At 50.0% G+C, this 64,700-nt stretch overlaps 1 long non-coding RNA gene and 11 other non-coding genes across 19 annotated transcripts; 6 read left to right on the forward strand and 6 right to left on the reverse strand.

Moving 5' to 3' along the window:
- The first annotated feature begins 5,741 nt into the window (after positions 1 to 5,741).
- On the forward strand, positions 5,742 to 5,814 carry TRNAF-GAA (transfer RNA phenylalanine (anticodon GAA)). Its single transcript has one exon. It is a non-coding gene; the product is annotated as a tRNA-Phe (tRNA).
- A 2,401-nt stretch (positions 5,815 to 8,215) lies between these two features.
- TRNAI-AAU (transfer RNA isoleucine (anticodon AAU)) lies at positions 8,216 to 8,289 on the forward strand. The gene has a single exon. It is a non-coding gene; the product is annotated as a tRNA-Ile (tRNA).
- A 1,425-nt stretch (positions 8,290 to 9,714) lies between these two features.
- Positions 9,715 to 9,787, reverse strand: TRNAR-ACG (transfer RNA arginine (anticodon ACG)). Its single transcript has one exon. It is a non-coding gene; the product is annotated as a tRNA-Arg (tRNA).
- A 798-nt stretch (positions 9,788 to 10,585) lies between these two features.
- TRNAS-CGA (transfer RNA serine (anticodon CGA)) lies at positions 10,586 to 10,667 on the reverse strand. Its single transcript has one exon. It is a non-coding gene; the product is annotated as a tRNA-Ser (tRNA).
- A 1,565-nt stretch (positions 10,668 to 12,232) lies between these two features.
- On the reverse strand, positions 12,233 to 12,305 carry TRNAV-AAC (transfer RNA valine (anticodon AAC)). Its single transcript has one exon. It is a non-coding gene; the product is annotated as a tRNA-Val (tRNA).
- A 2,867-nt stretch (positions 12,306 to 15,172) lies between these two features.
- Positions 15,173 to 15,246, reverse strand: TRNAT-AGU (transfer RNA threonine (anticodon AGU)). Its single transcript has one exon. It is a non-coding gene; the product is annotated as a tRNA-Thr (tRNA).
- Positions 15,247 to 17,342: 2,096 nt separating this feature from the next.
- On the forward strand, positions 17,343 to 17,416 carry TRNAI-AAU (transfer RNA isoleucine (anticodon AAU)). Its single transcript has one exon. It is a non-coding gene; the product is annotated as a tRNA-Ile (tRNA).
- Positions 17,417 to 22,268: 4,852 nt separating this feature from the next.
- On the forward strand, positions 22,269 to 38,826 carry LOC124528514 (uncharacterized). Of its 8 annotated transcripts, XR_006966162.1 has the most exons (7): positions 22,269 to 23,445; positions 24,785 to 25,018; positions 27,096 to 27,223; positions 32,547 to 32,694; positions 34,776 to 34,960; positions 35,480 to 35,681; positions 35,912 to 38,826. It is a non-coding gene; the product is annotated as an uncharacterized LOC124528514 (long non-coding RNA). The 8 variants fall into 8 exon arrangements; XR_006966161.1 differs by lacking the exon at positions 32,547 to 32,694; XR_006966160.1 differs by lacking the exons at positions 27,096 to 27,223; positions 32,547 to 32,694.
- A 2,805-nt stretch (positions 38,827 to 41,631) lies between these two features.
- On the reverse strand, positions 41,632 to 41,714 carry TRNAL-UAA (transfer RNA leucine (anticodon UAA)). The gene has a single exon. It is a non-coding gene; the product is annotated as a tRNA-Leu (tRNA).
- Positions 41,715 to 45,491: 3,777 nt separating this feature from the next.
- On the forward strand, positions 45,492 to 45,565 carry TRNAT-AGU (transfer RNA threonine (anticodon AGU)). The gene has a single exon. It is a non-coding gene; the product is annotated as a tRNA-Thr (tRNA).
- Positions 45,566 to 46,933: 1,368 nt separating this feature from the next.
- On the reverse strand, positions 46,934 to 47,006 carry TRNAV-CAC (transfer RNA valine (anticodon CAC)). The gene has a single exon. It is a non-coding gene; the product is annotated as a tRNA-Val (tRNA).
- A 16,035-nt stretch (positions 47,007 to 63,041) lies between these two features.
- TRNAM-CAU (transfer RNA methionine (anticodon CAU)) lies at positions 63,042 to 63,113 on the forward strand. The gene has a single exon. It is a non-coding gene; the product is annotated as a tRNA-Met (tRNA).
- Positions 63,114 to 64,700: the final 1,587 nt, after the last annotated feature.

Here is a 64,700-nt window from a genome sequence, read left to right on the forward strand (position 1 = left end):
GACTTTGGCTCAGGTCAGGGTCTCGTGGTTCATGGATTCAAGCCCTGTCAGGTTCTGTGCTGACACCTCAGAGCCTGGGGCCCGCTTCAGATTCTGTGTCTCCCTCTCTCTCTGCCCCTCCCCTACTCATGCTCTGTCTCTCTCTCTCAAAAATAAATAAACATTAAAAAAAATTTTTATGCTACAAATCATCATGATGAAGAACACTCTAGAAAGTTAGACTTTATCTTACATTTTTAGTATGTGCAACGCCGTGTGACTTTAATCTTACAGGAACCAGGGAGGTTTTGAAACTTTTCTTATCTTTATGTTAGGAATGCTCCTTTTTGGTTATCATTATTTTTTTAAATAAAGCAGATGTACAGTGTGTGTGCAAGGCAGAAATAGAGCCCCTGCTTTGAGGTTTTGCTGAGTCATTTTGACCTTGGTAAATGTTAAAGCGTGGCTTCCCCGGAAGCCCAGAAGCAGGGCCCATAAACGTGAAAAGTTGACAATTTTCTTTGTTTTACCAATGTTGTCAGTTTCTTCAAAAACTAGAGTGACTCACATTCTCTTCTTTGCCAGATACCATTCGAGGTGAACATGTGGAGAGGACCCTACCCCTTCCCAGGTAGTGAAAATGGCCAGAGAGGTCTGTCCTTTGCTTCAGATATTGGAAGCTAATCTATGTCATACCTAATAGTAGCAGTGAAACCTTGGTCTATGAGCCTAATTCGTTTCAGAAACATGCTCGTGATCTAAAGCACTTCATTGCAAATATATCCAATGTGTATTTGTATATTCAAGCGAATTTCAAAACCATTGGCTCAGTTGTGATCACCTGACGTTCGGCGTCACGAACGACTCGTTTTGCAAGACATCGCTCATGTATCAAGTGAAAATTTATCAGAAACGTTTGCTTGTCTTGTGAAACGTTTGCAGAACAAGATACTTGCAATCCCAGGTTTTACTGTATATATATTTTAGGATGGGTCTGGCCACATACCACAGCTATGTCAGAAAGACCAACCATGTGATCTAGGGTGGGGGCTTAAGTCATGCTCTCAGGCAGCCTGGAGAGTGAGTTCAAGCACATGCGTAATCAGTCACTTATGCCTGTACAATAAAGCCCGATAAAAACTCTGGGCACAGAAACTCAGGTGAATTTCCTGAGCTAACAATAAATACTCTGTGCATTGTCACACGTCGATGCAGAACTATCGCTTATCCTGAGGATGACAGCAATTTCATTTGGAACTCTGCCAGGGTTTGCTGGATGTGTGTCTCCTTTTGGCTGATTTTAATTTGTGTCCTCTCCCTTTAATACACTGTAACCAATGAGTATAATAGCTCTGATGAGCTCCGGGACCCCTTTTAGCAAATTATCGAGCCCAAGGGTGTTTTGCAGAACGAAAACTTGCAAATACTGTCAGAAGTGAGAGAAGCCTAGGGACTGTGCCCTCACACTTTGCTGTTTGACCAACTCCAGGTAGAGGAGTCAGGTAGAAATCTCCCCCCATCTGACAGTGCTTCCCATGAAACGGATCAATAGTAACATAGGGAATAAGCTTAATTATTTCTAACACCCTCTTTTTACAATACTAAGGACCAAATCGTGGCTGATTCTCTAGGAGCCCTCTGGGAAATCTCAGTCAGTGTTAGGTGCAAACTGCGTCAGGAGTTGAAGCGAGGAGAAAAAAATGTCAAAAGTTTCCAGGTAGTAACACCTAATTAAATAGGTTCGCAAGTTAATACTTGGCTACCCATTTAACCAAGTGACAATAAGATCTTAAAGGTAAACACAGGGGACTTTCAGTTTTTGCTCCAACGTGTAAACAGTTTGGGAGCCATCAGTCTCATCCTCACCACAAGAGAAAAGCTGAAAATCAATAATTCTCCCTAGATGTATCAGGATATTGAGGTCACAGGGCGACCTGGTAACCCAAAACCTGGAGAGGAAGGAGAGCGGCAGAGGGAATCACGGTCACTGATCACAGTCCGTGAGAATCACAGAAGGTGGAATCACAGCCAATGCTCAAGGAAGCCCCAGAAGGTGGAAACGGAGCGGGAGACAACTAACAAAACAAAGAACAAGGGAAATGAGTGGAAAATGTTTACAAATACGGATGTCCTTGACTTGCAGTGGGGTTACGTCCTGCTAAACCCATCATAAATGGAAAATATAAGTTACAAATGCATTTAACGCACTTCCTACAGGACATCAGTTTCGCTCACCTCAAATGTGTTCAGAATGCTCCCATCAGCCTACAGTTGGGCAAAATCATCTAACACCCAGCTTATTTTATACTAAAGTGTTGAATGTCTCATGTAATTCACTCAATGCCGTGCTGAAAGTGACCAGCAGAACGGGGTCAGAATGGTCGTGATGCTTCCCAGCATCACGAGAGAGGACCCCACCCACGTCACAGCCTAGAAAAAGATCGAAATCCAAAGCCCGCTTCCTCCTGAATGTGTATGGCTCTTGCACCAACGTAAACGGAACCATCATAAATGGGGACTGTCTGTGCGGTAATCCCTCCGTACACGTGGTTCCTCTTTTGACAGTTTCCGCTGCCCGCGGTCAGCTGAGGTCTGGAGGCAGACGACCCTCCTTGCGATATGTCATCAGAAGGTCAAGAGCAGCCTAACGCCTACATCGCAGTGGCTGCGACATTGAAACACTGCATGTTTCAAAAGGTATGGGCCTGTACAACACAAAGAGTAAATCCTAGGAAACTATGGACCTTGGCTGCCAACAATGTATCACTCTTGATTTATCCATTATAATAAATGTATCATACTAATGCAAGATGCTACTAAGAGAAGAAACTCTGAATTTGGGGGAATAGGGAATCTGGGAACTCCCTGAACTTTCTGCACAATTTTTTTTGTAAACCTAGAAATGCTCTGAAGAATAGCCTATTTTAAAAAGTCAACATAGAAGGTAATGTCATTATAAATAACAGTAGCTGTGTCAAAGGTGGAAAGACTTTGTTATCTTACATAATCAAGGGCATACTAAAAACAGATAGTTGTAGGAGTTAAATTCTGCCATTTGGGGGAGGAAATGAACTGAATTGTCACCGTTGTGCCAAAGCATGTAATGGCGGGAGCTTTTGAAGGGGGCTTGGGGTGCATTTAGAGTTACCCATAATATCAAGGTGAAAAGCCAGAGCAAAATAACTGTTAAACAAAGAAGCAAAATTAGATCCTTACCGAGCTGCCCCAGACGAATGTCTGGAGCACCTGTATCAGCAGGTGGTCTCACTGGGATCGATCCCAGAGCCACCGTCAGGAAAGGACGACAGCAGGCTGGGAGCCCTGAGCGTCTGGGGGGATGAGACGGGTGTCCCAGGTGGGCTTTTACTCCCGTGTGACCCAGGACACCAAACGGCCAAAGACAAAAGCCAGAGAGATGAGGACACCGACTTTCTTTAGGCCCTCGTGATCGGGAGAGTGCCCCAGAATGCGGGATCGCGGCGTTCTCTGCAGGGTGGTTTGCCTTAGACTGTTATAGGGAATATACACAGTGTCCACATGAGGTTGTGTGGAATCGTTTAGCAATAGTTTAGCATCGTTTCAATCAGATGAGTGGGAAGTGTTCAGTTGTGTGTCTGGCTACTTTCAAGGGGATTGTACGGAGTTCACCCAGCAGGCCTGGGGCTGCTGTCCTTAGAAGGGCCTGCTTGCAGGATGGGCCTGTGGCTGGCATCTGGGAACTTAGATTTTAAGAGATTCCGACCGTTTCCCAAATGGCGGGAGCGCCTCACTGTGCCTGAGCTGTTCATGCAAAGCATACAGTTCTGCCGAACACCTGCCTTCTTCTGGGTCTGCAGTTTCGATATACGCTAGGCAGTCTCCCCCCACCCCCAAGTATTTGGGCACCGGGTCTCTGACGAACTTCCCTGGTGGACATTTTCCGTGTCTTGTCACGATTTTCGGCTGTGGGAATTAAGCCTGTCCTCTGTGACTCGCCCCTGGTATCCCCCAGACTTTGCGCCTGGTGCCTTTTTCCTCTGCTGACTTTTGCTGTGATAAATCATAGCTATGAGGACACCTATATGCTGAGTCCCGTGAGTCTTTCTCGAATCATTGAACGGGGGGGGGGGGTGGGGGGGCGACAGAGGGACAAACAGTTCTCATCTTAGTCAATCACTCATGTCACAAAGGACAAGAACTTGGCGAGGAGTGACAGGGGAAGGGTCTGTGTTTGGTCTTACCAGCAGGTTTGGGCAAAAGAGGAAAGATTTGTGTTTGGGCTTGTCCGCGCTTAAATACTATGATGATGTTTTGCATTATATAGGAGGTGGGGTTTGTTGAATGCAAGTTGCTCGTATAATTTTTGATACAGGGTATGCTAAATTATTTTTTTTCAGTTATCCAAATAACAGATACCCGCATAGTGTAACTATTTTAAACAATACAGAGAAACACCAAAAATGTCTTATTCTCCCCTCTGTTAATAATTAATATCATTAGTCATCAAAAAAAAATACAAGTGAAAATCACAAAGAAACCGCACGACATCCTGGCCTGAATAGCCAAAATTAGAATGGCCGACAATATCCAGTACTGGCTACTCTATGAAGTAACCAGAAACCTCACACATCGCGGTTAAGAGTGTATACACTTACTACGTGCATTTTGGAAAACTGTTTAGCAACATCTAATAAAGTTAAACATACATATATCCTGTGACCCAGCAATTTCATATTCTATCTGTGTATTTATGTATCTAGGTATTTATCTATGTATCTATCCATATACCTTTGTATCTATCTATGTATCTATCTGTGTATGTATCTATTTATATGATGAATGAGTGCTCATGTTCACCTGAAACCATGCACAAGACGGTTCAGTGGCTTTTGTAGCCTAGAACTGGAAACCAAATGCCATCATCAGCATTAGAATGAACCAGTGAGTTGTGGTGTAACCAAATGGAAGTTGATGTAAAAGAACAAACTGTCGTCACAGATAAAAACACAGATGAATCTCAAAGACGATATTGAGTGAGAGAAACCGGACATAAGAATGCAGATTCAATTTGTTTTAATGTGTATGAAGACACAGTAAAGGACAGCACATACAGTGAGAGCCCGGACCAGGGGCTGACTTTGGGAGGACAGCAAATGAGAGGGAGTCTGACAGTGCTCAGGTGCTTACACAGGGTGTGTAAAAATCTCAAGCTGTGCACTTAAGATTTGCATACTTTACGCTATGTAATTTATACTTTCATAAAATGAAAGGGGAAAGGAATAAAAACAACTGAAAGAATAAAAAAATTTGGGGGGTCCAAACTAGAAATTACCCCAAATGGTGTTTTCTTGAATTCTTCCAGCAGGAAGCTTTGAATCCCTACACTCCACGGCTATCTAATTAATACATTAGAAACCCTGTACAAAATTTTCTTTATCACCTTTTTTTTGTTCTTCCTACAATACTCAGGAAACCTTGAATATGTTCACACAGTGTGTAAATTTGTTTAACTTTTTTTTTTTGTATAGTTAACATACAGTATTGTATTAGTTTCAGGTGTACAATATAGTGACCCTCCCCCCGGGTCTGATTTCTATGTCCATAGGATTAGTTTTGAAATGGGCAAAATGTAACATTTTCAGAAGATTATTTTTCAGTTACATTTTCAGAAAACAACACAAAAAATTTACTTACTTTCCTGAAACATATCATCCTAAAAAGCAAATAGGCTGTTCAGAAAAGCTTATTTAAGGAGTAATTGGCAAGAAACACTCTCAGGGCTCGCCGAGATAGCTCAGTTGGGAGAGCGTTAGACTGAAGATCTAAAGGTCCCTGGTTCGATCCCGGGTCTCGGCAGGTCTCTTTTGCAAATGTTGACTTTCCTATTACTGATGGGCCTCGGAAACCGTGAACCCATAGCAAATGTCAGTCACCCTCAAATTAAGTTCAGTCCACAGCACCATTTATGTGGAAAGGAACTGCATACATTCACCCTTACTTTATTGGAAAGGGCTTTTGTAAACTCTGGCAAAACGCAGTTCTACATCTATACACTAAATTCCTCCAGTTCCTTCAGGTAAGGAGAGCTCAGTGCCTTTTTCAGAGCACTGGGGTGTTATTAAATGCATCTATAAGAATCAGGGCATGAGCACTTTGAGTTCTTCACTAAATTACCTCTGTTTCTGCTTTCACTTAGGGTCCTTACATGGTCAGCACTTTGAATCCCGTAAGAAGTTTTGCTTACTTTATACAGCATTTTGGTTTTCAGCTCTAGGGACAGTCCTAGTGCGTCATTTTACTGTGCAGAAAGGCGAGAATGATAGTTTAAACATAAATTGAATTTTATTTATTTTTAAAGAACCTCGGTTTATTTTTTTAAATATAATTTATTGTCAAATTGGCTTCCGTACAACGCCCAGTGCTCATCCCAACAAGTGCCCTCCTCCATGCCCATCACCCACTTTCCCCTCTCCCCCCCCGACATGAACTGAATTTCACTAGTATTTATTAAGATTATACGTGACTATACATATGCTATAAAATATCACAGGAATTGTGAACATTGATCTGTCATTTTTCCCAAGACAGTGCTGGATTCTTAACGGAATCTAATCTGGAACATAACGCGCATCGTGTGAAATTCTCTTACAAGACATTTGCTGCACACGCTACAACATATGGCCGAGGGTGTAGATGGGGACGTTAAAGGAACGCTTGACTAGGGGTAGGATATTTTGGGGGGGGAAAAGGAAGCAGGCGAGCGCTCTGGTGGTCTCCGAGGACGATCTGAGGGTAGAGTCTAGGATCGATGGATTCGTTCTATACCATCATGTTAAAGGACGGGTCTTTTCACGAGCCCCTCTTCTGATCCGGAATCGCTACGTTCACACGCAATATTTCACTTACAAGCAGGCACGGAAAAATACAGTTGTGGGCGTGGGACCTTCGGTCCACGTGGGCAGGTGACTGAGGTGGGGTGAGGACAGCTGACCCACACCCTAGGTTTCCCCAGCTGGGAGGGGCTGGGTCTGCAGGGGAGGGAGTGCGGGGCCCGCGGTGGTCCCGGAGACCCTAGGGCGGGGTCGGAAAAGTCAGGGGGCCGGGCCGCCCTGGAAACTCCGTTCTTCCCGGAGGAAGGAGTCCAGGGGAATCCCTTCGGCGTTTCAAGGCCCGGAAACCGGCGACGTGCGTCGCGGCGGCTTTGCCTGCCGAGCCCGGAGCCCGGGACGCGGTCGGGGGGCGCGGCTGCCGTGCGGACCCCGGGGTCAGGTCGCGGTGGGGCGCGCGGCTCCCCGCGACGACGAGGAGGACGCAGACCGCGGAGGCCACCTCGGGGACTCGGAAGGCCTGGGCCCCCAGTCTCTATCCGTCGACCCTGGACACTTCCAGAGCGGACCCTGGGGGCGCGTGCTTCTGTCCTGCGCCAGCGTCGGCTTTGAACCCAACAGTCGTCATCACCTGTTGATTCTCTTAGCTCTAAATAAAAGTATTCTCGGAAAAGTATTCTCAGCACGAAAGTTCGACAAATACGTGGGGAGTAACTCACGCCGGGAACACCTTCAACCTGTCTTCGGGGGACCGGCCAGGAGGCTCGCGGGACGCCCAGCGCGCAGCTGGCTCGCTCCGGGGGTCCCCCCGCTCGCACGCCGCGATCCGAGGGACACCCAGCAGGTGCCGTCGGCGGAGAATTAACAGCCGGGCGCCGCCTGCCCCTCGCCCTCTGCAAACCTCCGCGGCCCTGCTCTCCCGCCCCCAAGCAGGACAGCTCACGGTGGTGACCCGTGCTGCTGGGGGCCGCCGTCCCGGCTCATGACGTCGGGGCAGGTGTCTGCGGGGCTTCAGAGACCCCGGGGCACAGCGCCTTTCCTGCCTCGCGCTCGTCTGCGTTTCCTTGCCTGGAACCGACCCGAACTGGACGCGTCACTAAGGTACAAGTCCTGGGAGAGAAGTTTGCGACGTGTGATCCGGAGCTACCGACTCTCCTCTAAAAAGGAGACACTCCCTTCACCACAACCGAAAATCCCGTCCCGGTGCTCTCTCCACAAATAGGCTGGACCCAGCGTCTGCACAAGTCTCTCCGTGGATTTCCTAGTCCAAATCCGAAGAACTGAGAGTGTAGACTTCTCATTACAGGCTATGGATACGGTTCAAAATGGTCCTTAGAAGCGAGAGAAGAAAAAGAAGAAATTCCCCTTAGTTTTGGGCAAACAAAACAGTAGATGAACTTATTCTTTTAGAAAGCGCCCCCCCGTCGGGTGGCCGGTTAGCTCAGTTGGTTAGAGCGTGGTGCTAATAACGCCAAGGTCGCGGGTTCGATCCCCGTACGGGCCACGCAGCGTGACCTCTTTGGCCTTCCCGCCGCGTGGACTTGGCCAACTCACTCGTCGGACCCCAAATCGCTGCTAATCAGAATCAGAAGTTCGGACCTTCCTCTTCCCAACAAGGCTATGTACTTTCGCTTCGCTTCGCTTGTTCTTAATTAAAAGTAACCACACCCGCTGCGAAGTTTCCCGAAGCAACCCGAGGGAGTGGTGTGGAACGAGGCGGCTGTGTTTTAGGAAAGGGGGGCGTCAAGGACCGTTGTAGCAATGTGCCTGCTCGGTTTTCGGTGAAACTCCAGGAGACGGTATTATCCGGGCGCGTAAGAGAAGCTGCTAGAGAGAAAAGGAGGCAGGCGGAGGCTGGCGGTGACTCGGTGGGCTGGGGCAGCGACACACGGGCTTTGCTCCGGTCGGGTCTCCGCCCCTGCACCTGCGGGCCCCCGGCGAGCCTGCACCCGCTTTCTCCGGCTCGGTCCCCGCCCCTGCACCTGCCCGCACCCGGCGGGGCTGCGCACCCGCTTTCTTCGGTTGCGTCCCCGCCCGCCAAGGCGCACGCGCTGACCGCAATTCACCTGCGAGGAGACAAGCTACACATTCGGAAATCGGTCCACGTAGGAGGATGATCTTCTGGGCTGGTTTGAAGAATTTCCGCCACTTGGCAGTGATTCCCCCCCAGCCTCTATGCTGGGCCCCGACGCACAGGGCGGAGGCAGGTCTGTTGAGAGCCCCCTCCCCACCCCACCCCCACCCCCGGGAGCTGCCACCTCCCAGGTCTTCCTCATCTTCTCCCGCTGTTTACTTTTGTAAAAGAAGGGATTCCTGTCGGCTCTTTGTCCCTCGGGGGCAGCGGCGTCTGTCCCCACGACGGCCTGGCCGGGCACGTGGGGACATGTCGGGGAGGAGTGGCGACTGCGGCCGGCCGTCAGGGCCAAGCTCTAAGGGGCCCCACTGAGGCAAAGAGCCGCTCGCACCCGTGTCCCCACAGCCCAACCTTCCTTGAGGGGTTCCCCGGGAGGGGTTCCCTTTCTTGGCTGGTAGCCGTGGGAGGAAGCAGCTCGCAGGAGAGACCTCTGGGGTGAGGACCCTTCCCAGGGGGAAAAACGTGGGTGGAGAAGATACTGGAAGAACAGCTTTTATTTTTTAGAGCTTCTTTGACTTTAAAACCTTCCTTCTAACGGTCTTTTTCGGCCAATCTCCTGTCTCAAGTTCAAGAGATGAAGGAAGAAAGAGCTTAGAGGATCGTTCCTTCGATGCTTCTGACGCGTCTCTTTCAGACCCAACCCACAGCCGATGTGGGATAGCATCGCGAGGGTGAAGGATCATGTTCCAGGAAAATGTGTTCGGAGGACTTTGAGGATTGTTTCAATCTTTCTTTTTTCTTTTTCTTTTTTTTATAGGTACCTAGAGGGCGTGAAGAGAAAAAAAGTGAGCCCGACGAGCCAGCCAGGAGTCGAACCTAGAATCTTCTGATCCGTAGTCAGACGCGTTATCCATTGCGCCACTGGCCCGCGCCTGCTCGGGTGGCCTCAGTGTTAGTATTTTCGTTACTTTACACAATTCACACCAGACGAGGAAGTGGTTGACCAGGAACAAAATCTGTACCAATTCTGGGAAAGCATAATTGATTTTATGACTTGCTTGCACAACACATTTACATAAAACGTTTTCATTGAAGACAGAGGGCGGCCTGCACTTCTCTGACGGTCCCCATGGGACGCTTGTTTGGTGCTTCGGGGCTGTTTGCTTTGCTTCGTTTTGGTTTGGCTTTTGCTTGAACAAACCTCCGCGGTCGCAGGGTTCGCGTTCCCTCTGGACTCTGTCTTCACTCCAGCTTATCCTGGTGCCCGGCTTTGGGGCTCTTCCTCGCCGCCCCGCCCGCAGACGTCTCCCACAAACTGCAAGCAACACCACATGCAACAAGGAGGCGAGAATTCAGTGGAAGTATACATTTGAAGATTCGCATTTGACGGAGAAACTCGGAAACCAGGAACTCATTTACTAACAAACGCAAAATTGGCCTAAATTGTACTTGGCTCTTCGAGGGAGGCAGAATAGTTGCCAGCGTGAGCAGGCGTTCGTCAGATTTCACAGCCTCACGATCACGTTTTTGAGCTCTCCAAGGCCGGATCTCGGCGTGGACGGTGGAGACGCGGAAATCTGGAGGTTCTCGGGCGCCCGGACCAGGGAAGGGGAGGGTGGAAGTCAGACCGGGCTGGTGGCCCAGGCACCTCAAACATTCAGGGTTATGAATCGGGACCGTGGCCGAAGGGAGGGGGCCGGTTGGGACCCTCACCAAAAAGCTGCAACGCTGTGAGCAGGATTTGAACCTGCGCGGGGAGACCCCATTGGATTTCGAGTCCAACGCCTTAACCACTCGGCCATCACAGCCCCCGTGGAGAAGGCCGCACTCGCTGGACTGAAGACAAGTGTCTGTCGTTGACCGGGCGGCGTGGCGGAAGAGATAGGGGTGGCTGATGCCGGAGGGTCCCCTCAAAACCTTCTTCAACTTCATGGCTCTTTCAACTTTTCAGATATTTAGGCAAAAATCTTGGCAACACGCTTGACTTCAGTTATTCTTTCATTCCACACAGGTGCGGGAATTCTCTTTCCCTCTGCCCTCGGAAGCATCTAGATCCGAAAACGCTGTCACCACCCAGCTGCTAGCAGCCTGGTGCACAGCGCCTGCACGTCTAACGCGGAATGTGCTGCAAGCATCTCCGAACGGGTCCCGCATCCGGCCTTTCCAGCCCTCACCCAACACTCCACACTCCACTTGATGGCCCCGCTGTGCTCACAACTCAGTGGCGTCCCCTCCTTTCATCGGAGTAAGCGCCCAAGTCCCCACCTGGGTTTCCGGGCCCCCGAAGACCTCGGGTGTCACCCTGCGCCCCTGCTCACCCGGCTGCAGTCGCTGTCAGCCTCGTTCTTCGCTGTAAGCATCAGGCTCCTCGCTGTCCCGTGCTTTGCCCTGCCCGGTCCCAGCCCCTTACCTACTGCAGGTGTTTCCTCAAATCACACCTGAAACTCACACCTGAAACTTTCACCTCCCCTCTTTCCAGTGCTTCTCCTCATTCTCTGCTTTGTTTTCCCCCATGTCACTCATAATCACTATAACACACTGTGTAACTTATTTATTTTGTGTGGGACCATGTGAGTTAGTTCATGGGACCATGGGACCGTGTGTTGAAATGTGAGTACTCCTGGCTCCCCATTACACGCTTATCCCTTCACATCCTTTTGGATATGCGTGTATTTTCTTCAAATTCCCAAGGCCCCGATGTTCACAATTTCCATATGTAGGGAAGAAGAACGTTCCCTCTCTTCTCTTAGGCTGGGGGCTGGGGCCTACGAACGCAACTGACAAAAGACAGACGAGCCGGAGAAAAGGTTTACAAAGTTTGTTGATGTTTTTTTTTTTTCTTATTTTAATTTTACAGGCGTGAAGGCTTCACGTAAAAGAAGTGAGAACCCGAAGAAGCAGTTAGACTGGAAAGCTTTTATGCCATTTTAGCAAAGGGTGATACATTGTAGGGAAGCGGGCAGACCCAGAAAAGGGGAGCGTGGGCTCCAAGGGGCAACAGTTGTGGGAAGGAAAACAGCGGGGAAAGAATGGAAGACTGGGTTGGTTCGCAGTTTATTTCCTCAGGCTCCTCTTGGCGCTGACTTCCTACCTCCAGTCATCGGGGTGGTTCTCTCTCTGGCAGGACATGGGGGGTGGGGGGAACCTTCACCAAGGGACACTTATGTCCTGTTTCAGGCACACAGGAGGACAGAGGGCTCTTCCTGTTTGCTTTTTCTCAGTTGCTCTCAGCTCAAGATCATCCTTATACTAAACTGACGTATTTGGGCGTAGCAAATGTTCGCGTGTGTTTTTAAGTCTGAGACCCCAGAAAGGAAGTGCAGGTTCACGTCTAAAAGGATGTAGGCTCAGGAGCAAAACAAGGGCCAGCGGCTGTTTCCGCCCGGTTTCGAACCGGGGACCTTTCGCGTGTTAGGCGAACGTGATAACCACTACACTACGGAAACCCCATGATGGGAGAGCTCAGTAAAAGTAAATATTTCTTGATGCCCCCAGGTCTTTTTCGTAGGGGAGTTTCCCCTTTACAAAATTAACAATGTCCAATCCCAGGAGAAATGCGTTCACCAAATGTATCTACCATAACGTTCAGAGAAGCCTGTTTAGCCAAAAAAAATTGGAAACTACCCCAGTGCCCATGAAGGCTTTCTACAGAAAATGACCCTTGATCTGAGACTTCATAGATGAAAAGACTATGAAGCATGATGCAGAGACGTCAGAAAGGGGGGTCTCGTCATTGGGAACTGAGTGGAGTGGGCATGATCTTGGGAGGCGGGGAATGGTGGGTGGGCGGGGGGGAAAGGTCAGGAGGCAGGTCGGTGGATATCCAAGGATTTGAAGGAGGGCATGGAAAGAAATGAGATGAAATGGGAATATGTGGGCCAGACCAGAGACGATGAGGTGTGTGCCTTCCACAGAGGGGAAGGTATAATTTAATCTGAACGTGATGAGACAGGTTGGAGCCTAAGCTTTAATTCTTGGAGTGTAGATGTCATCAGTGAAGATTTCCTTAAAAAAAAAAAATAAAGGTGTACTTTACACTATTAAAATGCACTAATCTGAAGGATACAGCTCAATGAAAAAAATAAAAGTCACATCACCTCATTGATTCATGAAGCCCAGCAAATGACAGCCAGGATAATCATAAGGGCAATCATAACCACCTAAATTATATTGAAATGCTTGGAAACCAAAGATTTAAAAAATCTTAAAAAGGAGGTGGAGAGAAAAGATAATACATTTTAGGTTAAACAAAGGTTAAATGGAATAATAACTATTCAAAGAAACACAGAAAAAGAGGAACATAAAAAGGGGGGGCAAATGGACAAAAAATAACTTGACGATGGACTTAAATCCAAATATAAATAACTTCATATCATGTAAGTGGGATAAACACGTAATTAAGTGGCAGAGATCGGCTGGCAGAATAGCAAAATAGGAAAAACCGGAGCCAACTGTTCCCTGCTTACAAGAGACGCGCAAGATGACTAATGATGACAGGTTGAAGGTAGAGTGACGAGGAAAGCTTACCTTGAAATCACTAGGCATTAGAAAGCTGGTGTGGCCATATGAATATCAGACAGAGTAGACCTGAAGGTAAAAAGCAAGACCAAGGTTAAAGAGAAACATTCAACAACAATTAAATGATCAATTCACCGAGGACACTTATTAATTCTTGGATGAAGCGAAACTGAGAAAATTAAAATAAGAAATAGAACAACCACGACTATGGTTGGTGATTTAAAAGACCCCTTGGAGTAGCTGGTGAGAAGCTGAAAGAAAAGGGGAAATAAGTAGGATATAGAAGATTTAGGCCATGGCTAGTAACTTAGCAATTTAACCTAATTAGCACTTTTAAGACACTACGCCTAACTCTTGCAGAATACACATTATTTTCAGGTGCACCTGAAAAATTCACCAAAACAGGGCCATCGAACAAGTCCCCCAAATTTTTAAAGGACTAAAATAAACCTTCAGATATTTTCTGACAACAGAATTAAACAGGAAGTCAGTAACAAAAAAGTAGAAAATGCCCAGATATAGTGAAACTTCAGCATGACTCTTCTATATAAGCCACAAGTCAAAGTCAAGGTATAATGGAAACCAGAAGGTAATTCTAACTAAAAGCAACTAGAACAATACTTAGTGGAAAATATACAGGTTTACATGCATATATTAGAAAAAGAAGAGAGGGTTAAAATTGGGAAATTTTAAGAAGGAAGTGGTGTCTTGTATTTTAAGACAGAGACTTTGGTGTGTCGAGAATGGCTTTCGATGGCCAATCTGGAAGACAGGGACAGCTAAGAGATGTTGAAGACCCAAAGAGGGACCAATAGAAGGACAGATGGTAAGGACATCTTAAGCGTGTTGAAGGCACAATCAACAAGACTTTGTGGTGACTTCACGGTGGGAAAGGCAGTGGGAGGAATCGAGGTTAATTTTAACCACAGGTTTCCAATGGGATTGACGTCAGTTGAGTTTAGGGTGTACTGTGCTAATAGTGCCTATGTGAAATCTAAGTGCAGATGGAAATAATGAGTTTCAAGCTTGGGCGAGATCTGTTTTGGATGTGGATATTTGGGGAGATCAGCTCCAGGCAGGCCGCCAAGATGCTTAGAGTTGATGGAGAAATTCTAAAGGATGAAGGATCAACTCCAGAGATTCTGCAACGGGTCAGCGCTGGGGACATCGGCCCTGGAAAGCGCCAAGGTGCTTGAGATTTTTTCCAGGTGTAATCATGGTGTAGGTACAAGGCTCAAGAACTTAAAACTTAACCATCTGAGAGTGTTTGACACTCCTAAGTTTGATGTGCTGTTTATGTGGAATTGTAGACACAGAGTCAGCATTAAACAATACCAACACAGAGAAGAACATTAAACTCAACTCTTATGGAGTCCATTAGATTCAAATCCACTTTAAGGAGTTTTAATAAAATATTAGTCTTCTAACACCTTTGCATTTCCTGATGCTCAAAAATCAACAAGAAAGTAATCAATCCTTTCTTAGTCATCAGTAATTTCTTAGTAATACAAAGAATATCTGAAAGGGTGTTTTCACAGTGGTTGAATCTCTGTCACTTGATCTCAAATGGCAGGGCAGAGGGGCAAACCTCAGCTAGGCTAGGTGAGGCTCCTTGCCTTTTCCTGATACATCACCCCTAGAACAGATATTCTGAGTCTTTAAATTACTCTTACGATGTACAGGATATGTGTCTCAAAGGCGTGAGTATTCCCCAGGTAAATTCAAGTTGGTACCTACCCACCCGGAGAAAGCACGGGAGGTTAAATCACAAAAGCCAGAAAGAAAGCTGAGGCACAGGCCCCGCTGGGATTCGAACCCAGGATCTCCTGTTTACTAGACAGGCGCTTTAACCAGCTAAGCCACGGAGCCAGGTACAGTGGGCCCCTAAGTTACATATTATTTCAGTATGATTTCACACGCCTCAACTGTAATGAACTTAGTAACTAGTTCACCAGAAGTTTCAGAAACGAAAGAACAGACATGTCTCAGTCAAAACCAAAGAAGAATGTTCTCTTGGAAGGATGAACAGAGGGCCTGGATTGAAATGATTGTCTCTTTTTGGATCGTTGTTTCAAGGTGGACACCACTAGACCCACTGAAGTCTGTTGGGGACACAGACCTTTGTTGAACCCTAAAGGAAAAATGACTTGACTTTCTACGAATCATCCTTTTCTCTTAACCACACCTGCTCTCTCCTCTATTAGTGTGGAAAAGGAGAGGTCGCTGGTCAAAGATTAGCACGTGTCTGACACATGGCTCTGAAAGAACGGTGAGGATTTGTTTGCGCCTGTCAGATGGCCCTCCAAAATGGTGGCACTCCTTTCTCCACTCACAGATGTTGACCGCCCACGGTTCACTCACGGCTGGGTTGGTCTCTGGGAACTTCCTCCACAGAAGAGGCACCTTGCTCAAAGTTACACCCACCTTCGAGGGGTGCTCACATCCAAGACTGGGTGATGTTAGAGTACAAGTCTTCCCCCCACCCTCCTCCGCCTCAACGCAGGACATTCCTGAAGCGCCATTCCAAGCTCAAATCCCCCTGAGACATCAGCTTGAGGCCTCTGTTAAACTACACGCAGCTCAACTTCTGCCTCTTCCCAATCCCACTTCCCTCACCCTCTCGTATTCACTGATTCTGAGAGCGTTCCCCATGAACTCAGAGCGTTTCCCAGGGAACTGACCCTTGACAAAAGGCAAGTAATGACTGACGCATACTTTGGTCTCTAGAGGTCGAAGTGAAGTCTGAATGGGGTCCAGACTTTCAGAAATCGTTTACCCTAGCAAGTGCCCCGGGAAAACAAGAATGATAATGATATTAATCTTCTACTCTACAAACTTTCAGAATTCCCACCACAGAATAACAACAGAAAGTATGAAGATACCTGCTAATTGCTTCAAACGGTATACACAGTTGCCAAAGGAGTGCTAAATGGCCAGAAGAATGATTTATATGTATGATATTAAACGCAAATACTTGAAATGGAAAGTTAGGAAATAAAAGGCAAAGTTAGCTGGTCAAAGGATATGGTTCTCATTTCTAGGGAGAAATAGCGCATATCAAGTCCTAAACACCTTACATACTATAGTGCATATCCGAGAGAAGCCCATATAATACATACACGTGCTCACAGGTACTTATAAATGGAGGGGAAAGAAGGCTTTGAGAATGTGCACAGACCGGTGAACTTCTGAAAATATTAGTACCCCTGGCTTACAAAGCGCCGTGGTGGGAAGCCAGGGGGAAGCGGGACCTGGCAGAGAGCGGAGGATGGCAGGACTCCGCGCCCCGCGCCCCCTGCCGGCCCCTCCCGCGTGGGCGCGTCCCGGCAGGTGCATCAGGCCGTGCTGGGAAGGGCGCGCCTGCTCCGAGGTTTCCCTCCTTCCCCCGGAGTCGCCCGACCGGGGCCTCGGCTCCTCCTCCGGTTTCAGTCCCGGCGCTGCTCCCGGGCCCAGGACGCGCCCCGCCTCCCCCTTCCCTCCGGCTGGGTTCGGGAGCTCGGGTCGCGCTCCGGGTCCCGGTGGGTCAGCAGCCCCGCAGACCCCAGCCCCGCTCTCGGGCGCCACCACGCGTCCGGGAGCCACACTGCAGCTCCAGCTCGGCGGCACTGAGGGGCGGACTCGGCGCGGCGCTGCGCGGGGTCCGAGGTGCGGCGTCCCCAGGGTCCGAGGTGCGGCGTCCCCAGGGTCCGGGCGGAGCCGGCCTGTCTCGACGGTCCCCGGGAGCGCCGAGGCGCCTGGATCCCGCTCCCTGACGTTGGCCTGAATCGTCTCGGGTTTTCCCGGAAGAAGCCCGATCCCTTGAGGCCGAATATGGAGCTTTCCCCCTCCCTTCTCCCCCCCTCGGCCCCTCCAGACGGGAAGGACGCGAGGAATAGGAGCGATCCTCTCTTCTTCCCGAGATTAGCCTCGAGGAAGCAATGCTGTTTGAGTGCCGTTTACCGTGGGAAAAAGCCCTTGCGTGTCCTGGCCGGTTAGCTCAGTTGGTTAGAGCGTGGTGCTAATAACGCCAAGGTCGCGGGTTCGATCCCCGTACGGGCCAACTTTTGCGCTACACGTGGAGGGTACCCGCGGGCCTGCACACCCTCTGGGGTGAGCGAGTCTCCGAACTTCTCTGCTGCGGTGCTGGCCCCCAAGGTGGGCACAGTCCCCGCCCCCAGCTTGCCGGTGCCCTGCACCTGTCTCGGCCCCCAGCGCTCTCGCACACTAGCGGGGGCGACAGAGCAGAGGGCTTAGTTTTCCTGTGACGAAACTCTTCCGGAAGGAGAAAAACCTGAATTATTTGTTTCCTCTGAAAACCAGTTGTGGAATCGCCCTTCCTACCACTCACCGTGGGTCATTCTGCATTCCCCGGTTCAGTCTAAAAGACAAAAAGGACTACAAAATGAGAAAAATCTTCCAAAACTTTAATAGTAAGGATTGACAAAGATCTTTGTTTCCTACACTCTCACACTTATTCTGACATGAAAGGGTTACATAGCTTGAAACGTTATTTGAGGTTTCTGTTTTTGCGTTAATGATACATACATTGATGGTTTTGAAGAAAGAAACTTTAAAAAGATAAATGCAAACGTTTCCCTTTCAGCGGTATTCTTCCTTAGCCCACTTCTCACCATCGCCTTCTGTAGGTCAACTCTGTTCTTAACTTCTCATTTATCCTTATTGGTTTTCATATATACATATATACAAATAAATATTTGTATTTATTATTATTTTTTCTTCTTTTCCCCGCAAAAGATTCATAATCATTTACCCATTGTTTGCCCTTGCACTTTTCTCTTAGTATATCTTGAGTATTTCTAATTGCACTCTCCACTTTGTACACAGTCAAAAATTAAAGCTTATTTTCAAATGAGTTGGTCCTGCCAGCCAGGAGTTGAATCGAGAAATTTCCCAACATCATACAAAGTGTCGGGTTTTCCAACACAGGGAAGGAGGTAGTGGAAATGATATCCTTAATTTTCTCTAATGTGAACAAAGCGCTTTCTTTCTCAAGCCATATCACATTTAGAGACTTGAATAGGCACTCCTGAGCTGCTCAATTATCGAACAAAATTACAATTTTGACAAACATGTATCGATCTTTCACTCTTCAGTATGGCACTGTGTTGTCCTTCATGAAAAGATGTGAAGGAAATATGAAGTGACAGACTGGAGTCCGAAAGACTGTGTGTGCATGACTATGATCTCTTTAAAACTATCCTGCGACTAACTCTCATGTGGTTTGGGGGGAAATGGGTAACGTAAGACAAGGGGCAAACGTGGAAAATGTGTTCCCAATTGTTGAAATTGGATGAAGAGTATATAGGAGTTCTTTGTATTACTTTTGCTTTTTTTTTTTTTTTGTTTCTGTAAGTGTGACATATACGTTTTTTAAAACTTTAAAACTAAAGAATCAATAAGAATGTTTCACACATGTCTCAGGACATTATTAAATGTGCTAAATAGTCATTCCCTTTAGATGGTGGAGTTATGAACCATGTTTAGTTTTTTCTTTTTGCTTAGCCACATTTTCTCAATGAGCCCCTCTATATACTTATATAATGTAAAACAAACAACAACAAAATTTAGAAAAAAACAAAGAGAGAGAAAAAAAAGAATCATCAATCTGTAGGGTGTTTACACTCATTATACTTCTTTTCCTTATTGGGTAACTAAATAAAAGGAAGTAACCTACTCAGTAATTAAAGTGAAATTCCCAGAGAGAATCCCCATGCCAATAGTGCAGGGTACATGGCTGACATACGCTCAGAGTTTCTTATCTAGACGGGAGTTTTCAAGTCCACAGTTCATATTCAGTATTAATGATGAGATTAATATTAATTTAAAATTGGAGCAATTAATATTCTAAGGTACAATTCAAGATGCTGTGAACTTGGTTATTTGAATAGGACGATTCCTTGGAATATGATCATCCGCTGACAAAATGACAAACGCGCCTTTGAGAAACAGCATAGTGACTTCGTTAAAAGGAAGTTCTGTAGAGCTATCTGATCAGAATGCTGACTCAGTTTTTTATCTGTAAAATGAGCATGATTATAACATCCACCTCATAGGTTTGTTGTTATGTTTCAATATGTTAACTCATTTAAAACACATAAATAGTGCTTGATACATAGTAACTGTTATATAAGATTTTAGTTACAACTGTTATTTTAAACTGTAAGATACTGAAAGACTGGAGCTGAAGTATACTGTAGCAACTCTGGGATCAACCCAAAACTGCTGGTCCATTTTATTCCTATAACACTGTGCAGGATCAGAAAAATTTTTGCCTTCTTCCCATCTAGGTTCTTTGGCTGGTCTAGTAATTAAATTGAGATAAGACTGCTCCACAGGAGGAAGATAAATTTAATTTTATACATGTGAGAACCCCGTAAAGAAAGGAAACTCAAAAATGTGACCAAAGCAGGAAGCTTTCCTACCGTGTAGGCAAATAAACAATCAATTTGTGAAGAACTGACAGCACAAAGGGGTTTGGACTTGGGATAATTAACGGTGGAGAAGTGACAAGGTTTATTTGTACAGGCTTCTCAGACAGAATCTTGTAGACCCCGGATCGTCATCTCTAGTGCTAAGGATGTCCTCTACCTTTCTGGTACAGGGAGGGGACCCTTCACATGGGAGACTTCACTCCTGCTCTTGGCAGGACAAAGGAGGGTCAGAGTGTTGTTCGTGCATGAATTGTTTCTCAAACACGTTTAGTTACAAATAACCAGTATGTTAAAATGACATGTTTTGGGGTGTGATATTCTGCTCACCTTCAACCGCATTCACTTCCAAATTCAATTTATGTTCTTCTCTACCTGTCCTAAGAATCACTGGTTGTTTCATCTCAGATCTGACTTCCCCGTTTGCTCGCACAAAGTTTTGTCCATTCCTATTTCCTGGGTTCTTTTAAAAAACTTTTCATGTTAACTTTTTTTCTAGCTCAGGTGCATTATTGTAGTCAAGTGTCTCTTGTTTATCATTGACATTTGATTTGCATTATTTCCTTGTGGAAGGAAGTTTTTAATTTTGCTCATTACTGGGCCCCCATATGTACGTAATTAAACTTTGGGGTTTCTCCTCCTGTTGATCTGTCTCATGTAAACTTAATTCTTAGACCAGCTAGAAGAAACTTGAAGGGTAGAGGAAATTCTTCCCCTCCATCAGCACAGCAACTCAAAGGCCATGAAACCAAGTGAATAGGCCGTACCGTAGAGCCAGATGACCAGTGTGGCTGGTGAGGGAAAGGGTCTGGGTCTCTGGCCTGCCCTGCCCATTCCAGTCTCTGCTCGATCTCTAGCTTCAGGTGGTCCAGCTGAAAATTCTCCTTTTGTGAGGTAGGTTGGCTGATCTATGGGCTTTGGCATTAGGAAATAAGGAAGAAGCTGGCGAAGGGTGGCACACAATGCCAGCCCGAACCATGCCCCTGGGGCGCAATGGTCGTTTTGAGCGAAACGCTTTTGAAAAGCAGCAGATGCAAGAAAAACACTCCAGCCTTTCTTCTTATTCTTAAAAGTAGGAGATAAAATTCTCCTGTGAAAGATGTCTTTAAATATTGCTTTAAAATATTATCTCGATTGGTGATTATCTTGGTTCCTTTTACCAGGAGAAGAGTAACATTCTGATTCTCAAGGATAGACAGTGGAGGCTGAGGGAAATCCGTACAAACAAACCTTGTTAAATTCACCCTTATCTTCTGGTCACTTCACCCAGTTAACTCCCTAGCCCCTGCCACCTTGCCCCATCACATTTTCTTAATTTTACTGCTCTTTGTCCAATTCCGTGTAAGCGTGTGCAACTCTAACTTTGGGACATTCCCTGTGAGGCCTCCCGTGTCACATAAATCATGTTAAATAAAGTGCGTTGTTAATTGTCTTTACGTTATAGGGGCCCACATCGAGAACTCAGAAGGGCAGAAGGAAAGATTATTTTCCTTCTCTTCATTGAAGTGAGAGACTGGTTTTCTGCTGTGTGCATTCTTAAAAGTCCTTGGGAAACAAAACCCAGACTGGAAAACCTCAAGTTTCTTCTACAAATAAAAGGGGGGAGAGAGAGAGAAACTATAGATTCAAAGAACTGAAGAAGCATATATGTCCAATCACTTGTTTTTTAAAATGCGTATGTGTATCTTATATACATGCTTCTTATAGTCTAGATTATATAGAATATTATAATTTTAATACCTCTATATAGTTATATTATACAACACATTTATAAGATATATCAAACGTGGCAAAATTGGAACAATAATTGAATGCTTGATCTTATTTTTGTTATATTTAGGTGTGATCATTATACTGTGATTATGTTTTTTAAGGGTCCTTATCTTTTAGAGATACATAAGGATTAGCCTTGTGCCAGTCATAGTGGAGCCTGAGACAAAAGGAAAATCAGTAATACTGATTCTCTATTAAGAATTTTGATATTGTATTCATTATGGATCTTTTGCATTAATTTTGATTTTTAAAATATTGCTTTAAAATATTATCTCGATTGGTAAGCTTTTTGGTAGCCTTGCAAATTTTGTGCCCAAGGCAGAACTCACTTGCCTCACCCTAGCCCCGGCTGTGCTAAATTTATGGAAGATTCATGTCTGAGATTTACTGCAAAGTGTTGGGGGAATGAGGGTTGGGGTTATAGATTACTAAAATTGCCATCAATTGATAATTATTGAAAGGGTTAGATATGGTTATCGGATTCATTATACGATTCTCTCTTTGTATGCATACTTCTGAAGTTTTCCAAACAATTTCTGGCAAATCCAACCCCTCCGGGCCCAGGTCGAAGGTAAGGAGGAGAGAGAAAGGCAGGCGGAGCAACTAACCATAGAGGCGCAGACTCCTCCCAGGTTCCTAGAGCGGACCGGAAGTGACGCCGCAGAGGGAAGCCTAGCCGTCCCGCTCGGCGGTGGACTCGGAGGTGGCTGTGCGGCGGGAGCTCCCGCGGAGTTGGACGCCAGTTCTTCGATCCCGGGGCCCCAGCAGGACCCCCTCTGCGCTTCGAGGCTGCTCGAGGAGGGCCGGGCTTCGCAGCCTACAACCTGACGAGGGCGGGACGTGGGGGCAACTGTCGTGGACGTGGGTCTGGGACACGAGCTGGCCCCCCACGGTCCCTGTCCTCGCTTGGGAAGCGGCCGGCGCGGGGCAAGGCACGGAAGGGCCTCTCCTCGGCCTTTGGGAGGGAACCGAGTGCGCGGATGACCGGGCCGAGAGGCGACCCTGGCCCGGGAGCCGAAGGCACCTCCCCGCCCCACCAGGGGAGGTCCCTCCGGAGCAGTGTGGCCTTTTCCCTGCGGAGGAGGGTTCGGGGTCTTGAGCGGCAGGTGCTGGAGTTTACTGCCCCAGATAACAGCATCTTCTGGAAGAGTATTCCGTGGGAGGCGGAAATGTGGCTGCGTTCAGGGACCGACGATTCTGGGCATCGGATGAGTACAAGATGGTAGTTATGGGGCGGGGGTTGGGGGGACAGGTGGTCATCACTACTGCAGCCCCTCTGTCTCAACAGCCGGCCTCGACCTTGAGATCATCTGAAGTGTCCGTGTGCGGACGGTGGTGGTCACGCCTGGCTGCTGTCCGAGCCCCCTCTTTATTCCGGGCAGAAACCCTTCTTTGACGCGGTTCCTGGTGGAGACATTGTGGCTTAACCGGCACTTAATCCGTTGGCCCAGGGAAATTTACCAGCACGGTACTAGTCACAAACTTGGGTCATACAAGCAACGAGTAGAGGGAAAGAATCTTACCTCTTTTTATCGAATTTGAAGAACGCCGCGATATCTTTCTCGGTTTAAGCAGAGTTTTCTGCAGCAAAGGTGGAATCCGTATAAGGATTTCCTGGCACTGTTAGGAGCTCGGTGATGGAATCTTAGTATCTTTTCTATCAGGAGTTAATGTGGAAATCCAGCGATGTTCTTGAAAGCTCTAGTGATTGGGGGAAAAAATGACCTTTGTTCTGTTGCAGTAATTACAACAACAGGTGGAGGAATTGTATGCCAGCTGCTCCTGAACCGGTTTACACGTGTGTTCCTTCATCCTCACAACCCTGAGCGAGAGATGCTTTTGTTAAATCCATTTTCACGCTGGCTCGGTGAGTAGTTCAAGATCCCATCGCTAGTAAGTGGCAGAACCCAGGGTTTGAATTCATGTCCGTCTGACATCAAAGCCTGTGTTTTTTTACTGTTAAGCCAGTGGGGTGCTTCTGCTATAGGCTCTCATTTTTTTTTTTTTTTAATTTTTAAACGTTTTTTTAAAATTTATTTTTTGAGAGGGACAGAGACAGAGTGAGCGAGGGAGGGGCAGAGAGAGAGGGAGTCACAGAATGTGAAGCAGGCTCCAGGCTCTGAGCTGTCAGCACAGATCCCGATGCGGGGCTGGAACCCACGAACCGTGAGATCATGACCTCAGCCGAAGTCGGATGCTTAATCGACTGAGCCACAGGCGCCCCTTATATATATTTGTTTTTGAAAACCCAATTTATTCATGTGTTTCAAAATGAAAATAATAAAGAAGGTACACAGTAAAGTCTCACTCCTACCCTCCCTCCCATCCACACCACTCCCTTCCCCGGCATAGCAAACAGGGAACCGTTGTTGTTAGTGTTTTTAGTTGTCTCTCCAGAATTCCTTTGTGGAAATACAAGCAAATACAAGATATGTTATTTTCACTCTTTCTTATATGTTATGTGACACTCGCTTTTTTCCACTTAACGTTATATCTTAGAGATTTCCATATTAGTAAAGACAGTTTATTTATTTATGAATAAACTATTATGATACATTAGGTATATATTTTGGTCTTCCTCCATGGTTCTTGGCTCGTAGCTCCCAAAACCTTTGTCATTTCCTAAGAGACTAGAGTAAGAGGGGCGTCTTTGGTTATAATATTTGGTGTTACACTTGGTTCCTGAAATAGCTTTTGAGTGCTAAATGTGAAAAGAGTATCTTTTATTATTCATCACGAACTTCTTTCAGCCACACCTGAGCCTATGTTAATGAAGTGACTTTTTTGGAAAGCTCTAGGAACCGGATTTTGAGATTAGAGTATTGGAACTTTCAGCTCTACCCCCTGACCTCCAGGAAGGGAATGGGGCTGGAAGTTGAATCGACCACCAGTGGCCAACGCCTACATGCTGTGCTGTCTGTCTTGTATCCAAATTTGTTTCTCCTTTGGTTTCGCCACCGTAATAGCTAGAGAGCCAGAAAGTCTTTCCTTCCCCAACTCCCTTGTAGTTGGAGTAGCTGGCATGTGACCTGGGTCTGACCGTTGAGATTCAAGTGGAAATCACTTGTGAGGGGCTTCTAGAAACATTTCTTTAAAGGGAGTGACTTCTCTAAAGAGAGTGAAGTCTTTGCAAAGGTGGAGGGTGACTTGGCCGTCATGCTCCATCACCTCCTTAGCCTGTGCTTTGCTCTCTATCTGGAATGCAGACAGGATTCCGGGAGGAACAGAAGCGCTCACGGGTCTGTGACGACGAAAGCCACAGGACGACGGCGGTTAAGCAAGAAGACAGAAGGTGGTTGGGAACTTCGTGACTTTCTTGAACAGCGGTGCCAGCCCTAGATGATTTACCTGAGGACTTCTTGATAAATGACATACTTACCCCAGAGAAAAACTAGACTTTTCTGTTGCAGCGAGTCCCATCCTAACTGACCACCCGGCGGGTAAGTAGTAGCCCCTGCTGTGTGCCACGGCACTTGTCACCACGCTACGTACTAGCCCCGAAAGTCCTCGTAATGATCTCATGAGATAGACCGGACGTTCTCCAAGCGCGGTCCCCGAGCCAACAGCGTTAGCATGACCTGGAAACTCGTTGGAGATGCAAATTTGGGTGCCTGACCCCAGACCTTCTGAATCAGACTCTGGGAGCAAGGGTCCAGCAATCTGTTTTAACAAGCCTTCCAGGTGATTCTAATGCATACTGAAGTTCGACAGATTCATCTCTGTAGATAGAGTACTGTCCCCATTTTACACATAAGTAGACGGAGCCGAACTTAAGTGACTTGCCAGTGTCCTAAAACTAGTAAGACGAACTACTAGTGTTTCTATAATGACTACGTTACATCCCATGTTAAGAACTCCTATTCTAGAGAAGTGATCTCCAGAATTTGAAAGCATACCCCTTTGAGAGATAATAGATAATGCACCCCCTTGAACATTTTTACATTGACATATAAAATTCTCCATCACAAGTTTAAACAATGGTAAAGAATATGATTGCCAGTAGATTGTAAATGATGACATTTTAAAATGTGTTCCGACACTCTCCTAAATTAAAAAAAAAATTTTTTTTAATGTTTACTTATTTTTGAGAGAGAGAGAGAGAGACAGAGCACAAGTGGGGGAGGGCAGAGAGAGAGGGAGACGCAGAAGCAGGCTCCAGGCTCTGAGCTGTCAGCACAGAGCCCGATGCGGGGCTTGAACTCACAAGCTGTGAGATCGTGACCTGAGCCGAAGTCGGACGCTTAACTGACTGAGCCACCCAGGCTCCCCTAACACTCTCCTAAATTTATCCAGTGGAATCTAAATACCATAGTGATGATTATTTTAAATGAACTATCATCCATTTATTTATTTATTTAAGTTTATATATTTTGCTAGCACCAGTGGGGGAGGGGGAGAGAGAATCCCAAGTAGGCTCCACGCTCTCAGTGTAGAGGCGACTTGGGCTGATGCCATGAACCATGAGATCGTGACCTGAGAGGAGTCAAGAGTCAGATGCCTGACCAACCGAGCCACCCAGGCGCCCCAGCTGTCATCCATTAAAAGAAATAATTTGCTTTAACATCTGAAATTTTACATCCTCGTCTTTTGTGCCTGAACTTGTATTTTCATTCGCCACCCCACAAAAATAAATTCTACTGTAACATGGCTGTTTTTGGTCTACCCTGTCTTCTCTGCAACAAAATAGTATAAACAGTGAACTTAATTTTTTTTAAACGTTCCATTGACCATAATAACTTTAAGAGTTCATTTGCTTTCAGCATTAAGTTATAATTTTTATTAGTGTAAAATCAAGTCATTGTGGATATATTTGATTATTAACTTATTTGATAGGTTAATAAAGTAAAATTGAGTTGCAAATTCACTCTTAATGAGATGGATGTGGCTAAGATTTTCTAATTAATGCATGTATCTGTGGATGAATATTCCTCATTGCGAGAATGGGACAAGTTCAGTATCAATTTTATGTCTGTTTTCATTACTGTAGGTGAGAGACTATATCAGTTTACAAGAATCAGTAGGTAGGAATTCAAGGATTTTGAAGTAGGAACGCTATTCTAATTTTTCCGACACCTGCATTACATGCCCAAATCACATTATGCGTCATAAAAATGTTTGTTACTCTGATTCTGACGGCTGGGTTAGACCCTCCTCACTTCTGTGCAAAGCAAATAGAGTAGAAACCATTTTGTTACAAGTCACGTAAGGCTCACTTGCTCACTGACGCCGTTATCTCAGGGTCCTCTCACGAGACGCTTTGAGGAGGCTCTGCCTCTTGGGTCAGTGTGAAGGGTGTGACTTGGGACGCTGGGTGGAGAGGGCTGTCACGAAAGGGAAGGTGGGAAAGCAGCAGGTTGCGGGCAGATCGGTCACGAGTCTCGGGGGAATCCACGGTCACAGGCTGGTTCCTTTACAGTGTCTGCGTCCACGTGTTCCCAGGGGGCCACGTGCGTCCGGGTTTGAAAACTTCGGGAGCTGAGAGATAGCTCTCGGAATCATCGCTGTTATGTTCTACAGAGTTTAAACGGATAGATCCCTTCAGGTTTGAAGTCTCTCACTTGGGAAGTACGCGTTTCTGCAAAGAACAACACGGAGCCAGCCTGCGAATCGCGAATCGTACTCGGGCGTCAATACGCTGCTGAGAGGTGATTGTTCTCACTTGAGTATCTCGGGGGCATCTTTAACCTTCACATATTTTAGGTAAATATGCAAATGGTCTGAATACATCCTAAATTCTGCAGACCTCTTGTCCCGGTAGCAGCAGTCACAGACCAATTCTTGAGTTCTGAGGGAGTAACCTTCGCGTCACTTAGGCCTTCTGGCCTCACCTCCGAAGGGGGTTTCTGTGGACTCAGCACGAGGGGAAGTGAGTTGAGAATCCCAGGTGTTCAGCCTGTTTCGTTCTTTGCTGGCCCCACACCCTCCTGTAGTTTCTCCGGTGTCTGTACGAACTTGCTTTTCTCTCATCCGTCACTAACCGATTCATTTCTCTTTTTTTATTGTGGAAAGAACACTTAACGTGAACTCTACCCTCTTAAACGTACAATAGATGGCCGTTGGCCGGAGGTCCGTGTTGCACAGCGCATTTCCGGAGCTTGATATCTTCCTTGACCGGAACCGTGTCTGTGGTAACTCCGTATGACCCCCGGCCCCCGACAACCCCCGTTCTACTCTCATTCTGTGAATTTGACCACACTATATTCCTCAAATCGCGGAATCATGCGGTATTTGTCCTGAAGTGGCTTATTTCACTTGGAATGCTACCCTCAGGGTTCGTCCGTGTGGTGGAATAGTGGGCAATGCCACTGTTTCAGGGCTGGATAACCTCGCGTTGTCTGCAGAGACCAGGTTTTCTTTATCTGCTTGAAAGTCTAGGTGGTGTTCACATCTGGGCTACTCTGATCATTGTTGCAGTGGACACGGGAGTGCTAATCTCTCTTCCAGACCCTGATTTCGTCTCTTTCGGACAAATCCCAGAAGTGGGGTGGCTACCGCATGATAGTTCTGCTTCTAATATTTTGAGAAGACGCCTTCCTGTTTTCATAGCAGCCGCGTCATTTCCTTCCTACCAACAGGGTGCGGGTGTTCTGTTTTCCCCACATCTTCACCAGCACCGTTGTCCTTTTTTTTTGTCTTGTTTTTTTGATGATAGCCATCCTGACAGGTATGAGGTAGCATCTCATTGTGGTTGTGTGTGTGTGTGTGTGTGTGTGTGTGTGGTTTCGATTTGCATTCCCCTGATGATTAGTGCCATTGAGCATCTTTTCATATACTTGTGGGCCATTTATATATCTTCTTTGGAGAAATGTCTTTTCGAGTCTTTAGCCCATTTTTTAAGTGGACTATTAGTTTTTTGTTTTATTTATTGCTATTGAGCTGTAGCAGTTCCTTACGTATTTAGAGAATTACCCCTTATCAGATACATGGTTTGCAAATATTTTCTCCCATTCTGTAGGTTGTCTTTTTGCTGTGTTGGTTGTTTCCTTTGCTGTGCAGGGCGTTTTAAGTTGATGTAGTGCCACTTGTCAGCTTTGGCTTTTGTTGCCTGAGCCTTTGGTGCCTTATCGATGAAATCCTTGCCAAAACCAATGTCATGGAGCTTTCCCCCGTGTTTTTGTTGTAGCAGTTTTAAAACCTCAGGCCTTACGTATAAGTTTTTACTGTACGTTGTTTGGTTTTTATATGTGGTGTAAGATAAGGGTCCAGTTTCATTCTCTTACGTGTGAATATTCAGTTTTCCATCACCATTTGTTGAAGAGACTATACTATCCTTTCTCCATCTTGTATTCTTGTTGAAGATCGGCTGACCGTAGATGCATGGCTTTATTCCTGGATTCCCCACTCTGTTCTTTGGTCTGTGTGTCTGTTTTTATGCCATTACAGTACTCTTGATGACTGTATCTCTGTAGTATTTTTGAAACGAGGAAGTGCGATGCCTCTGGCTTTGTTCTTCTCAAGATCGGTCTGACTCTTTAGGGTCCTTTGTGCTTCTGTATGAATTACAGAATTGTTTTTTCAGTTTCTGTGAAAAATGCCTTTGGGATTTTGATAGGGATTACATCGCTTCTGTAGATCTCTTAGGAAGTGTGGACATTGGAACAATATTAAGGTTTCCACCCAATAGGAAGTCTGTTTGTAAGTTCTTTGTTTCATCTTTGTTTTGTAGTGTTCGGTGTACAGGTGTTTTATCTCCTCAGTTAAGTTTTTTCCTGAGTATTCTTTTTTGTAATAAGCGGGACTGTTTACCTAATTTCCTTTTTGTAGAGTTTGTTATTCGTGTCTAGTAGCACAAATGAGTTTTGTGGGCTGATATCATATCCTGTAATTTTATTGAACTCATCTGTTCTAACAGTTTAAAGTTTTTTTAATGTTTATTCATTTTTGAGAGAGAGAGAGCACAGGTGGTGGGGGGGGGCAGAGAGAGAGAGGGAGGGAGGGAGACACAGGATCCGAAGCAGGCTCCAGGCTCCGAGCTGTCAGCCCAGAGCCTGACGTGGGGCTCAAACCCACAAACCATGAGATCGTGACCTGAGCCGAAGTCGGACACTTAACTGACTGAGCCACCCGGGGGCCCCTATTCTAACACTTTTTAAAATGGAGTCTTTAAAATTTTTCTCTATATTAGATCGTGTCTGCTGTAAACAGGGATCATTTTACTTCTTCGTTTCTGATCCGTATGCCTTTTTCTCCTCTTTCTTACCTAATGGCTCTGACTGGGGCTTCCGGTACTGTGATGAGCAGAGGTGGCAAGAGTGGCCGTCCTTGCCCCGTTCCTGATCTTAGAGGGAATCTTTCATTTATTCACCTTTGAGAATGATGTTAGCTGTGGGCTCATATTTGGTCTTTATTACGTTTAGGCACATCCTTCTAAACCTAGTTTGTCGAGAGGTTTTATCATGAGAGGTTGTTGAGTCTTGTCAGATGCTTTTTCTGCACCTCTTGATTAGTCCTTTATTCGGTTAACGTGGTGTGTCAGGTATTCACTGACTCCGGTCTGTCGACGATGATGAATATCCTTGCAAACCCAGCAAGTGTTTCCCAAATCTACCAGTTTTGGTGAGTCGAGTTCTGGGTTCCCCTAGGATGAAGAAACCTTTTAGTTTTTGATTCCTTAAAAAGGGAATTTGGTGGGGGGTGGGGACTCAGTTGACTGTCCAACTCTTGATTTTGGCTTAGGTCATGATCCCAGCCGGGGATGGTGGATCGAGCCCCGCGCAGGTCTGTGCACTGAGCATGGGGCCTGCATGAGATGCTCTCTCTCCCTCTGCCCTCCTCCACTCACTCGTGCTCTCTCTCTCAAAAGAGAAAGTCGGGGGCGGCGGGGGGGTTGTCCTTGCATTGTCGCTAGTTGGTGGGTCTGTGGGGAGAAGGGATCCAGGGTTTCTTGCTCCAGAAACACCATCTTTCTTCGTGTGCCTTGACCAAGTCAGCCAGCTCCTGGAGTGCGGCCCAGGTGCTCGTGGTGGACTTTTATCCCTGCTGGCCACCTAGCTCCAGGGACCGCCCCCTGCTAGTGCCGTGGCCATCCCGGAAGCTCAGCTAGTTCCTCGCAAAGGAGCTCTGCCTCTCGACGGGTCCAGTTTTGGCGATCCCGCTTGTGATTTATCATTTCTGAGTGCTGGTGCAGTCATTCTGTGACGGGCTCGTTCATTCACCCGGTATTACAGGTGACTGCGTGCCAGACTGTTCTAGGCGAGGGGGACCCAGACGAGGTCCCTGCGCCCGGTGACCTTACGGGCTGGTGGGAGGAAACAAAAAGTAACCCTTCCGCTGGAAAAGAGCCACGAAGCAACATAAAGCGAAGTCAGCGGAGGGAGGAGGAGGAAGGACAGCAAAGGCCCCTGAGCAAAGGACTGAATGTCGATCAAACAACACTCACACGAAAGTGCTAATGCGGGGAGGTGGGCACTTAAGAGACTCCATCATTGCCTTGGCCTTGTATTTTGGAGGCCTGGATCTCAGTTGCTTAGTGGGGACAGAGAAGCCAGGAAGGGTGGCGGGGGGGGGGGGGGCGGGGGAGGTGTCCAGAAGTCTTCCCCGTGCTCGGGTGTTGTGACACCTCCCCCGCCCCCAGCCCCGAATCTGTCAGCTGCTCGCCACTTACTCAGTGACCCTGACGTCGCTCTCTGTCGCGTCTGGACTTGTTCACAAGCGTGGGGTCTCCTCCTCCTTCCAGAGCAGAAAAAGGGACACTGACAAAGGATGGCTTTGTGTTGAGCGAGTGCAGAGAAAGAGAACATGAGAACATGCACTGTGCTGGCAGAGGCAGGTTAGATCGTAATGCTGGGTCCGTAAGGATTTCCCCACTTTATGATGTCACTCCGTGGGCCACCAATGAGCAGGCACAGTGGCCTGTGTTCTCAGTCTCCGACTGGTCGTTCTGCCCACTTCCTCACCAGAGCCGGGTTCTCTCCTGGTGACCCCGCTTCTCCTGCTGGCTCCTCCCCAGTGTGTTAGCCCCTTGCTCCTCCTCACCTCTTCCAGACTGTTCTCTCCCCCTCCGTAAAAACTCCTAGCCTGGAAGCTTTTCCCCAGGACTTGGCCACACCTTCTCCTTACTTTTGCTGTCATCTACAGCCCGTTGGGATAAGTCCTCCCATTTTTTGAAAATGTAAGCCCTTGGAGTACTCTCACTCTGATACGACCCCTGGTGTGATTCTTGGTGAGGTTAGTACCCGGGAAGGCCGTTCCCAGTACTCCTGGCCTCCCAGCTCCCTGGTCGCTCATCCCGTGATCTTGTCTCCGCCCCTTCCTCGCAGCCCCTCATACGGCCCAGGCTCAGACCAGGGCTTTCCAACCTGCGCCTCGGCTCACGGCCATAAATCTGTCTTGCGTGCAGACTGTACGTGCGCGTGTGTAAAGTTTGGACGTTTTGTATTCCACTACTTGCCTTTGCTACTTACAAGTAAAAGGTAGAAAGTACCAAATGTGTGTTTACTCATATTTAAATAAATTTTAAAAACTCAAAACGAACAATGGAAGCGCAAAGTCAGGTTCGTTGTGACCTCCAGAGCCGATCTGTCCGTCCACAGCGTCTTGCTGCGGAGAGCTGCAGGTTTAAAACTGCCTTAGACATGGTTAGACCCTCAAGCGTCTCGCTCTGTCCGTGACCTCTTCCCACTCATCCCCTCTCAGGCCTCAGCTCTATCAGCCCCCTGACCCCCGGGCACCTGTGTCCACTCCCCCCTCCCCCCGTGTTGCCCACCCCCCCTTGTCACGTCCTCACTTCCGCCTTACCCGACGCCATTAGAGCCACCATCTTGCACACCCCCTCAACCCACCTGCCTCGTCAATACTCGTATGCAATGCCAACCCATCAAAAATCTGCATTTCTGTTTATTCACTGCCTACACCCATACAGTGAATGAAACTGGAAAAAAGCAGGCTGACTTGTCTAGCTGTAAACTCATGACCATAAACCTTGAGTGAGCCCTTCGTGCTGCCCCGCGATCCCACACCATTCCCCAGCCCTCTCTTCTAGGTAACTTCTCACCTGTCACCGTCTCCAGAACCTCCTGCCCCGTGCTCACCTCGGCCAGGACCTTGCCGTCTCTTCCTCTGAGAAAATAGAAGACGTTTTCCACACAGTCTCATGACCTCATCTATGACCTCACGGGTGTGTGTTCTGCCTTTCTTCCTAGTTACCGTGGGTAATTTGCTCATCCTCTCCATCTCCCTTCCATCCGTCTTTCTGATGAGCTCTGTCGTTCCATTCAAACAGCGTCTGTCAAGGTCGCAATGACCTTTTCATTGATGAATTGAGGATCCGTTTTCATTCCTCACCTTACTTGTCTTATCGATGACATTTGGCACAGACATTTCCTCCTTGAAACATTTTCTTATGGCTTCAGGGACACCTCTCTCATTTGGTCTCTTCCTACTTCACTGGCTACTTCTTCTCAGTCGTCTTCGTTGGGTACTTCTGTCCCTGGGTCTCTAAATCCTGGAAAGCCCTCGAGCTCAGTCCTAGGATCACTTCTCTCCTTGGGCCACACTGAAACTCACTTACTCGCGATGGTTTTAATTCCCATGTCTCCTGGGGCCCCTGGGTGGCTCAGTCGGTTAAGCGGCCGACTTCGGCTCAGGTCATGATTTCACAGTCCGTGAGTTCGAGCCCCGCGTCGGGCTCTGTGCTGACAGCTCAGAGCCTGGAGCCTGTTTCAGATTCTGTGTCTCCCTCTCTCTGACCCTCCCCCGTTCATGCTCTGTCTCTCTCTCTCTGTCTCAAAAATAAATAAACGTTAAAAAAAAAAATTCCCACGTCTCCTGACATTTCTCAGATTTAAATCCCTGTGTCTCTACCCTGGACCTCCTTCTTAATCCCCATGCGAGTATATACCATCGCCTGACATCCTTGGACGTCTAAAAGGTATATCTGATGTAACATGTCCGAAATCAAACTGCTTCTCACCCCCTTGTGCCTGCAACTTGATCTCACCCATATCAGCAAAAAGCAACGTGGTCCTTACGGATCTGAATCCAAAACCTTGAGCTCATTCCTGACTCACATGTCTAATCCATCACTAAGCCCAGTGGCTCTACCTGCCAAGTAAACCCAGTGGGAGACTGGCAGCGCCCTCCTCAATAAGCACATGCTCCAAACCACCATGATGTCATATGGTGTCACGATCGCAGTAGCTCCCTGGGTCCCTTGCTTAAACCTTGCCCAGTAGTCTAATCATAAAACAGCAACTGAGTGAATCCACAGAAATGTGAGTCCGACCTTATTTCTCTGCTGCAATGGCTTCTCGGAATAAAACCAAATTCTTTAATGTTACTGCTGGATCGTCCAGTTGGCCCTCATCACCTTGGTGACGTCTAGTACTCTCTCCACTCCAGCCACATGCTGGCCTCCCTGCTGGACGTGATACATGACTTCACTGTCATATGTATTCACACAGGCTGCACACAGTTTGGACATGGGGGTTGGGTAAGCTTCCAACCGAAGCTTGGGCCTTGAAGGATAGATTCACACTGGCTGATGAGGGAAGAGAAGCAGGGGGACCGGGTAGATGGGGACGAGCAGAGCCCAGGGGCTGCACCACTCTTGGGAGATCTCCCTCTGGCAACCATATTTGTTTGCAGACCAATACCAGGCATCTGGAACAGTGTAGGCACCGCAGTGGGTAGTCAAGACATATCCGCTTACTAAGTGAATGAGATAGTTGGATGGTACTTAGTGGGCAATGGGACAGAAGGTTTAAATGGAGCCCATACCGGAACTCTCGCCTATACAGGATTTGGGAGACAGTATGGTGAACTTTTTTTGGCAGAGAGGTTGAATTTTTGGAGGAAGTAGACAGAAAGCTGGAAAGATAGGGTGAAGCTAGATTAAGGAAGGGCTTGGATGCTACTCAAAGGATTACGTCCCATGTGCTGGGGAGATTTTAGGAGCCTTCTCAGCAGAAGGACCTGATAAAGTTATGGGGGGAGAGGCTGTCGGTCTGTGGTCTGGATTGGTGGGGATGACAGCCGGCCCGGGAGAGGTGTCAGAAGGCAGTATTACAGAATGTCGGGCATGACATGGGCATAGGGTATTTATTAAATAAGGAATTAAACTGTGGAAGGGTTATTGGGGCCAGGATGGGAAATTCAAGAAAGTTTTAGGAATGACGGATCATTAGGAATTGTTTTGGAAGGGTAAGGAGTTAATCTGGAGAGTCTGGGGAAACTCCCCCTGCCCCTTCCCTTTCTTAGGTGATGCCTTTCCAGCGGTGGTTTAGCATGAAGACACCGAGCAGAGACGTGGTCCTCAGCTGTCATTTCCTGGCCACCTCCTTGGTGTGGTGGTCTTTCCTGGTGTCCTGGGTGGAAATAGAGCTGCCTGGAAATAGAGCCTTGTCAGCACGCCCTTCGAAGCCTGGGCGCCCGGCACAAGCCAGGTGAGACGAGGTTCGGCCTGCAGCCTCAAGTCCCCTCCTCCCCAGCTCCCCCACGGCCGCTCCTGCCCGGCCGACACCCACCCGCATTCACGGGCTCCCCTCGCCTGGGGCCTGGACAGCCGGGGAGTGGGTCCTAGAGAGGGAGGGCTTCTCAGACTCTGCCATTCGGCCCTGGTTCTAGCCTCCCTAACACTGGGTGGGATTTTCATGGTCAGCGCCCTTCTCGGCTCGCTCGTTCCGCTTGAACTTTCTGTTGCTGGTTATTCCCTGAGGCCCAGAAACGGTGTTTCCTATGCGTTTATCTTCACCGTCAGGGGTAAGGACAGGCAGGAGCGAACTCTGAACGTCTTGCCCTTGGGTTAGAGGGAAGATTTTAGCTTGATGAGCTTTTTAAAAAAACGTTGAGGAGAGTGCCAAGGAAAAGAAAAATCTAGGAGAAAACAGTGGTCTCCCAGGAGACGTAAGGCAAATGAGGGACAGTATGGAGGGCGGTTTGGCTCACGGATCACGTTTCTGCAGCGCAGCCGTGAAGTGTCAGCACAGGCTGATCGGAAGGTCTGTCCCTCCACCGTCTCGGGTTGGCGCGGGCTCTCGCGTTCCTCTCGGTATCTACGCACTATCTGCAAACTTTGGAAGTGGCTCGGGACCTGATCCGCCAGAAATCACCAGAAGCGTCCTTACTTCATACACCTGTCCGGCTCGGCCATCTTTCTCCTGTCTGGTGAGTGGTCATCGGGTTCTGATTGAGGAAGGTCAGTCAGCCTCCCGGGAAGTGGATGAAGCTTGTTTCTTTGGTCTTCCTTTTCCTCAGTCTCAAGTTCCGTCAGTAGTCACTTTCCTTACTTTCTCCTTTTCCTCTTTGGTTCTGAGCATTAGTGTCCCTAATGGTGCTTGCCCATGGTTTCGGGATGTATGTTAAAAATTTTGTTCTTACTTGATTTCTTCCTGCAGTTCGGTTTCGCAGTATAAACCCCGGAAGTGGGATCGAGAACCCGCTCTGCACCAAACGCACTTTGGACAAGGGGTAGAATGCAGAATACGGGGAAGAATTACTTCCTTTTCTTGACAGCGGAGTGTACAACGTAACACGTAGGACCAGCTACACACTTTGTGAGGCCCAGTGCAAAATGCAGCCGTGGGGTCTCTTGGCCGAAGGTCATCAACCATTTCAAGATAGCGACGGCAGAGCAGGAGGCCCCTCTGGGTGCAGGGCCCTGTGTCTCCGTCCCAGTCACACAGCTGGACGCCGTCAGCTTGGACGTTGTGTTACGGGGTGATCGCAAAAGCACACCTTAGTCTCTGGGCCTGTTCCACTCCTTGAAAATTAGAGACTGTCTCCACCAGAGTCATCGGTATGGTTGTTTTCTTAAGAGCCCTCTGCCTTCACAGTTCCCAGGGTTTGGGAGCTGTTTTAAAATCTCAACCAGGATTTGGAGTTTTAAAATCTCAGCCAAGCCACATGGACACCGTGTCGTCAGAAGACCCAAAACGGAGCCGGAAACCAGCAGAGAGAGTGAACTGAACGAAGAGGGCTCCCTACCCGCAGCTGGCGATCTCTCAGCCACCCACCCCAAAGGCAGTGTCCCCGACTCTGCCCCTTGTTCTGTGCAGGTGTCTTTGTGGAGCCCTGGATCAGAGGTGTGTTTCATGGTGGAGGAAATGAAGGGGTAGAATTGCGTGTGAAGAAGCAGACAGGCGGTCTTGTACTTTGGTTCCTAAATTACACAGATGCCTCTTCTCCATTTTCTCTACAAATGTGCACTTACTGGGCTGTTTCGTAACAGTATTTCACTGTCTTTGACAAAGCTCTTCCTCCATCTGTGAAGCTGAAGTTCTAATAAGAATCTTCCTCCCTCTGGGAGCGTTGTGACCGATCATCTTTCCCCACAGTGTCGTTTCGGCAAATGCCGCTGGCGGGCACAGCGTCTGCGGCTGGTGGAGCCGTCTTCCTCAGTCTGGGGGAAGGGCAGTGACCGTTTGGCCCTACTCACGACACCGCTGCTGTGGGACCGCAGAGGGTCCTGGAGACTGGAGTCAGATCGCCAGGCCGGAGGCTCGCGGCCAGGCCCAGGGCGATGTGTTGGGAACACCTGACTCGGGTGTTCGGCCTATAAAAGTGTGGATGAGATGACAGCGTTAGAGAAGTGAGAAGTGAACGTCTAGAATGTTTTAAAAGCCACAGAAATTAATCAGGAACATTTTCATCAGGACAGCTTGTCAAGGAAGGGAATGGTTTTCTTTTATGGGGCACAGGAACTAGTGATTACTGAGCACTCCCTACTTGCTGTGGTACACGCAGCGTGTGTGTGTGTGTGTGTGTGTGTGTGTGTGTGTCCTCACAACTCGGTGACGTAGGGGTTATTATCTCCACTGGAACCGTGAGACACTGGCTGGGGGGGTACGTGGCGGAGGCACAACTGGGAGACAAGATCGCTCTGTTGCGGTGTCCACGTGTCCGTGAACCCCTCTCTTCTCAGGGTCTCAGTAAGGGGTCGGCTTCTCTAGATCGGGGGAATCTGCTCCGAAGTCTTCCTTCCGAACTAGTCTGCTCCGTGGTCTCTTAAAAGCACATTTATCTTTTGATCAGGGAGCGACCACCTTTGTAGGAATCCCCTGATCTAGATAACTGAATTCATAGTGGAATCCTGATAACCAACAAGAGTGTTCACCGTTCTAAGTTTCTATCGTTTCAACCTTCCTCATCACTAACCCTGCTACAGACTGTAGGTCAGACGACCCCCATCCTGGGTAAGGAACCCTGAGTGTCCACCTTACGCTGTCAGGACGAAAGATTCTTCATAAAACTTTATTTTTTTTAAGTATTTCATCTTTTCTCCACATATAAAGATCCAAAGGATTGGGTTTTTTTTTCCCCCCACTATTTCTGCATTTACTTTTCTCCTTTTTAATTATACAAGTATTACGGAGGATTGTTGCCAAAACACATAAAAAATACGGCTACAAAAATATACATATATATTCCCACATTAAGTAAACACTTAAGCACATTTTATAGTATAGATACTGCTGGACATTATATACATACGTATACATACATACATTTTTTAAAAGGATTATCCATTTTTTAACTTAATGCTATTTCTTAAGCCTCTTTGCTAAAAAATAATAACTATTACATTCTGAAGAGTGAAGGTCAATAAATATTTCTTGGATGAATATATAATTTCCCTTGATCACTAGCTGCTTCGAAACCCCTACCTCAGGTATCTTTGAACACTATATTGCGTCTGACAAAAAGTATTTTGTCCCTGAGAGCAAAACAAAAAGTAATAGGGATCTCATTTTCTCCTCCTCCCTTCTAGTCCCCTCTAGTTCTCCTCCTCCTTTCTAGCTCCTACACTTTGCTTTCATTCCCTTCTCTAGAGGTGCAGTGGGAAAGAAATTTTCAGATCCAACTCCTTCCTGGTTGGATAAACTCATCTGAAAAAAAGCCACACTTGGGCCATGTGCAAAACGGGAAGTGTTATTGGTAAGCCAAGTACTGATGAAATCGAGATCTCATTGTTCTATTACCTGAAAATTGGAGCTGTAGAACAGTGGGTAAATATTTTCTTTTATGTAAAAAGTCAGGGAAGATAAGACCACGTTCATATTTGCAAGTATCATTAAGAAAAGGAAGGTTGTATAAGAAACTGAGGTAAAGGTGTTGGTGAGACCCGCAGAGATGGGGAAGGAGGGACCACAGACTTCAGGAACCTTCTAATACTCTCTCATTTTTCAGCCAAGTGAATATATTACTCATGCAAAAACTATATATACTGCATTGTTTCTTAAATTCTTACTGTGCTGAGATTAGTGCAAATTGTCCTTCCTTGTTTTTTAATCATGGTTTTGCTTACACTGAACTGGTGTGATGGTTAATTTTATGGGTCAACTTGACTGGGCCATGGGGTTCCCAGATACTTGGTCACATATTCTGGATGTTTCCATGAGGGTGTTTTGGGGTGAGTTTAACATTTAAATCAGTAGACAGTAAACCACCTTGCCCCCCCTAATGTGGGTGGGCCTCCTTCAATCAGTTGAAGGTCTGAATAGAAAAAATGGGCCTCCCTCCCCTGAAGAAGATGGAACTCCTCTTGCCAGACGGACTCTGAGCTGGGACAGCCGTTTCTTCCTGCCCTCGGACGCAGTCTGAAACGTTGGCTCTTCCTGAATCCCAAGCCTGCTGGTCTTTGGACCGGAACCACACCATTGGCTGTCCTGGGCCTCCCACTTGCTGCCTGCAGATCTGATGACTTCTCAGCCTCTATATCCACAGGAGCCAACCTATATATTCCACCCTACTGGTTCTGTTTCTCTGGAGAAGGCTGGCACAGGCAGTAAAGAGAGGATGGCCCAGGGTGAGGTGGTAGGAGTGTGGCTGGCTTGACGATTTCTGTCCAAAGACAAAACCAATCCAGAAAGCCTCAGTTTCCTCCTCGAATCAGTTTCCTGTTGAAAATAAAAGCCACCTGTGTGTCTCTTCCTTTACCCAGAAAGCCTGGGTGGGAGGGAGGAAACTTAGTTTGTTTTTCCCTCAGTGTTGCATTCCCAATATCAAGATGCATGTTGCAATATATATATATATATATCATATATCATATATATATCATATATATATACCATATATATATATATACCACATATATATTACCATATATGGTATATATATATATTTATAAACTATGTATATAAACTAGTTTAAGGGATGAATTGGTAGCTATTAATTATGTATTAGATGAAAGACTAGTATCTGTGAAGGATTGTACAGGCTTATACACCGTGGGAGGGCAACTTGGAGGCCATCAAGGAATTCCACCTGCCTCGAGGAACAACAGGAGAGGTTGGGGCTGCGTGGAAGTTGCCGGCATCACTGATGATCGGGAGGAAGTTAATAAAGTCAAGTGCCTGACACAACAGGTTCAGATCTTCCTGGTGGCAGAGATGGGTTTGGGATGGTAATTTTAGATGCGTTGACTCTCTGGTGGGGGGATGTGACATAAGAGAACTTGTGCAGTGACAGGACCTGGATGTCGGTGTCATTGGGCACCAGTCTGCACGACATCACTAACCGGCCACTGAGAGACTGCTGTGTTTTCTCTTTAGCAGACTTCAGTTGGGGTAAAATCTTTGCCATCTGGAATCTCATTTCAGAGAAAAATAAATCTTCCACTTCCACCCGTCCTCTCTCTACCTCATTCACGGGAAAGAAAAAAGATGACAGAAACCACCTTTGGTAGGGAGGAGTCTTGCCTCTCCATGGAACGTTAGTCTTTCTCAAACCGACTTATTTCTGACCGTGAAGACACAGGAAATTCCTTCCTTCTGCCGGGGATGGCCAGAAGCAAACGTGAAACTCAAGGTTCACACTTGAAATTCAAGGCCGCTCATGAAAATGATGCACTGAGCTGCCCCAGGATCAGAGAACGTTCAAATGTGGAATCTCGCTGTTTGATCTCAAAACATAGAAGCAGTTTAGCCATCAGGACAAATTTTATCTGATGTTAAATCTGATTTCGGGGTTTCTGTTAAGGACTGCTACAAAAGAAGTGTGTGAGTTTCTTCTTAGGGGAAAGATGACTAATCTGTACCGAGGCAAAGAGACTTCTTAATTCAGCAGGCATTTACGTGAGATAAGGGTTATTGTCTCCATTTAACAAAGGAAGAAATCAAGGCTCAGAGAGGCCGTGGGAAAGCCAGAATTAGAACATAGGTTGTTGAGTTCCAAGGTTCACGGTCTTTCCAATCATCTGGTCCTATGCATTTTAGAGAACAGAATTTAGTAGTCCGGCATTTCAACGGATGGGGAGAATATGGACATTCAGTAATATGGTGTTGAGAGTACTGGTAATCCTCTGGAAATAAGGTAGAGTTAGATCTGTATCTCTCATATTAAAACACGGAAAAATCAGATACCTCAGAGATCTAGATGCCAAAGAAGTCATGAACGTTGTAGAAGAAATGGCGTCCTCTGTCACTCTCGCTCTTGTGGCAGGAAAAGGCACATCCAAGTCAGACACTGAACCAGAAGGCTGGTCACCGTGGGGGCGCACGGTCCGAAGTGTCCGCCTCCAAAATCCCTGCCAAGTTCCAAGGCAAATAAACCTGTGACATACCGACAGAAGGCCCGACGGACTCCTGTTTCCCCCGAGAGGAAGACCCGACAGGGAAGGAGAGGAATGAGTACAGGATATAATAAGTTCCCACGAGAGGAGGCCCAGGGGGTTCATCCACTCGAAAAGACGCCCAACAACACTGACCGGAAGGCAAGCTAACACCCCCCTGCGGGAGCGTCTTTCCATGTGCAGACACCCACCTTCCGCTGGCGCGGGGTCAGCCGTGTTTGGGAGCCAGCCGCAGGGGGTGAGGGGCACCTGGCGGGTGGTCGTCCGGCGGGGCCCCAGGCCTCCGTCCCCCTTGGAACGGAAAGGCCCGCGGGAGGAGCAGCTCCTTAGGAAGACTGTGGACTTGGGGCGGCGCGTGGGGGGGGGGGGAGGGGGAGGGGGGAGGAGGGGCTCACGCTGGCCCTCTGAGGGGGTCCGAGCAAAAATCGGTTCGGTTCGCTCAGGTGCTTCTGCTTGAGGACAGCGTAGGGGGGACAAGAAAAGCAGGCGCGGGGTCAGGCCGCGGTCGCCGCCCCAGGGGGGCCTCCAGCCTTCAGGAACTCGCCCTACCGGGAGTGGGGTTCGAACCCACGCGGGCACCTGCCCATTGGATCTTAAGTCCAACGCCTTAACCACTCGGCCATCCCGGTGGCTGGGCTTCTGCCCCCGGCAACTGTTTTTTGTTGCAAGCACGGTATTCGCGCCGCGCAGGAAGGAAGCCCCGGGTTTCTGATTTTGGGGGTTGCATCGGACGTGAGGCCGGTCGTCGCAGAGGAAGCAGCCCGCCGCCTGCTTTCGGGGAGCGCCCACGCCCCCCCCCCCCCCCCCGAGCTCATTGCCTGTGCCTCAGAGAAGTAGCTCTTTCTGTGTGGTACGAAAAGAAAAACGAACCGGGGAGGGACGGAGAGCAAGAGCCCCGCCCCGCCCCTGCCCCGGTGCACCTGCTCCCTCCGCTCCCCGCCGCCGCCATCCGGACTCGCGTGAGAGGCCGCGGTTTTCCTGAGCTCGTACCCCCCCCCCCCCCCCGTCCCAGACCTCCCGTCCCCCTCCCTCTCCCGTCCCCCTCCCCCCTCCCCAACCCGGGTCTGGGCAGCGGGGCGGGGGCCCAAGGGACGTGAGGCTAAACGAGCTCGCCCTGGCGGTAGATTTGGAAATCCCTAGCGGACACAGTTCACATGCGCGACTCCGATTTTAATGGCAAGGGGCTGTAACTGCCAGCCCAGTGTGTCCCCGAAGGAGCGGAGGGTGGGCCCCCGCACCTCCGGTATAGGGTGGGCCCCAAGAATGCCAACCCCACCGGGCACACTCGGGTGACCACCGGCCTCCGTCTGCGGACCGCACTCCGCCAAGGGCGCTACAAGTCGTCGCGGGGAATGTACGGACCCGATGGGACATTTGGGGTCTCCTGAGCTGAAATGAGATCTGGAGGGCGCTACCCAACACCTAGCGTGTGACACGGCCCTCAGGGAACCGAAGGGAGGCACCACAGTGTGAGGGGGTCATGTCTGCCCTACCGGACAAGCAGAGATGACTCTTCCAGAATGTCCGTTGATGGACCCAACCCTCGTTTTGAGTGTTCAGACTGACCGGATCCACATTCAGATCTTTCTCTTTGGCTGATAAATTCACCCACAAGGAGTGGCCCCCTCAAGTCCTCCGGTTGGCCGGCTCTGGGTTCTGTCTCCGGCCAGATCAAGGTTCAACTCCTAGAAAGGAGACAGGGCCCAAGGGTCCTGCACTTAACAAGCCCAGAAGGAAACCCAGACGTCTCAGCGCTGGGGTGAGAACTGGGCTGAGGCTGGGGTTGGACACGACTGCTGGTTCCACAAAAAAAACCAGATCAGAGATAGCATCCTACAGGATGGACAGACACAAAGGTTCCCAGAACATTCCATTACCGTTGTTCTGAACACGGGCTACACAGTAGAATCAGCTAGTAAGTTTAGTTCCCAAATGTGAAAGTAAAAAATAAAGCTACCAGAAGTCTATGAGGAGAAGAACTTTAAACCACTTCAAAAGCACCGTTGATAAAGACATAAAACTCTAGCATTTGCTTCCATTACAACGGAGAATGTGTAAAACAAAGGACATGAGAGAAATATAAATAGATCGGTGGGATGATGGGTGAGTGTGTTTAAGTTGTCCCAAAGTAGCGAGGGCCAGGTAGATAGATGATACCGCAGCAAAAAGCCACGAACGGCAGCAAGGTCAGAAGGAAATGGGCGAGCAGGACGACAGCGACGCAGGCTTCCGCCTCCAGCCGCGAAGGACGCGTGCAGGTAGGAGCTGCGCTTCCCTCGTGGGCAACAAGGAGGCCCGACAGGAATTGTGACATTTGCTGTCAGTGCAGGGCCCCCATCCCCGGCAGCGGCAGCGGGGGGACGGGAGAGGTGAGTCTCACGAAGGTTTTGGCTTAGGGCCTAGAGGCAGCTTCTAGCCCCAGCACGGCGGCGGGCGAGGGCGGAGGGCCATTCAGAGCCAGGCGGGGCCCCCGCGTCGGGAGCACAGACAGCGTTGCAAGGAGGCCAAAGCAGTCAGGATACGGGGGCCGCAGGACACCGGAGAGGAGAAAGCCGCGCACGGAGAGGGCTCCCGGGCTGGCTGAGGGGCCCTCCTGTGCCTTCGGGGCGGAATATGGGTTCAGGCTCGAGGGGAGGTTGAAACGCCAGGAGGCTGGGAAAGGAGCCACTGGAAAAGGGTAGGCTGCTTACAAAGCCCTGGAAATGGTTCCCACCAGCTCTCCTGAGGAGACATCCTAACTTATGGGGCACCAGGTGGGGTCCATACCAAGGCATAACCTTAGGTTTGGACCCCCCCCCCCATAAAGTATCCAGGTAAGCCACAGGAGGCACAAATGGACGCCGAGGAAAATGTTACTTGAACCTGGAGGAAAAGGGATTCGTCGTGAAGCAGCAGGGGATTTAGAAACGCCAGGGCCTGCAGTGTCATGGAATGGAAACCAGTCCGACGGACCAGTTTAGCTAGAGAGATTTCCAGGCCGAACTGCGAAGGTGCTGCTCAGGTCTCAGTGAAGGGGAGGACTGTCAGACACAAACGAGCCACAACTCAGAGGGCTTGAAAGACAAGCTGTTCGTCGTGCCCAGCGGCTCCACGATGAAAAGCGATGCCGAAGTTAAGAAAGAAATGACTCTCAGGCAAGAATTAAATCCAGGGCACTGTCAGAAAACGCGGCCTCAAGATGAAGCCACAGGCGTGATTGTAAAATCTTCTGTTGGCACTCCAAAGGGAGTTAAGGCGGTATCTCAGCAGAAAAACCTCTGAGCCTCTTAAGGAGGACTTGCCCCGCCCGTCCCGTCCACAAAAGCGCAACTCTTGCGGGTGTGATGCCACGGCAGCCCAGTTGGAAGCCGAGGCAAACAAGGGCTTGTTTGCATGAGGTCTGCGAAAGTGGCTTTTTTTTAATACAGAGGTTGGCCAACTTTTTCTTCAACGGGCCAGTGGACCATACAGTCAGCGTCGGTCGAAGCTACTCAGATCTGCTGTTGTAAGCAGGAAAGTGGCCGCAGATGACGTGAAAAGAATACGTGTGGCCGTGCTCCAATAAAACTTGACAAGAACAGGTAGCTGGCCAGATTTGTCCTATGGGTCACAGTTTGCCAACTCCCGCTATACAAGAATAAACTCCCACAACGTTCACGAGATCGCAGGTCTTTTTAAAAAAAAAAAAAAAAATTTTTTTTTAACGTTTATTTATTTTTGGGACAAAGAGAGACAGAGCATGAACGGGGGAGGGGCAGAGAGAGAGAGGGAGACACAGAATCGGAAACAGGCTCCAGGCTCTGAGCCATCAGCCCAGAGCCCGACGCGGGGCTCGAACTCACGGACCGCGAGATCGTGACCTGAGCTGAAGTCGGATGCTTAACCGACTGAGCCACCCAGGCGCCCCAAGATCACAGGTCTTTAAAGAGCAGGGTGGTTGAACGCAGCTTGAACTAAAGGGACAGAGGACCCGGAGAAACGAAAAGAAAAAGAAAATGAAGAGAGGGGCCGGAAGCTCCCAGACCACAGGCAGGAGGTGGGCTAAGGCGACTCTTCAGCTGCAAGTAGGAGAAAATTCCCGCCAGTGGGATGGCTGATCCCGAGGGCGCAGCCAAGGGTCCGGGAGACCGATTCCCACACAGCAGCGCTGGGTCCTAATCAGGAAGCGTCATGTGCCCCCCGGAGCCTAGGATCGCCGTGGACCCGCGTGCCTCCTGTTTTGTTCCTTTTGCACGCGAGTGTGTACACAGCGTGCCCCGTACCTCCCGTGCCCGTCTGCTGGGAGGCAGGGAGCTCCCAAGGCACATTGGTGTTCGAGTTAAGGACAATCCTACTGGAGGATTCCTCCCTGAGGAAGGGGCTTTCCCTGGTAGATGAAGGTGTGACATTTCATAAAACAATATGCGTCAGGGAGGGACGGGACATCAGGCTCCGTGGCTTAGTTGGTTAAAGCGCCTGTCTAGTAAACAGGAGATCCTGGGTTCGAATCCCAGCGGGGCCTTCCTCTTTGAGGTTTTACAAAGCGAAATTGTCCAAGGCAAATACAGGCAATGGGTAAAAAATAAGCAAAACAAATCAGACCTTGGGTTTTATACCTGATGGAAGCCTCAGATGTCGAGTCTACCTGTCTGAGGCGTTTTGTAGAAGACTGAGAAAATTATTCACCATGAATTGGCAAAGCTATGCTGTGAACTAGACGCGAGCCGTAATTTTCTAATTTTAAACCTCTATAGCTACGCTCCACATTTCCCAAAGAAGCTCGCAGTCGCAGCATTTTGCTTTTAAAGCAATCCACAAAGAAGGCAAGAAAAAGAGACAAACCGTGCATGTTGTGCAAACCGAGTGCCGCGATGACCACCCCCCCTTCTCCCGTGATTGTGGGTTCTAGGACGCCACAGAATATTTTGAAAAGTCCAGTAACGTGATGGAATCTTGGAAGAGTAAGAAGAACGGCGATGGAACCAACCAAAACAGAAAACAAGAAGTCTAACAGGCGACCGGAGGCAGCTGGGACTGGAAGTACTTAGATCAAAATAAAACGCTGGGAAAAAAAAAATCAAATCCTAGAATAGAATTTTAATGTTTTAGCCGATCTTTCCCTTTTGACGTGCGAGGATGCCTCTTAAGGCGGTCCAGTCTGCAAAGGCACCCCCTCCTCCACACAACGTTCGTCGCCAAGCAGGGGGTGGCACTGTTCTCAGCCGCTTGCTCCTCCCCGGAAGGACCAGCGAGGTGGCACGACCGCTCCTTTTGTGAGCTTTCGGGAGGACGCGTGACAGGATTTGTGGGCCCAGCGTGAAATGAAAACGCAGGGCTTTCTGTTGAAAAGTTATTGAGGATTTCAGACCAGGAGTGGTAGAACATTAAGTCGGGCGTGGGGTTTGCCAGCCGTGACGCTGGCCCTCTTTGGGAGTCTGGTTTTTTTGCCCAAAGACTGGATTTTAAAGGACTCCTGAAAGTGGAATGCGGTCCAAGGTGACGGTCAATGAGACCCAGTGCTTTTAGAAGCCCGGGGAGCTGGAGGGTACCGACTGGAGAACGTGGCACTCGAGAAACTGTGAAAAACAAACTCGGTGAGAGGGCCTTCTCTCCACCTGACGTATTTTTCTGGCTTGTGTTCTTTTCCCAAACAACTCCTCCTTCCAGGTCCCCGTCAGTGTCCCCTGGCCTGGTGACCGGGCGCACAAAACAGACACCCTGTCTCGGGGTGTCCCCATGACTCTCTAACTCGGGAGAGGAAGGGACGGAGCTGTGCACAGGAGACCATAGATAAAGCGAATAGAAGGCTGGGTCAGAAGGGTGACAGGTGTCTATGTGACACACGGCATTGGCTTGTTGGAAGAGAAAAGGGTTTACTCGGCCGTGCGTGTGTTTCTGCCTGGTTTCGAACCAGGGACCTTTCGCGTGTGAGGCGAACGTGATAACCGCTACACCACAGAAACCCCTGCGCGTGGGCCAGGCTGGTGGCACTCACCTAGGCTTCCTGCGTTCATCAGCGTTGGTTCCTAAAAGTCCGGGGTCTTCTCTCTACTCACGTTTGCGTAGTCAGTGTCCACAACCGCATTTTAAACTTGATCCAAAACTAGCACCACGCTGAGGTTAGGAGGTATCCCATTCCCAGACATTTTTAAGTGTTTAAATTCTATGAGCCTTATGCTAAAACCGTGACCGCGATCAGAATGATCTCGTTCTTCCCCACCCTCCACATGCTCCCGGGCGTGGCTCTCAATCTATTCCCTGCCCAGCTTGAAATTCAAAACTTCACTCCCTTCCACACAATTCCACACACATTAACCGTTCTCTTTTCTAATATACGCATTTATTACTTTTCAATGGACTTGTTAAAGAGCAGTTTAGGGTTCACAGCAAAACTGAGTAGAAGGTAGAGACGTTGACCGAGAGTTCCTGTCACGAAAGGGAGCTGGATTTTGTCAAATGCTTTTTCTGCGGCTACCGATCTGATCGTGCGCGTTTTCTCTCTTAGCCTGTTGGCGTGATGGATTACGTTGAGTGATTTGGGATCTGGAACCAGCCTTACACACCCGGAATGAATCCCACTGGGTCACGGTGTATAATTCTTTCGATACGTTGTTAGATCCAATTTGCTAGGATTTTGCGGAGGACTCTTGCGTCTGTGTCCGTCAAGATGACAGTCTGTGGTTTTCCTTTCCGGCCGTGTCTTTGTTTGATCCTGATGTTAAGATGATGCTTGCCCCACTAAGTTTGGAAGCGCTCCCTCTGCTTCTGTCTTCTGAAGGAGATTGTAGAGAAGTGGTATTATTTCTTCCTTAGATCTTTGGCGGAATTCACTGTGAACTTCCCTGGGCCTGAAATTTCTGTGTTGGAGTGGTATTTCTTATTGATTCAATTTCTTTAACACGTGGAGGCCTATTGAGGGTCATTGTTTCTTCTCGTGTGAATTTTGGCAAATTCTGTCTTCACAACTTCAATCGGTCCCTTTCGTCCAGGTTATCTGAATTGTGGGTATAAAGCTTGTGCATAACATCCCTTTATTGTCCTCGGGATCTATCGTTTTGTCCTTTCTTTCATTTCTGCCATCACGAATCTGTGTCCCTTCCCTTGTTTTCCTTAGTCTAGTGAGAGGCTGATCGATTTTTACTGATTTTACTGATCTTTTCAAAGCACCAGCTTTTAGTTTCATTGATTTCCTGTCTTTAATTTCTGTTCTAATTTTTATTATTCTTTTCTGCTTGCTTTGGATAATTAGGTCTTCTTTTTCTACTCTCCTAGGATGGAATCTTAGATGATTTACTTCCGATCTTTTTTTTTGCAAATAATATGCATCCGATGCTCTACATTTCTCTAAGCACTTCTTTTACCGTATGAAACAGTGTGTTTTCATGTCATTTAGTTCAAGATGTTTTTCACTTTTTCCCGAGACATTTTCTCTGCCCCATGTGTCATTGAGAAGTGCGTTGTTTAGTCTCCGGGTTTTGGGGGGATTTTCTAGCTATCTTTCCGCTATCGATTGCTAGTTCAATTCTGTTGGCGCCCGAGAGCAGACGTTGTCTGACTCCAATGCTTTCAGATGTGGTAAGGTGTGTTGTACGGCCCAGAATGTGGTCCCGTGTGACCTGGAGAAGAGCGAGTGTTCTGCTGTTGTCGGGTAAGCTGTCTGTAGACGTAGATGATATCCATTTGCTTGATGGCGTTGTTCAGCTCGGCTGTGTCCTCACTGATCTCCTGCCTGCTGGACCATTTCTGACACGAAGTCTCCAAACATGATCATGGATTCACCTGTTCCTCTTTGCAATTCTCTTACATTCTGTCCCAGGTGGTTTGATGATCTGTGAGGCATGTTCACACTAAGCATTGGCCCCTTTTGTCAAGGGAGAATCGAACCCCTTGTCATTCTATGAAGCTCCTTTCTATCTCTGGTGGTGTCCTTGCTCTGAAGTCGGCTCCGTCTGACTTTAACACGTTACTCCTGCTCCCTTTGTTCCAACGTTGGCTGGTGTGTCTGTGTCCATTCACTTACCTTTAGTCGATATGTGTCTTTATGTTGAAAGTGGGTTTCTTGTAGACAACATATAGTTTAGTCTTGTCTCTTGGTCCACTCTGACAATCTCGGTCTTTTAACTGGTGCAGTTAGACCATTGATATTTGGGCTGATTCCTGGTATAGTGGGATTAATATTTTGCACAGCTGTTACTACTTTCTGTTTGGTGTCTTTGTTTTTTGTTCCTGTGTTTGTCTTCCACTCGTTTTCTGTCTTTCGTGGCTTTAATTGAGCACTTCACGTTATTATATTATATTATTTTATTTTCTCTCCTTTCTTAGCATATCAGTTATACTTCTTCTGTTACTTTTTTTTTTACTGGTCACCCTAGAGTTTGCAATATATATTTGCAACTATCCCAAGCCCACTTTCAAATAACACTGTGTCAGGGGCGCCCGGCGGGCTCAGTCGGTTAAGCGTCCGACTTCGGCTCAGGTCGTGATCTCATGGTCTGTGGGTTCGGGTCCCACGTCGGGCTCTGTGCTGACAGCTCAGAGCCTGGGACCTGCTTGGGATTCTGTGTCTTCCTCCCTCTCTGCCCCTCCCACGTTCTGTCTCTTTCTCTCAAAACAAAGCAAAACAAAACACTGTGTCACTTTACAGGAAGTGTGAGTACCTTAAAACAGCAAAATAATCCTAATTCTTCCCTCCTGTTCCTTGTATCCTTGTTGTCATTTGTTTCACACATACATAAGCAAATATATGTATATACACACATGGATATACAACATACATAATCTAGTATGTGGTGGGTATTTTTATGTTGAACACCCTGTTATCAGTCAGGTCAATTTAGAGTAAGAAATATGAAAGTTTTTATTTTACCTTCATGTATTTCTACTCTGATGGTCTTTCTCACATAGATCCGAGTTTCTGATCTGTATCATTCCTTTCTTCTGAAGAATTTCTCTTAACGTTTCTTGCTAGATGGGTCGCTGGCCACGAATGCTCTCAATATTTTCTCTGGGGAAATCTTTATATCTTCTCCACTCTTTAGGGATGACTTCCCAGGGTGCAGAATTCTAGACAAATGTGTTTATCTCTAGCACGAAATATTTCACTCCGCTCTTTTTGCTTGCACATTTCCTGACGGGGAAGCGGCTGTAATCCTTATCTTTGCTCCTCTGTAGGTAATTTTTTCCCCCTGCAGCGGCTCTCGGGATTTTTTTTCTCTCTCTCTGTGTTTCTGTAGTTTGAAAACGTTGCCTCTGTGTGTAGACTTGTGGGCATTTATCCCGGTCGGTGCTCCCTGACTATCGTGGGTGACGCTGCTGTGAACACTGATGCACAGAGAAGGCCTTCCTCTGCCCACCGAGATTTTCGTGAGGCCTGGCAGCACAGTTGAAATCAGGACTGGACAACCCGCCGTTTCCTACTTCCTGAGGGCGGCCGCTGGGATTGCGAAGGGGGCCGGCAGACAGCCTCCGGTCAGAAGAGCGGACAGCTTTCCAGAAGGAGCGAACCTAGAAACGGGCAGGTGCCCGGAGGCGACCCCGGTCCTCACACTCCGGGGACTCGAGGGGACCCGCTGGAAGAGCCGTGCCAAAGAGGAGGGAGGAGGTGACGCCAATCTGATGACTATTTCCCCCACTTTAAAGGAAGTATTTTTCCATGTATGACAGTCTCAAGGGATCAAGTCTAAATCAACATCCTTTGTCATCCCCACAACCCCCTGCCGGCCGCCAAAAGTACGTTTCTAAACGTTTGGTGGCATTTCCCCCCTGAAACCATCTGGGGTGGCTTTTCTTTGTTGTGATGGTTTGGATTCCTGCTTCAGTATCTCAGCAGCTACGGGTCTGTTCACATGTTTGTTGCTTCATGTTTTCTATTTGGCCGATTGGATGTTTCTAGACATCCGTCCACTTAATCTAGCTTTACCCAGTATGCTTTTTCGGAGTGCTCTCTTGCAATTGCTTTTATTTCTATAAAATCTGTAATAACGTCCCCACTTTCACTTCTCATTTTCATCATTTACGTCTCCTCTCTTTGTTTTTCTTAGTCAATGTAGCTAAACACTGGTCAGTTTTGTTGAAACTTTCAAAGAACCGACTTTCTGTTTCATCTATACTTTTAATTCTGTTGCCAGCCTCTCTTCCTGCTGGCCCGCCTTGTCTGAGTGCCTGCCGTACGGATTTACAAATTGCTTAGCCAGTCCCCGTAATTGGCACAAGCCAAGTCCTTCCATAAACCTTCACCCCCGCCCTGCCACCCCTCCCAAAACGAATCCTCTTTTCTGTCTCTTTTCTTTTGGTCAGCGGGTCTGCCAGGTTCATTCATGGAAGTTGTAGATTATTCATTCTACGTTCTGCATTATGTATTTTTTCATGTGGACATGTCCACGTGACTGCAGATGGGCACTTGGGAAGTTTCCAGTCTTGACTACCATGAACAGATGGCTGGGCGTGCTGGTGATTCTACCGGCTGGATTTACGTCCCAGCATCCGCTAGGCAAGTATCGACCGTCAGGACATGGTATCGTTGATTACAAGGAATGAAAAGTCTGAGATCCAGGACAGGACACAACCAACGAAAGATCTCTTGAATTGAAAACGTTTCCAGGCCTGGATACCTTCTTCTAGTCTGACCACTTCACACACGTGGTGTTCTGGAATGTGGTGGTGCGCACCTTCCCTCGACATCTGAAAGGTTCCCTGGCTTGGAAAATAAGGTCTTCATTCCTAATCCTAAATTTTGCTTCCTAGCGTCTCCATTTGGCCAGACAGAATCACTGTTTATGTTCAAAAGGAGGAAGCTTCTTGCCCCTCGCGGACTCCCTAAGCCACGTTGCTGGCACCCCGAGTACCCATCCCAGCCACCTGCCCCAGTGGCTCTGAGTCTCCGGGTTGTTAGGGGGCCCCTGCGGTGCCAGCCCCCGGAAGCAGCCTCAGCAAAGGATGCCGCCTGCGACGCCCTGATGAGATGCTGGCCCGGACAGTCGTGTTCCTCCTTTAACAGGTCTCCTTGTCGGAAACAGTCTGAGCCCAACGAAAAGCGCCCACGTTTGGCTCTGACCACGGGTCTTACTCAGACGCTGAGTCCCCAGGGGCTGTCGCAGAGCCTCACAAAGGGGGGGGCCCCACACCCAGTGAGCCTTCCGACTTCGGTCACTCAGGAGGCCATCCCCCTTCAGGGACAGCTCGTCCCCTCCTGCCGATCTGATGGTCTTAGCCTCACCCGAGCTGGGCGCTCCTTTGGAACGGGTGCCCCGTTCGTTTCCCTTAAGGGGCCCGGGAGGGACACCTTCCGGAGTTCCCTGTGTCCCAGCGGAATGGTGTGCTGCCTCTGCGGGATCGGAGCCGGCAGCAGCCAGGGGTGCAGAGAGCTGGGGCCGGGAGCCCAAGGCGCGCAGACCTGGGGGCTCAGTCGGGTGCCGGCTCCCCGCAGGCCTCCCGGCTTCCCACGAAGGCGAGGACGCGCGTCGGCCGTGTGGAAACATCTCGAGTGGAGGAGGCGCAGGTACCCGGGGGTCTTCCTGGGGTTCCCGCCAGGACGCGGCTGAGGGACGGAGAGCCTCGGGGGCCGGGTCGGAGGCCTCTGCTGGACAAACCCTGCTGAGAACCGGAGCCTTCTTCCCCCCTTCCCCTCGACACGCCTGCGAAGGTTGATTGTTTGTGTCGGCGTGACTGGGCTCAGGGCTGCAGACAGGCTGCGAGACCATGATGGCCGGGTGCCCGGACTCCTCGGGACTCCTCGGGAAGCCCCGTCACCCCAGACGGGCCCAAGGGGGTGGCGCCATGACAGGAGTCCCGGAGCAAACGAGGAAGGGAAGGCGCCAAACCTCCCGCCCCAAGTCACGAACATCCCGTCCTCTAGTGAACAGCGGCTCCCAAGACAGAAACCTGAGCGCCTGGGAGGAAGAGCTGGCCACACTCTGGCTCTCTCGGTGGGTGGGTGCGTGCGGCCTACGTCCTCTCTCTCCCTCCCCTGCGTCACCACCCGCCGTGCTGTGAGTTGTGTGTCTGACCTTGAGTCCTTTCTCGTGATGAGGCCGAGAGCGTTCAGTGACACCTTTGGGACGGAAGGGGTCGGGGCCCCGGGCCCCGGGTCTCCCCAGTTCACCCGGCACCAAATGCACAAGGAGGGTCAGAACTGGATTGAACCTCGGGACACGTAGCGGGTCGGTGTCCGGAGAGCTGGGGAACCGGCGGGTGGGGGGGGGGGAGGTGCAGCACATTTGTTGTCAGAAGTAGACCACAATCGCGGGGAGAAACCACTCCAAGCTGTTGCGGAGCCCAGGGCCCAGGACCGGGAGAGGCCTGGCCGCCATGGGGGAGCCTTCATGTCCAGAGTAGACAGCGTTTGCTGGGAGGTACGGAGTGGGACTTCTCTAGCCGCTCGGGAGTAGGGACTTATTCAAGTCTCCACATTCCGAAAAGAGCCACCAAAAATGAGGCCATTGCCTCCCTCACCGGCCCGCACAGAGAGTAGAGTCGTGACAGGGAGGCTTTTTTTTTTTTTTTTTTTTTTCCAGGAAGCAACTTAATTCCTTCTGACACCGCTCAGTTGGGTTCGAACTGTCCTGTAGGGGGAGGCCTTTACTCAATTAGTAAAAGTATCAATCCGCACTCACAGGCGTTGGACTTCCTTTGACCTTGGCAGATGAGGGAAACCTAATCGTTAGTCTTTCCTGGATAGTCTCTGGTTCCTTGATGGTCTGGGGGAGCAAGTCCGTGGTTGGAAGGATTGTTTCTAAGACACTTTACAGGCGGTTGCTACTCGCAGAACTGTCCTTGACGCCTTTTTTTTTTAGTAAACATCCTTTGGGCCATCTGATAAGTTTTGTCCCTCCCTAAATGAAAAGCCTGATGCTGTGTTTTAATGATCTTTTAGCTCTGTGAGCCCGGTAATAGTAAATGCCCTGCTCTGTTTGCAACCATTCCAAGGGCTGGAGTCAGACCCCAGTTTATTTTTTCGGGGGGGGGGAGAGTAGGTGGGATTGAGTCTCATTTAATCATTGATATAGGAGGCAAACTATTTTCCAGAGCCCTGGTATCTACAGCCTACACTATCCAGTAATTTCCAAACGCGCACACAATTGTTTATTTGTTCTGGAGTCAGATGTGTAGTCTCTAATTCAGTTACAATGTGCCTTCCTAGCAAGGGAGGAAGGCCGCCTGGTTTTACCAAGAAAGAAGGAGCAGAAATTAGTTTTCCCCATAGGTATCCCAGGGGCTGAGAGAAAAACTTAGGTGTAAGTTTTCCGGAGATGCTTCTAATTGTTCTCCTGCGTGTGGACAGTTGGCCTGGAGCGGAAAGGAGGACGGAGAAGGTAGCTCCGGCGTCAAGAAGGACATCAACCAGTTTTCCTTCCATGTTGAGAGTCACTCGAGGCTCCGGGTTTCTGATGGACAGTTGGTTTAGGGGAGCCACCGTGAAGAGCCCCAGGCCCCGGTCAGTCCCTCCCAGGGACACTGGTTTTCTGAGCCCTCATAGAGAGAGGCCCCGAGGGCCTTCAGATCTCCAGCGGTTGTCTCCGTGCAAAGGGCCTGGCTTATGGGGTTTTCATTTTGGTTGTCCCCTCTGAGGACAGTCTCACTTCAGTGCTCTGAACGGCCGTATAAATGGCACTTGGTGCCAGGACCTCGGGAAGTCCGGTCTGACCTAGTACGTAAGGCCACCACTAAGGCCTCAGATTCTTTTTGTTTTTTTTTTTTTAAAGCCTCCTTCTCTGTTTTTTTTTAAATTTATTTTTATTTTTTATTTTTTATTCTTCTCTTGATCTTGGTTGTAATATGCCCAGTTGGCAGCTCGTAAGAGCTCCTCCAGGCTCCCTTCCAGACCAACAGTCAGGTTTTACAGTTTTCTCTGAATATCTGGGGCCGATCGAGTGACAAATTTGTCTTTTAGGATTGTCTCAGCCTCAGGGGTGTCAGGGGAGATAGGTCAGTGTCATCAGCCTCACAGACCGTAGATTTGGGGCGAGTGGTGGCTCAGAGGTGCACCTGCACGGAAGTTGTGCAAGCCAGTCCTCGTGAGCCCGAGAAGCAGCACCCACAACGGGGAGAGGCCTTGGGCAGCGGCCAGTCATGTGAGGGGACAAAGGTCTCTTTCCCTCCTTTGCTCCCCAGTCAATGGATGAGCCAGGCCTGGCAGTGGAGAGGGGACGTCTGACCCTGCGTCTGACCCTGCACCCTCCTGCGTCCTCGGAAGACAGAGCACCTGCCCCCTCCGTCTATCCGCCATCTTCCTTACTTCCCTTTCCTCTCTGCCCCCAGCCCTACAGGGGGGACACTGAAATAAACGTGTCCTCAAACTTACGGAATTGGCCCACAGGATGGAAAGAGAGGTTTAACAAGACCAGTCTGAAGGCAGCGGTTGGAGGAAAATTAAGTCGTCTCATGTTGCAATGTCATGGGGTTGAGACTCCTCGTGGCTTTGTGAGCCATCACCCTGCCGAGGACGTGACCCCTGGGCACGGTCTGACTGAGACGCATGCCGTCTTCACGAGGAGAGGGACCTGGGCGTGGGGGATGCAGAGTTGGAACCCGCAGACAGACAGACGGGCCTAGGCACAGAATGCTTCCGTCCCCTCACACGGTGAATTACCAGGGAAAGAACTGCACATCTCCGACCTTACGTAAGAAGTCTCTGAGGACAGCCATGACGTGTCTTATTTTCTCCTTCTCATTCCCCCCTCTTGATTCTCAAGCTGCCCTTAGCGGACTTAGAGAACATCAAAGTTTTATATTAGCAGTGAAGGGAGTCCTGGCATTGTAACAGGAAGGCGGCGACCCTTCTGGTACTTCTGCTGAGTGGGGGCGCAGAGGTTGTGCAGTCAGGGGTTCCCTCCCCCCCCCCCCCCCCCCGTCGTCCAAGGGGCTGTAATCGTAGTTAGGGCTTCTGGTTCCCGCCACCGTCTGAAGCCTTACTGTCTCTACCCAAGAGGAAACAAAGTGGGTTATCACATTGAGAACACAGGGGCCAAACAGGAGGGCTATCAAAAGCGTTAGGAGGGGATCAACTAAGGGCAGAGTCCAAGGGCCCCGTTTCCGTATGTCATTCCAGAACCCCCAGGATTCTGACAGCTCTCGCCTTCTGTCCGAGACCCCTTCCTTCAGCTGTTGGACCGTATTTCTGACTATTCCTCCTTGGTTTGCATAGAAGCAACCTTCCTCATTTAGGAAGAGGCGTATTTCCCCCCTTCTCAGCCCCGGACAGGTCGAACCCTCTTCTATTTTGTCATACCCCTGCTGCTAAGGAGTCCACCAGGGACTTTGCAACCTGTTCTACGTCATCTGTCGGATCTTGGGATAGGTTTTGGTGAAAGGAAATCGATGAGGCTACTTCCCCAACTCCAGTACTTACTCCGGCAGTGAGTCCCAACCCGATTAGTAGAGGCGTAGCTTGGATAGCTCGGTTGGACCGGGTATGTGCAGCCCAGGGAACGGTAAGAGATTGGTTGTCGGGGAGAATACTCGCTTGGGGGGCTAGGAGTGCAAAGGCGCAAATTCCCATCCGGCCAGCAGGCGGGCACAAATCAGCATTAGTTCCACAAACAAAGAATATTCCTGCGGGCCAAGAACCATTTGTCCTAGCCCTTGCAATTGTTTATGGACCTCTAAGTTTCCCCGTTCCTTGATGTCCCCTTGGAGTTGAATCAAGGGGGGTGGTCTCCCGTACGGCATCCCGAAGGGGGAGAATCCTACTTTTGCTGAGGGGTGCAGCGTACTTGCGGCAGGCCCAGGGGCGGTATTTCAGCCCAGGGCAGACTAGTTTCTTGACCGAGTTCTGCCGGAGCTCATTTGAGGGCCCGGTTCACACGTTCCACTTTCCCTGAACTCTGGGGCCGGAAGGCCGCGTGTGAGTCCCACTGGATACCCGGGTCCTGGCTACTTGTTGCACTGCCTCGGCCAAGAAAGCCGGACGTCGTCTGGGCCTATGGTTAGGGGCGTTCCGTGTCTGGGAATGATATCCCTTAGCAGGGCCTTGGTTACCCCTCTTGCGTGTTCGGAGCGTGTGGGGGAGGCCTCCGCCCAGCCCGGGAACGTGGAGATGAATACCGGGAGGTATTTGTATCCTCTCCTGGGTCTACCTCCAAATCCTCGAAGGGTGCCTGACCACAGCGTTGGGTTCCCTTGGGCCCGGTGGGGCTTTGTTTGGCGCTATCTTGAGCACCGAGGAGGCAGTGTTGAGAGGCCGAGGCACGAAGAGACGGGAGCCGAGCGATTACATAGTAACGGCTCCGTAAGGTCTCAGGGGCAGGTTTTCCCAGGTGGGTGAGCTCAGGCTGTCGGAGAACCACCAGGCCGGCCAGCGGCTCCGGTACGGAGACTCTTTGGTCTGGAAGCACCCACCATCCTTCTGTCTGGCCTCCTGTTCCCTGCTGTGCCCGTTTTGTCTCTTGGATCGTGTACCTCGGGGCGGTGGGCAGTTCCAGGGCCAGCGTGACCTTGGGGGGCGTTGTTCGTTCTCCCGCTGCTTGTTGAGCTGCGGCGTGTGCCCGGCAGCTACCTTCTGACACTGAGTCAGTCCTTTCCTCTTTGGTGTCCCTTGCGGCGGGTGACTGCTACCTCCCTGGGTTCTCAGACTGCCCTTAATAGTTGTGGGATTTCTTCCCGGGTCTTGATTTCGCTTCCTCCTGCCGCCGCAAGTCCTCTCTCCTTGTATAGGGCCCCGCGTGCGCGTAGAGTGGCGAAGGCGTGGCGCGAGTCAATGTCCGTGTGGGCCTTTGTCCTTCCCGAGTTCCCGTGCTCTGAGGAGGGCCCACGGCTCCGTTCCTTGGGCCGACCGTCCTTGCGGCAGGGCCTCTGTTTCTACGACCTCACAACCGGAGACTAGCGCGGAGACTAGCCAGGCGGCGTGTCTGGCCTTCGTTCGTGAAGCTGCCGCCATCGGTGCGCAGGATGAGGCCAGGCTTGTGTAAGGGCCTGTCTGATAGGTCGGCTCGGCCAGAACAGACTTCGCCCAGTGCCTCCGGACACTCACGCCCTGCGGGCAGGAAAGAGGCGGGGTTTAGGGTTTTTCCGGCTTCCGGTCTTACTCGTCGGTTCTCACTTAGCCGTCCCTGGTACCGGGTCACCCGAGCGCACGGTGGCCAGTGTTGCCCGCCGGCAGCCATCAAGGAAATAACAGCATCCTTGATTAGAAGTGCGGTGGCTCCCAGTGCCCTCAGGGTGGCCGTCCTGCAGCAACTGAGTCAGTCTGCTTTGAAAGGTACGCCACCGGTCTTCGGTCTTCGCCGAGGCCTAAATCGCTGGGTGAGAACCCCCAGGGCCGGGCCTCCCCATTCTTCTCACGTACGAACAGGTTGGAATCTCGCGATACATCTGGGAGCCCCAAGGCCGGTGCCTCTGTGAGTTTTGTTTGTACGGTGGCGAAGGCCTTTTCTTTTCCCTGTCGTGTCTCGTGTGGCGGCCTGGCCAGCTCAGCACCCTGGCATCCATATCCGACAGAATCCTGCCGCTCCCGGGAACTCTCGGACCTGCCGGCGGGTAGGGGGAGCCGGGGTGGCACAGGCTGCCTGTTTCCTTTCCGCTCCCGGCATCCGTTGGCCTTGGGTGACTTTGAAGTCCAGATATTTAACTCTCCTGTCGGCAGATCCGTGCCTTTTTCTTTGACACCCGGTATCCCGCCTCTGCCAGTAGCCTGAGTGGGGCCCTGGTTCCCTCCCGGCATTGGGTCCGCGTGGGACTGGCCGGCAGGAGATCGTCCACGTTGGAGGAGGACACGTCCTAGGTCCTGTTCCGGAAACCTGGCTAAGTCAGATGCCAGCGTCCCACTGAATAAGATGGGTGGATTTTTGAAGCCTTGCAGCGGTCTAGTCCAAGTGAATTGCCCCTTTGCCCCCGTGGCTGGGTTTTCGCTCAAAGGCGAATAAGGGTTGACGATTAGGCGCCGACTGGACACAGAAGACATCCTGCTCCCAAGGATGTGAGTCCTCGTAGAGCGTATGGGTCAGGCAACGCTGAATGCGGCATGATGACTGCGTCATTAATGGCTCTTGGGTCCCGTACAGGATGGTAATCATTTGTCCCAGGCGTTTTTATGGGCAGCAGAGGAGTATTCTACGGGGACTGGCATCGCTTCGGAAATGCCCATCTGAGTAGCCTGTCCAAGTGTGTCTGGATCTCCAGGCGTGCCTCCCGTGGGACCCCATCTTGGCGTATTTTGACAGGTCGGGCCCCAGGCTTTAGGTCAATTAGTATCAGGGGGTGGTTTTGTGGCAGACCAGGGCGGTTCCTTCCGCCCACACTGAAGGGAGTTCGGCTTCTAGTTTGGGGGCCGCTGTTGGCTCACCGGGAGGGCAAGTATATAATCTGTTCCTCTTCCCGTGGATTCATCAGGGACAAAACCATGGGTTGGGCCTCTTTGTCTAGGTGCCGTTGCGTCTGTCCACCCGACGTGAAGGCTATTTCTGCTCTCAGCTTGGCCAGGAGGTCTCACCTAACAGTGACAGCGGGCAGTCGTGTAGACACAGGAGTTCATGAACCTCCTGGTGACCCCCAGCCGGCACTGTTGGGGACCGCGCAATGGCCTTCGGGTTTGCGGCCCAGTGGCTCCTACGATGGTGACTTGTGACCCGACAGAGGTGCCACCTGTGTGTCACCAGAGTGTTCGGCTCCGGTGTCGACCATGAAGTCTATTGTCTGGCCCTCTACCTTCATTTTGACCATGGGCTCGTGGGGGCCCAGCTGGAGAGAGCCTGGTCGTTCCCAATCAGGGTCCACTCGTGCCGGTCCGATCAGGCCGGCCTCGGGTGGTTCCGGCTGGTAGCTGGGTGGGGAAGTTTTCGTTTTTCCCTTGCGGCGGTTGGGACGTTCATTTCTCCAGGGTCCACGTTCCTTGCAGAAGGCACACTGTTCCTGTGTCAGCGGCGCCCTTCTCTTTTGTTCTTGCATTCCTCAGGGTGTCCGTGGGGGCCCGTCCGGCGGGGGGTGGCGCCCCAGGGCCGCGGCCAGGAGAGCTGCCGGCTGTTCCGTTCTTCCGTCCGCCTCCTTTCTGGCAGCTTGGTCGCGATTTACAAAAACCCTGTTGGTGATTTCCAATAGTTTGGTGGCCTTCTTTCCAGGGAATCCTTCCCGGTTTTGGGGCTTCTGTCTAATGTCACACTGGGCCTGTCCCACGAAGGCAGCAATGACCATGCGCTGGTTTTGGGGGGCTTCTGGGCCGAATGGAGAGTAAACTCTGTAGGTCTCACATAATCTGTCATAGAAGTCAGCTGGACCCTCTTCTGGCTTTTGTAGGACCTCGGATACTTTTGCCACGCGGGTGGGCTTTCTGGCCCCGCTCTTACCCCTTGGAGGAAGGTGAGTTGGTATCTCTGTAACCGGCCCTTCCCTCCTCCGTGTGGGGGTCCCGGCGGGGCTCCTCTTCGGGCACAGCCTCCCGTGCCCAAGACTCAACGTCTAGTTGTCCACCTGGTGCCTGGGTCTGGAGCCATTTTCTGGCTTCAGTGACAATTCGTGGGCGCTCTTCCGTGTTGAAAAGGGTGAGCAGAGGCTGCTTACCGTCGACCCAGGCAGGACGGGGGGGTCTGGGCCAGGGACTCCAGGAGTTCTGTCGTCGCCTGCGGCCTCTCAGATCGGGCGGGTGCGGTGTTTGCAGTTGAGGAGGTCAGTAGTGGAGAACGGTCGGTAGCAGAAAACCGATCCTCCCTCTTTTGGGGTCTTAACGGGACCTATATTCTCTGTGGACCCCTTGTTTCCCGTAACAGCAACCGCATTGCCGTTGGGGGTCCTGGACCTTGGGCCACAGACCCAAGCACCGGTTCGGGTGACGCCGGGAGGGGTGGGCTAGCCGCTGGTGGAGGCGAAACCGACGGAGGTGGGCTGTCGGGCAGGTGAGGGTCCCCTCTCTCGAGCGGTGGGGCATAGAGGGCATATGGTGGCGGAAATGGAAGGGCTTCTGAATTTTCTGGGAGGACGGGGGGCGTTTTTTCCTGCTGTGAGGTCTTCTTCTCGGCCTGTGCCACCAAGACCCTACATTGTCCCTTACTATTAACGCAGAACCGGACCCAAGGAGGCTGGACTTGGGCTGTTTCCAGCCACTGATCAATGTATGGGAATTGATCCGAGGGGCCAGGGTCTCCAGCAACTACTTTATAAACAGCTCGGACCGTGGGGACATCTAGGGTGCCCTCAGAGGCCAGCCTGCACCGAACGTGGGCCATCCTAATTCACAGACCGTGCAGAATTTCCCAGGGATCAGTCTTATCCCATAGTCTCCCGAGAACACTTTCTTGATCATGCAGTCCAGTACAGTCGGCTTTGAGGAGCCCGCTCCCATGATGGTCTCTGGGGAGGCGATCTGGACCCTCCCAGGTACAGTGTCACAAGACGGGAGGATACTGTCCCTTCGTCCGCCTGGCTGCTCCCCTCGCTGGGCTTTGGGCGCCTCTTAGCTTTGGCAGGTCAGTATCTTGGATCAGGTGTGTCGGGAGGGACAGCGTCCCCTGGGCCCTGATGCTGCCTTCAGCCGGAGGAAATGGAAAGAGGTCTCCAGGGAACCGCGGGTTAGGACTCATGCAATCAGCGCGGGGGAAATGCGTAAAGCGTTGAGAGAAAAAACTACCGGTGCGGGGCAGAAGTAGAAGGAAACCCGTGTCATAGGCGGGCCTTGCGAGAAATGTTAAAAAAGAAGTAAGGCAGAGAGAAGGCGAACGAGTAGGTGAGGAAACTGAAATCAAGGTAGACTGAGGGAGGCTGTGTTCCGGTGCCGGGTGGGCACCCTCTGGGGGTCTGGAGGCTTGGGTGGGGTGGGGGCAGGGAGAGGTCCAGTGACCGCGTGGGCCTCAGGGAACCGGGCTGGGGAGGAAGACCAGAGGCTTCCTCCCTGGAGGCTAAGGGCCCAGACTCCAAATCTTGTGGGCCCGGTCCTGTGCTGGGGGCACGGATCCGTTTGGCCGGGAGGCACGTCGTGCACATCAATCGGTCACCTTCCTCCTCTGCAGCGTCTTCCTAACCTCGGTCTAGCTGCCCAGTGGCTCAGCCTGCCTCCGATGCAGTGGCTGGAACGAAGGCTGGAGGACCGGGCCACTGTGGCGTAAGGATCGTCGTGAGCGGAGGGCAGTGGAGAAGCCGCAGATACGAGAGGCTCTCTGCGCCGCCCCCCTTCTCCCCCTCCCCCACCCCCCGTCCACCCCCATGTGCCTAAAAGCCGGGCGGAAGTTTACAAAGTTGTCCGTCTCCCCCTCCGTGCCGGGAAACACAAAAGGTGTCGACCCTCGTCAGGGAGAAGGCACGGACAGAGCTGTGTCCCAAACGTCCGCTGGCTTACCGTGCGCGACCCGGTCACCTCCCCTGCCGCCCCTCCCCCCCCCCAACTCTTTTCTCGCGTCTTCAGCGGCCGGGGGGGGGGGTGGGGATTGGGATTTGGGCGGAGCTCCTCGTCCTGCGGGTACGCGTGAGGCGTGCACGTTAGTAAACGATTTCTTTTGCGCTGCTGTTGTTACTGAGTTACTGAGACCGGAGGGCTGGAGAGAGAACTACTTCTCCTCCCCGGCAAGGGTGATGGCCCCCACGCCCTGCGCGTCCCGGAGCCGGGAAGGCAGTTTCCGAGAGGCCGGCGCGGGATCTGGTGCCACACGCCGCGCGAGGACAGCCGCGCAGGGGCCGCGGGAACCGGGCGCAGGGGACACCTGTTGCGGCCACCACCGCGCGGGCAGCGGGAGCGGGGCGCAGGGAGCAGGGCGGGCACCCGGCTCACCCCGGTTGCCAGGCGAAGGGGCGGCGCGCGGGCGGGGCGGTCGGCCCGGCGTCCGTGTGCCTTCCTCCCCCCGCCAGCGGGCGGCCGAGCCCAGAGCAGCTCCCGGGGGCGCGTCCGCGCTCCCGCTGCCGAGCAAGCCGCTCGGGCCGCCGCGCCACCTGCTTCCCGGAGAAGGCGGCCCGGCAGCGACCGAGGCGGGAGCGGGGGGTGGGGGGCGGGGGGTGGGGACAGGGGCGGGAGAGGCGAGGGGCAGCCCGGCGAAGGGGCTGCTCCTTCGCGTGATAAAACATAAGAGCCGGGGCGCCTCCCGCGGAGCAGAGTGGCGCAGCGGAAGCGTGCTGGGCCCATAACCCAGAGGTCGATGGATCGAAACCATCCTCTGCTAACGACCTTTTGGTGGAAAATGTGCATTCGGGCTCACAGTAGTCCCCTCTGACATAGTACCTGATTTCTAGAAACGTGTGGTATGTTCATCCTTTCTCCTTCACATGACAGCATGACTGGCTCGTTTCAGAGCAGAGGCAAATCCTCCTCGAGGAGGGAGAAGGGGAAGGTGACAGGTGGCGAGCGTCCTTCCGGCAGGCGGTCGGCGCACCTTGAGGGGGCACGTGACCGTTGTCGTGCAGTTTTCTTAGGCCTCAAGGAGAAGCATTGCTTACTTTTGCGCAGGCCGCTGGTTACTGCAAACCTGCCTTTTTACTTGGGTGGGGTTTTCTGCGTCTTTCACTCCCGTGCCTATTCCTGCCACGATTTTATGACACTCATTTCGAGTCCATCGTAATGGGCTGCAAATTCTTCTCCGAAGCAACGTTATGGGCCGGCACCGGGAAGGTGTCTTTTCTAGCCTCTCCTTGTCCATACGTGCGCAAACTAGATTCACGGGAACGTTAGGAGAAACACAAGAAGCAAAGAAGTTGGATGTGAAATGGCAGAAAACACTGGAATCCACTAGAATAAAACATTCCAAATGGACACCAAATTCCATGGACAGACGAGGAAGCAAAATAGTCCTTCTGACACATTTGCAGAAGACAAATTTTACGAAGAAAATTACTAATCGAAATACTTCTTAATGTGTGCCCGGGTTGTGACGAGGGGACAGAGACTCTTCTGAACTGCGGGACCCCCACAGGGCAAGACAGCCGAAGGGAAAGTTCGAGTGATCATGTTCATACAGGAGTTTAGTGGTGAAGACGTTCCTGTTGGGCAAGACCAGTCCCCTTCGACGTATTCTGCTTGTTTGGCCCCTAAAAGCATTTTCCCCTTAAATGTCCAGAGCGAGGAACACGTACACACGCAGTATTAGTCACAGATGGCCAGGGAAGCTGGTGATGTAAAAGGGTAGAACTGGGCGTAAAGGAATACGCAAGAACGTTTCTCTGACGGTCCTTTCTGGTAAGCCTTTACCTTTCCAAAGCTACGTTTGTGAAGGTTCTACGGTTTCAAAAATTAATGTGAAATCAACAAGAATGGGAAGGGGAGGGATGAAAACCCAAAACTGAAAGCCAATGAGCTGAATTCTTTTTTTTTTTTAATATTTTTAATGTTTACTTATTTTTGAAAGAGAGAGAGAGAGAGAGACAGAGGGGCAAAGAGAGAGGGAGACACAGAATGTGAAGAGGCTCCAGGCTCTGAGCCGGCAGCACAGAGCCCCACGCGGGGCTCGCACCCACGAACGGGGAGATCGTGACCTGAGCTGCAGTCGATGCCTAACGACTGAGCCCCCCGGGGCGACCCCGGAAGACTCTTGTTTAAAATAGAATATTTGACACTGTGATGCGGCCTCGGCTGCTGCTGCTGCCTCGGCACCTGTGCTGGTCTCCAGGCGCCAGCTGTGGAGAAATCCTTTCCCCCCCACGCTCCTCATTTTCCTTCCCCCCATCCCGCCCCGCCTCAGCTCTGCACCCGCCGCTCACACCTGTGCCCAACGCTCACACCTGCGCCCACCACTCGCACCTGCGCCCCCTCCCCC

This window comes from Lynx rufus, unplaced genomic scaffold, assembly GCF_022079265.1.
Source record: "Lynx rufus isolate CCGP_SWC_20201006 ecotype Redwood Valley unplaced genomic scaffold, mLynRuf1.p SCAF_6, whole genome shotgun sequence".
NCBI classification, from domain to species: Eukaryota; Metazoa; Chordata; class Mammalia; order Carnivora; family Felidae; genus Lynx; species Lynx rufus.